Raw genomic sequence first — 70,779 nt, forward strand, 5'->3', positions numbered from 1 at the left:
CTGGGTTTTAAGCAGGAGCTGGAGCTACCAACAACCTGTTGTTGACTCATACTTTTGTTGTGTGCATCAGTTGTCGTATTTGCTGAATTTTAGAAACAACCATCTTAGGAGTTTTGTGGTGTGCTACAAGAAGTCTTAGATGCCTTAATGAGGGACTGTTGTTACTTGCACAGTATATCTGACTCTTAGACTGAGCAGAGCATGTTTGAAGAGTTGGTAACTGTAAATAGAATTAGGTTATAGGTTTTTTTTGGTTTTTTTTTTTTTTTTTTTTAAGATTTATTATGTATACAGCATGTATGACCAGAAGAGGGCACCAGATCTTATTACAGATGATTGTGAGCCACCATGTGGTTGCTGGGAATTGAACTCAGGACCTCTGGAAGAGCAGTCAGTGCTCTTAACTGCTGAGCCATCTCTCCAGCCCCCAGGTTATAGTTTTAAATAAATCTTTTTTGTTGTTGTTGTTTTGGTTTGGTTTTGGTTTTTCAAGACAGGGTTTCTTTGTGTAACAGCCCTGGCTGTCCTGAAGTTCACTTTGCAGCCCAGGCTGTCCTGGAACTCAACAGAGATCAGCCTGCCTCTGCCTCCCCAGTGCTGGGATTAAAAGCATGTGCTACCATACCAGGCTCCGAATAAATCTTTAAAAATTAAAATAAGGGCTGGAGAGATGGCTCAGAGGTTAAGAGCACTGCTTGTTCTTCCAAAGGTCCTGAGTTCAATTCCCAGCAACCACATGGTGGCTCACAACCATCTGTAATGAGATCTGGTGCCCTCTTCTGGCTTGCAGGGATATGTGCAGACAGAACACTGTAGACATAATAAATAAATAAATCTTTTTAAAAAAAAATTAAAATAAAATTATTTTATATGTATGGGTGTTTTGCCTGCGTGTGCCTAGTACCTTCAGAGGCCAGAAGAGGGGAACAGATTCCTGGAAACTGGAGTTAGGGATGGTTGTGAGCTGCCATGTGGGTGCTAGGTAAAACCCCCCAGGCCCTCTGATCTTAAACACAGAGCCATCTCTGCATCTCCCAAAGTTGTAGTTTTGATGGGGTTTATTTTTCTGTTGCATTATAGCCTATGCTGGTTTCAAACTTTGTGTGTGGCACAGGCTGGCTTTGAACTTGGGGCAGTCTTCCTGCCTCCACCTTTCATGTATTGAGATTACATGTGTATGACACTGCCCAGTTAATTTAATATAATAGATTATACCAGATTAGAGTTGTTAATTGATTGGCAGTATGATCCAAAGAGAGAAAAGATAGAATTAAAAAGCAAATCTGAGAGTTGGCTTTATTAGTATTCTTAGGACTATACTTATGTGTGTTTGTGACAGACTCCAGCCTCTGGGATGCTGGGATTGCAAGTATGTACCACCATGCCCATCTTTAGTTACTTTGGTTTCTTGTTTGTTTGTTTGTTAATTTATGTGCATGGGTGTTTTTCCTGCGTGTGTGTATGTACACCACCTGTATGTCTAGTGTCCGGTGGTCAGAAGAGAATATCAAGTCTCCTGGAACTCTACAGATAGTTGTGAATTTGGATTCTGGGAACTGAACCTAGATTCTCTGCAAGAGCAACAGGTGCTCTTATCCACGTAGTCATCTATCCAGCCTCTTTAGTTATGCTATTTAAACTTCCATATGTTGTTGGGCCACTTCTAAAGACTGTCAGTGTCTTGGTCAGTGTTCTATTACTATGAAGAGACACTATGACTACAGCAACTTTTACAACAGAAAGCATTTAATTGGGGCTTGCTTACAGTTTCAGAGGTTTAGACCATTATTGTCATGGTGGTAACTGAGAGTTCTACATCCTGACCCACAGGCAGCAGATAGATCAAGACACTGGGACTAATTTGGGGTTTTGAAACCCCAAGCCCACCCCCAGTGACACACTTTCTCCAACAAGGCTATACCTATTCCAGCAAGGTCACACCTCCTATTCCTTCTCAAATAGTGCCACTTCCTAATGACCAAGCATTCAGATATATGAGCCTAATGGGGGCCATTCTCATTTAAACCACCACAGTCAGGTACTTTTGAAAGAAGTAAATATTACTAGGCTAAAGAGAATAAAGCAGCATATTGTGGTAAGAGTAGTTCTTCAAGTCATGAAAAGTAAATGCATAATGACATAGTCTAGGATTTGAAAATACCTTATAAGTTATAGATTGCTTAACCTTTTGATAATTGCTTTGACATTTTGTCTCAATTACATGTACAGCAGTTGCTGAAACAAAAACCTCAATTGACATTTTCTGTGAGTGGTTGCTTGGGAGTGAGTGACTTCTTTTGGTAACCTAAAATCTAAAATAGAGTTTAGAGGCTCTTGACTTAGTATTCTTTTAACAGTTGCTCTCCCCTTCCGTTTTAATTTTGTTTTTTGTTTTTTGAGACAAAGTTTCATGTGGCCCAAGTTGTGTAACTGAGGATGACCTAGAACTCCTGATCTTCCTGCCCCTTCCTCCTAGGTGTTGGGATTACAGGCGAGTGCCACTGCTGGCTTTAACTACTTTGAGCCAAGATAAAGCATGTTGCTTGGAACACCCTGGGATTGGCAGCTAACTCTCGTTGCAGCTCCGTTTGTTTTCTCATGTAGCATCTGTTACTGTTGGTGCACAGAAGTAAACTAGTTACTTGCTATTGGAATTGAGTATGGCTGGCTGATAGTGAGCTCCAGTTGGGATGGTGGGAAGTCGCACTATTCTATTCTCTTCTCCCGTCTCACTCGAGAAGACTGAACAAGTAGTTAATGGTTTGGTGAAGTTAGTGTTAGCAGAGCCAACATAAAGACTGGAATAAATTGTATATCAAAGTCATGTTTAGGAGTGTATGCAGTTGGCTTAATTATTTTGTCTTGTGATACTGGAATTGGACGGACAGTCTGACGCATGCCGAGACAGATGCCCTACCACTGAGTGACAGTCCCAGCCTGGAATTTGTTTTTTTTAAGTCTTAGGAAGGAACAAGGCTTTCCAAGGTAGATAGAAGGGCTGATGGCATTTACCCCAAACTGCCTGTGGCATGTGGTCATCTTATCTTACTGTAGACTGAATTTTCAAAGTCCGTTTTAGGTTTCTTTATTATTTTAGGTTGCTTTGTTTTATTTTAGAAGTGTTTCACATGCATGTATGTGTGTATGTTCTACATTTGTGCCAGGTGTCTTAAGGAAGTAAGGAGGTACTGAATCCCTTGGAATTGGTGTTATGAATGGTTGTGAGCCACTGTGTGGGTGCTGGGAACCTAATCTGAGCCCTCTGCCGGAGCAGTAAGTGTTCTTAACTGATGAGCCATCTCTCCAGCCCCTGTGGGATAAACTATGTATTTTTTCATTTTTATTTTATGTGTATTGGTGTTTTGCCATGAATATTGAGTTCCCTGGAACTGGAATTACAGACAGTTGTTAGCTGCCATGTGGGTGCTGGGAATTGAACCCGAGTCCTCTAGAAGAGCAGTAGGTGCTCTTAACCTCTGAGCCATCTCACCAGCCCCTGTGGAATAAACTTTGTGACCATCTGAGTTGTGTTACAGTTTCATTTAACCTTAAATCCTTATTCTTGCTGGGTGTGGTGGTGCATGCCTTTAGCACTTGGAAAGGAGAGGCCTGCAGATTTGTTTTGGGTTTATGGCTTCACTCACTTCCTGAGTAAGATGGGAGAAGATAATAGAATAGTGCCATACATACATACACTATGTCCACTTTCCCACCATCCCTGCTGGAACTCACTCTCAGCCAGCTAGTTACAAGTAAAAGACCCTTGTCTAAAAAAGTCTTTATTCCTCATGACTTGTATTTTATTTTATTTTTAGTTTTAAATGGTTTGTTTATTTTTATTTTATGTGCATCAGTGTTGCAACTGGAACTGGAGTTACAGTTGTGAGCTGCCATGTGGGTGCTGGGAATTGAACGTGAGTCCTCTGGAAGAGCAGCCAGTGCTCTGAACAGCTGAGCCATTTCTTCAGCCCCATGACTTGTATTTTAATTTGCCTTTTGCCATGTGCCACCATGACTGGCTTTTTACAATTTTCTTTTGAATTTTTAGTACTGTAAAAATTGTGAAATGAAACCTTGGTGAGTTCATGAAATTTCATTTGTATCAAAATATTAAAATTTCTTTTTACAGCAGTTTATTTATTGTGCATGGTTCACATGTGGAGGTGAGAGGACAGCTTGTTTGGGGGGGTCAATTCTTTTCTTCTATCATATGGATTCTGGGGGTCAAACTCAGTTCATCAGGCTTGGTAGTGATGTCTTCAGTCACTGAGACAACTAAATGGCCCATTATTATTATTTTGTTGTAAAATGTGCCCAGCTGTTATCATGCTTCAGCTATGATCATACTTTGGATTTATGACTTAAACAGATTCCATTCTTATTTTATCTTGCTCTACATTATAGAAAGGATACTTGGATTTTTTTTTTTCTATAGATAGGTCTTTTCTGAGTGTGTTTTTTGGGTTTTTTTTTTGGTTTTTTTTTCTCTTTTGTTTGTTTTTCGAGACAGGGTTTCTCTGTGTAGATGTGTTGGTTTTTTGTTGCTTGACTATTTTCCTGAGCTACTGCTGACAGAGAGTATGAAGCCCGCTTGGAAAGATACAGCGAGCGCATTTGGACCTGTAAGAGCACTGGAAGCAGTCAGCTAACACACAAGGAGGCCTGGGAGGAGGAACAGGAAGTTGCTGAACTGTGAGTAGCAGATGCCTTGCCCTTTGGCACCGTCTTCACTGTGTCAAGAAAGTTGGGTGGGGATAATCCACCCTTAAGGCAGTGTTTGTATGTAGAGGTTTGGGCCATGAATGGAGTACATTGTGGTAGTGTACAGTACTGGCGTCTGGGTGCTCTTGCTTAGTAGCATTTTGCTGGTATTTAAAAGTGTGCACTTACTGGGTATTTTACTAGGCCTTTGGGCGTTTTTTTTTTTTTAACCTTGTAAGTACTTTGGAAATACAATTCTAAGTAAAGGGCTGATAAGATCTAGAAGTAATATCAAGGCAACAAAAATCAGACTAAAACTGTATTGGCCAGAAGTTCTGCAAAATACACTTGGGAAATGTTTGATGTGATTTGGTAACTAAGAATAGAATGTAAGAAGTGATGGCAGATTATTGAAAAAGAGCGAAGGGGACTGACGAGATGGCTCTGTGTTAAGAGTACTTGTTGCTCTTGCAGAGCACCTGGGTTCAATTTCCAGCACCCACATGGTGGTTCACAACCATCCATAACTCCAGTTCCAGGGGATCTGATGCCCTCTTCTGACCTCCTTGGGCATCTGGCATGCGTGTAGTACGTGTATATTTAGTTAAGGTAGAAATCTTTATTTTCTGATTATGGCAGTATTCTGGGGAATGTTATTCAATGGTATAACACTTGCTCAGCATGCTCAGGGTCCCTGGTTTGATCTCTAGCATTGTTAAGAAAAAATAGTGTCCAGTTTTATTTTAAAAAGAAATAATTACTAACTAAATTCTGTGTTTAAAACACAAAACCCTGGGCTGGAGAGATGGCTCAGCAGTTAAGAGCACCGACTGCTCTTCCAGAGGTCCTGAGTTCAATTCCCAGCAACCACATGGTGGCTCACAGCCATCTATAATGAGATCTGGTGCCCTCTTCTGGCCTATAAGCATATGTGCAGATAGAACATTGTATACATAATAAATAAATCTTTAAAAAAAAAAAGATATGTGATCTAGAGTAAAAAAATCTGAACACTTACCATTCAGCCTCTATCTCCTGAAATAACCTCAGACAACGAACTTTTAAAACTTGATTGACTTGAGAGATTTAATAGAAAGAGATTGACTTTGTAGGGTATAGGTAGCTATGGATGGCATAGAGTGAAGCAAGATAATCCAAACCTAACACAAGGCTGAAGGTGCAGCTCTTTGGAAGGCTTGCTGACATTCCCCTGGTTCAATCTCTAGTACCTCAATAGGCACACTTAACCCTGGCATTTCTATGATTGTTCCCATACTTGATCCACTCCTCCCCAGTGCTTCAAATAAGTATAAAATGATATGGTTGAAATTGCACGTCTAGTTATCCATTTAGTTTGCTTTGTATTTTCTTTTAAAGGAATCCAACTGTGAATATCTTTGCATATAAAGCAGTTTTGATAAGTGTTGCCCACTTGCTTTTTTTCTTTTTTCGAGATTAACCTTATTTTCTGTGTATAGATGTTTTGCTTGCATGTATGTCTGTACACTATGTGAGTGCAGTGCTCTCAGAAGCTAGAATTCTCTTGAACTGGAGTTTCAGATATTTATGAGCTGTAATGTGGGTGCTGGGAATTGACCCTGGGTCCTGGAAGAGCAGCCAGTGTTCTTAACCACGGAGCCATCTCTTCATCCCTCCAGTTGCTTTTCAAAAGGACTGACACAGGCTGTTATCAGTGTCTGAGGACCACTTTGTGGTGTTCACTGCCATCCTTGGTGTGACAGTTACAATTACTTTTTGCTAGATACATGAGTGAAAGTGGTAACTTGTTTGACTTTGCTAGGGCTTTGGATTAAAGTCAGGAACTAACATGTACCCTTTCCTGGGGCAAATGTGATGGTGCACACCTTTAGTTCCAACAATCCAGGAGGCAGGGCAGACAGATCTCTGAGTTCAGTGCCAGCTGCACAGGGTTTTGCTTTGTTTTTCAATTTTTTTTAGATTTGTTTATTTTATTTTGTGCATTGTAGTATTTTGCCTGCCTGCATGTATGTGCAACACATGCTTGCTTGGCACATAAGGAGGTCAGACATTAGATCCCCTAATACTAGGGATGGTTGTGAGTTGTTGTTTGTGTGCTGGAAACTGATGTTGGGTCCTCTAAGAAGAGCAAATGCTCTTTCCTGTTGTGAGCCCTCTCTCCAGCCCGCTGTGTGCTCTTTAATCCTTGTTTCTTTTCCAGTGCTCTGCATGTATTTGCTGCAGAAATGTTTGTTTTGGGGAGGGAGTGAAATACATTGTCTGAAATCCTCAAGTAATAAAATTTTTCTTAAGTAGTATTTGTTTTACTGTTACCTTAAAATTGCCCTAAAATGCTAAGTTTTTTTTAAAAGAGTTTGAATGAATCTCTGGGTGAAGTTTCTTGTGTTTTCTTGCTAACCTTGACATTTATATATATATAGTTTGAAGGAAGAGTTCCCTACCTGGTACGAGAAGCTCGTTCTGGAAATGGTTCACCATAACACAGCCTCCCTAGAGAAGTTAGTGGACTCTGCCTGGCTGGAGATTATGACCAAATATGCTGTGGGAGAGGAGTGTGACTTTGAGGTAAGTGCCTGCATTCTTGTTTACTTTTGTTTGTTTGTTTGTTTTTTGAGAGAGAGTATCTCTGTAGCCCTGGCTGTCCTGGAAATTTACTCTGTAGACCAGGCTGGCCTTGAACTCAGAGATCGACCTGCCTCTGCCTCTGGAGTACCAGGATAAGAGGTGCTCGGTGCAACCACCCGACGATGAAATACTTTTTGAGAGAGTTTTATCTTACTCATTTTTTTGTTGCTTTGACTTAGGATGTTGCTCTACATCCCATGCTGGCTCAGAACTTATGTGCAGCCCAGGCTGTCCTCTGAGTTGTGGGACTCCTCCTGCCTCAGCCTCCCCAGTGTTGGGATCATAGATGAAGAAGAACGTGCACACATGCTTTCTTGCTGCTGCTGCTGCTGCTGCTGCTTCTTTCCCCTTTCTCTTTTAAGCAGTGTGACAGATTTATTTAAACACATTGTGTTTGTTTATTTATATATTGATGTTTATATATGTACGGGCACTCCTGTACAACAGTACATAGGTGGAGGTCAGAGAACAGCCTATGGGAGTTGGGTTTTGACTTGCACAGCTCAGATTGTCAGTTTGTTGGCACATGCCTTTATCATTGAACCATCTTGCCAGCATGAACATAGGTTTATTAAGAAAAAGTGAGAAAGAACTTCGGTGAGTAGAAGTGGCTCCAGGAAATGCTTTTCGAAGTAGGAGAAGAAAAATGTTTCCAGAAACAAAATAAAGCAACCTCTTATCTTTGCATGCTATTACTTAGATGTTGGCTTAAATAACTACCCGTCTTTGCAAACCGAGAATGTGATTGTTGGTTTTTTTAAGTGGCAGGCTGTCTGCTCAGTGGCAGAGTGAGTATGCTGTAGTAGCCAATAAGTGATAAGATCATTCAGTTCATATATGTCTGTCTGATACCTCACTCTGCTTACATTTTATTTCATTAATGTATTTAATGAATTTACACTCATTCTCTGTATTTTATATTTTTATTTGTAATGTCTGAAGTTATCAGTGATTTTGTTTACCAGCTGGTTTGGTTTTGAGATAGTCTCACTATAGGCTAGGCGGGCCTTAATGTTTAAGCAGTTCTCTGGCTTGGTCTCTTTGTAGTTGTTGTTTTTGAGACAGGGTCTTTCTACATAGTCTTACCAGTTCTGGAACTCACTTTGTAGACCAGACTGATTTCCAACTCAAAGAGATCCACATGCCTCTCCCTTTAAGTGCATGCTATATAAACCTGGCTGGCTATTGAGTTCTAATCACATTCCTGGTATCAGTCACATCTTGACAAAAAACAGATGGTGGGCTTGAATGGTGTAATTGAATTGAGTTTAGTAAAGGGACTTTTGAAGTCGGACAACAGTCTGATCTAGCACAAAGAACACTTTACCAGAAGTCCTGGTTGCTATGAGCAGTAGGGAGATTGTCATTTCTAAACAAACCTCAAGGAAACAAAGGAAGGCAGTGGGTCCAGAAAGTAGAAATGAGTTGGGCAGTGGTGGTTCACGCCTTTAATCCCAGTACTCTGGAGTTTAGCAGTTCTTTTATTTCTTTTTAATTACCCGTGTGGGTATGAGTATGTGAATGCGGGTGTGCGTGTGTGTGTGTGTGTGTGTGTGTGTGTGTGTGTGTGCGTGTGTGTGTGTGTGTAGGATTTCTTTTTAATTACCTATGTAGGATGAGTATGTGACTGCAGATGTCCATGGATACTGGAGGTGTCTGATCGATCCTCCTTGAACTGGAGTCAAAGGTGGTTGTGTGCACATTTGGATGTGGGTGCTTTGAACCCTCCCTAAGTTCACTGTAATCCCTGAGCTCTCTCTCCAGTCTCTGCTTTTGTGTCTGTTTGAGACGGGGTTTGATTGTAGTTCAGGCTGCTCCGTAAATCCGTAGGACTAGGCTTGCCTTTCCTGTGTCAGTCCTCCTGCAACTTCCTCTAGAGTTCTGGGATCCCAGTCACGTGCCACCATGCCCAGCTCCTTTCGTTTCTGTGGTGAGACAGTTAGATAGTGCAGTAGACTGACATTCAAAACGGGACCAGACAACTGGTCTGTAATGGGCACTGAAGGGTAAGTAAGTGGGGAAAAGGTAGTCCTTTAGCAGGTGGGTTCTGTAACGACTGGATATGGATTTAGACAGCTTCTTTTTGAAAAATGAAAGTAAGTTCTTGTCTGGATATGGTGATACACACTTGTAATCCTAGTACTTGAGAGAAAAGGACAGGAGGATTACCACAAAGGTTAGGTGAGTTTGCTCTGCATGGTGAGTTCCAGGTTGCACAGGACTACAGTGAGATCCCCTCTCAGAAAATAAACCAAAAAGCACACAAGGTTCTTGAACTGTACTTGGTATATATTAAGCTAGCACTGCAATTACTCTTAGTACATTAGTACATGAATTATGCAATAAAGTATTATTTCTTTAAGATCGATTTTACTTTATGAATGTTTTGCCTGCATGAATGTATGTGTACCAAACACATGCCTGTTGGATCCCCTAGAACTGGGGTTACAGATAGTTGTGAGTACCATATGGGTGCTAGGAACCAAACCCCTGTCCTCTGCAAGAGCAAGTGCTCTTAACTGCTAAGCCATCTCGCCAGCCCTCTGTTTTATTCTATTTTAAAATATTCTGTTGTTGAAACAAGGCTCTGCTGTGTAGCCCAGGCTGACCTTGAGCTCACTGTGTAGGGGATGCTGGAGAGGTCCTGATCTTCCTGCCTCAGCCTCCTGGGGATTATAGATTGGCTTAATATTTTTGTACCAGATCATTTGTTTGTTTAGTTCAGTGGTTCTCAACATGTAGGTCAAAACCAAATATCCTGGATATCAGATATTTACGATTCATAACAGCAGCAAAATTACAGTTATGAAGTAGCAATGAAATAATTTTATGGTTGGGGGTCACCACACATGAGGTGTCACAGTATTAGGAAGGTTGAGAACCACTGGTTTAGTCGATTTTTGAAACTGGGTCTTTGAAGTCCAGGCTGGCATGGAGTTCACTGTGTATTGCAGACTGGTTTTGAACTCAAAGCAATCCTTCCCCACCCTTCTAAGACATGATACTGTGTCAGGCTCATTTTATTTGTTAAGATACTTTATTTAGGCCTAGAAATCTGAGAAACAAAGTTTACCGTGCCTGGGTACTTCAGAGTTTTTATGAAATTTTTGTTTGCTAGGTGTCTTAGTCACTGTTCTATTGCTGTGAAGAGACACCATGATTAAAGTAACTTTTTTGTTTTGTTTTGTTTTTCAAGGCAGGCTTTCACTGGGTAGCTCTGGCTGTCCTGGAACTTGCTTTGTAGACCAGGCTGGCCTCCAGCTCACAGAGATCTGTCTGCATCTGCTCCCGAGTGCTGGGATTAAAAGTGTGCGCACTACCACCCAACTTAGAGTAACTCTTGTAAAGGAAAACATTGAATTAAGGGCTTGCTTACAGTTTCAGAGGCTTAGGTCATTGTCGTCATGGTAGGGAGCATAGAGGAACACATGGCATGGGACAGTAGCTGAGAGTTACATCCTGATCCACAGGCAGAGACAGACAGACAGGCATACTGGGACTTTGGATTTTTTTTTTTTTTCTTTCATTTTTTTTTTTGAGACAGGGTTTCTCTGTGTAGTTTTGGTGCCTGTCCTGGAACTCACTCTGTAGCCCAGGCTGGCCTCGAACTCACAGAGATCCACCTGTCTCTGCCTCCCGAGTGCTGAGATTCTTAGCTTGGACTTGGAAACCTCAAAGCCCACCCCTAGTGACACACTTCTAACAAGGCCCTACCTTCTAATCCTTTCAAAGAGTGCCACTCTCTGGTGACTTAAGCGGTCAAATATATGAGCCTATGGGGCCATTCTTATTCAAATCACCACATTAGGCATGTGTACTGGGTCATGTTTTCTATTTCTTTAGGCTTCTAGTTCTATTTACTTATTAAGTATCTCTTAATTTTCTCTACCACTTGTATAGGTTGGAAAGGAGAAAATGCTCAAGGTAAAGATTGTGAAGATTCATCCTTTGGAGAAAGTTGATGAAGAGGCTGCTGAGAAGAAATCTGATGGGGCCTGTGATTCTCCGTCAAGTGACAAAGAGAATTCCAGTCAGATGGCTCAGGACCACCAGAAGAAGGAGGCGGCAGGGGTCAAAGAGGAGGAAGGCAGGAGAGAGAGCATCAGTATGTATGAGGCTAGCCGTGCTCTTCAGTCACAGAGTAGAGCATGCATAGCAACCACATGCATAAGTAGGTTTTCATACCGACCTGATTGTATTCGTTATGATTCCAAAAGCCACTAAAACTCCCTAAATAATTAATACTATTCCTAACCAAGATGTAAAGAAAATTGGATTTCCTTTTTTTTTTTTTTCCCTTTTGATTCAGAGTCTGAATATGTAGTCTAGGTTGGCCTCAAATTTGGAGAGGTCCTCTTGTCTCTGTCTCCTAAATTCTAGGATTATAGGTATGCACCAACATTCACCCAGGATTCTTTCCTACTCTTTGGTGGTGGTTGTTTGTCGCTTTGATTTTTTTTTTTTTTTTTTTTTTGAGACAAGGTCTTACAATGTAGCCCTGGCTGGCTTGGAACTTACTAGGTAGGCCAGGCTGTCCTGGAACACATGGATATAAGCCTGCCTCTGACTCCATAGTGCTGGGATAAAGGATGTGTGCCACCATGCCCTTCCCTCTTTTCTTTTTTTAAAGATTCTATTTTTATTTATTTTATGTATATGAGTGCTGTATCTGCATGTGCACCTTTATAGTGGAAGAAGGCCTCAGATCTCACTATAGGTGGTGGTGAGCCACCATGTGGGTGCTGGGAATCGAACTCAGGACCTCTGGAAGAGCAGCCAGTGCTCTTAACTGCTGAGCCGTCTCTCCAGCCCTTCCTTTTACTCTTAAAGCTGAAAACATGTAGGTATGGAGAGAGGAGGCAGTGGTCCAGGCAGACAAAGCACATTCTTTTTTATTTTTTTAAATAATTTATTTAAATTGATTTCATGTGCATTGTATGAGGGTGTCAGGTCCCTGGAACTAGAGTTATGGACAGTCATGTGCTGCCATGTGGGTGCTGGGAATTGAACCCCGGCCCTCTGGAAGAGCAGTCGTGCTCTTAACCACCGAGCCGTCTCTCCAGCCCCATTTTTTTTTTTAAATAGACAAAGAACATTCTAATCCTTCCTATTCTTTACAGTGCAAGCTAGTGTGGTGGCTTTCAGATCCTCTGTTTTTCTGTTTGTCTCTTTTTATCTAACTCTTAGGAAGGAGCCACTAGAATCACTCACTGTGATGTCCAAAAATAATTTTTACAGACCTGGAGACTAAAATAATGTTTTACAGTTAGAAGAACTAAAAACATTGCTCACTAGGAAAAGTACTCTTGAGAGTACTACCATATCCTAAGCCTTTATTATTTATTTAATTTGACTGTTTAGATAAGGAAATTAACTGCAGTAGAATCCTTTTGTCTCAAAATGATTACACAGTGTTTGTTGTATATGATCTGTAAATAATTTTACCTCACCGTTTGAATTGCCACTTTGTCTGCCATCCATTCTGTCATGCTCAGGTGGTTTGGATCCATGCTGATTATTTTGGAAGGCCTTAGAGTTGTCTGAAGGACACTTCTGAGACTAGTTGTAGCTGGCCGTGCAGTGTTGTTATTTCTGTTGTGAATGCACATGCCTACCATTTCCAGTTTCTCTCCTGAAGTTTTGTTTATTTATAAGTTTATTCTATTTGTATCTATGTGTATGTGTGAGAGTCTGTGTAAGTGTATGCCGCATGTATGTAGGTACACAGAGGCTAAGAGAAAGATCCACTGGATTCAGAGTTACAGGTGGTTGTGAATCATCCAGTGTGGGTGCCAGGAACCGAACTTGGGTCCTCTGGAAGAGAACAGCGAGTGCTCTTAACTATTGAGCCATCTTGCCAGCCCTCAAAATGTGGGACTTCTGATTACCTGAGGTTGCAAATTGTTTTTGTGGGGTAGGAAAAAGGGTTAATATATGAACAGGAACACAGCGTGTTAGCTATGTGTTCTTGTTTTGGCTTGATGTTTTATTCTTTGTTTTTTTTAACACTGGATCGATCTCTTGTGACTAAGACTAGCCTTGAATTTCTGATCCTCCTGTTTGGATTGTAGATAGGTGTGTACCACCACACCCAATGATACTCTTAGGTCCTGGTGAGAATATTGTCTGCTCTTCCTACTGACCAGTGACTAGTTCCTTTGTACTGTTAGGATTTAACTTCTATCTTAACTTTTTACATTTTTTTACTTTGCTTTGCAACAGGGACTCAAGTAGTCTAGGCTATCTTCATGCCCACTGTAGCTGAGGGAGATGTTCTTGACCTTTCCACCTCTACCTGGAGAATACTGGGTCATAGGCTTGTGCACCAAGTGTACCAAGTACTTGGCACCTTTTCTTCACAGGCTCCTTGACAGCCTAGGACTGTAATTTGCTCTGTAACCCATACTTGCCTTACTCTCTTGAGTTCTGGGCTTACAGGTATATCAAATGTTTACCACCATGCCTGTATTAATTTCTGCCTTCTAATGACTTACGATACAGTTTTTAATCAGGTTGCAGATGACCTCTTACTTGTCAGGTACAGAATTTTTTTTTTTTTAAGACTTGTTTTACTTTTTGAATTTTTAAAAATTGTGTGTGTGTGAGTGTTTTGCCTGCATGTATGTCTGTGCACCACTTGCATGCCTGGTGCCTATGGAGGCCAGAAGGTGTCAGATTGTGCGGAATTGGAGATATAGATGTGAGCTGCCATGTGGGTGCTGGAAATCAAACCCAGGTCTTCTGGAGAAATAGCCAGTTTGTTTTTTGTTTGTTTGTTTGTTAACTTTATTTTCTGTTGATGGGTATTTCACCTGCATGTATGTCTGTGCACCACATGCATGCAGTGCCCACCAAGGCCACTAGAGGGCATTAGAGTTTCCTGGAACTGGGATCACCTATGCTTGTGAGTCATTGTGAGTGCTGGGAACCAAACCTTGGTCCTCTGAAAAAGCAACCTCTGCAGCTCTGAACCTCCGAACTATCTCACCAGTCCCAGTTGTTTTTTGTTACATTTAACACTGGCGGTTATCCTGACTTTTTTAACCTTGTTTTATTATTTCCTTATTTTATGTGTATAGGTGTTTTGCCTTGATGTATATCTTTACCATATGGATGCCTGGTGCCTACAGAGGCCAGAAAAAGGCATTGGGTCCTCTGGAGTTACAGACAGTTGTGAATCACCATGTGGGTGCTGGGAATCTAACCCAGGTCCAGGCCATCTTTTTAGCCCATTACTCATACGCTTTTTAGCTGTTTCATGCTCACCTTCCAGAGTATTCCTTTTCTGTGCTCAGAGTATCTGTGCTTGTCAGACTGTATTGTGGCTTGTAATCATTTACTTAACTGACTTTTTGTGTAGCTAGCTCCTTGAAGTTACAGGTATCACATCTCATCTTTGGGTATTACAGGTATTACATCTCACCATTGCCTGTGTAAGTGAGGAACTGAGTCAAGTTATTAGTTGTGAGTGAATAAGCTGAATTAAAATAATTTATTATTATTATTTGCTAATTTTCTATTGATTTGACTAGATGACAGAGCACGTAGGTCTCCACGAAAACTTCCTACTTCGTTAAAAAAAGGAGAAAGGAAATGGGCTCCTCCAAAATTTCTGCCTCACAAATACGATGTGAAGCTACAAAATGAAGATAAGGTTGGTTAACCCTCTTCCATTAATAGAGTTTAAGACAATATTAGAGGGCTGGTTTTCTTGGAGAAAATGTGCTAAGGAAAAATGTAAAGGAATGTCTTCATCATAGAAATTTGGAGTGTTTTCTGACTTCTTTAGAAGGTAGTATGCCTTTTCTTTGTAGGAATTGGCAGACTATAAGAATAACTTTGCATTTGAGCATCTCAGTTTGAAAACTAGAAACTTTTACTATTAGTCACATCATTGCTAAGGAATTTTCATTTGCTTTTTTCAAAGTAAAAGAAGAGGTATTTGTAACGTAAGTGAGGTTACAAGACGAATCACCTCCTATAGTGCTTTTATAAGGAATCTTGAAAACTTCAGCTAATAACTTGTCATAGTCGGTACCCTTAACGTCGCATAGTACTACTTTTTTACTTTTGCTTTTTTTAAACTCTTCCTACTCTCGTGCTAGGTATTGAACTTAGCCTTGCTGTGGTAAGCAAATATTCTATACTGAGTTACATCCCCAACTATAAGGTGTTTGGCTTTTACATTTTTAATTTTTCATGTGGGACTAAGGCTCAGTCCCAGCCCTTCCTGCATGTTAGACAAGTGCTGTCTATCGTGGAGCTATTTCCAGTCCTGCTTTTTAATGTATCCTTTAACATGTTCAGAGTCGGGATGTGTTAAAAAGCAGCTGGCAAGGGTTTATTTCCTTGCTCTAATCCTGGTAATTGGGTATGGAAGCAGGAGACTCAGGAGTTGAAGGTCATCCTTTGTCACACAGTGGGGTCGAGGGAGCCTGGGCTACATGAGACCTTGAGTCAGAAAACAACAGTTCTTAAGTTGTAAATAAACTGTATGGGCTGGGCGGTGGTGGCGCATGCCTTTAATCCCAGCGCTCGGGAGGAAGAGCCAGGTGGATCTCTGTGAGTTCGAGGCCAGCCTGGTCTACAGAGTGAGATCCAGGACAGGCTCCAAAACTATACAGAGAAACCCTGTCTTGAAAAACCAAAAAAAAAAAAAAAGAAGAAGAAGAAAATACATGTTTCATTGATTATACCTTAGATTTAAGAAATATTGGCATATTATTTTCGTGTTTCTACATGTACATGAATAGAATTTTAAATTTAATTGGGAAGAGGACTAGGATGTTGAAGACAATCATATGTTTGTTTTCATAGATAAGCCTTTCATACAAGAAGCTGCTCAGCCCTGTGAGGTTTAACACTGGCAAAGATCTTCTATGGGAAGAATCGCCAACCAGTTTTTTTGCCTTTTGCTTTGAGGCAGGGTCTTGCTGTATAGCTGTGGCTTTGCCTAAAGCTGTGTAATCCAAGCTGGTCTCAAAACTTGTAACAATCATCTTGAGTGCTGGGATTACAGAAGTGTGGTACCATGGTTTTTTTGGAGGGGGGAGTAGGGAAGAGAAACTTTTTTTTTTTTTTTTTTTTTTTTTTGGTTTTTCGAGACAGGGTTTCTCTGTGTAGCTTTGCGCCTTTCCTGGGACTCACTTGGTAGCCCAGGCTGGCCTTGAACTCACAGAGATCCGCCTGGCTCTGCCTCCCGAGTGCTGGGATTAAAGGCGTGCGCCACCACCGCCCGGCATAGAGAAACTTTTTTGTTTGTATTATTCTCTCTCCCCGTTGCTTAGAATTTTGACAGCTCCTACTGTTTTACAGTTAGTGATCTGAACACATAGGTGGATTTCTTACCTCTCATTTAATGATTAGCTAGTTAAAACATGCTGGGCAAACTCATCTACTTTCATTTATTTTCCTAATGATGGTACAGATTGTTGACAAGTCATAAGCACTGGTTATGGGAAAATAAAGTTCAACCAAAAAATAAATGATTTGTCATCCCACACTTGGAGATAATCATTGGTGCATATGAACTGGTTATCAGTAGTTAGGACTCCAGTGGCTTTTAAAGGTAGAGAAAAAAATATAATAAATGTATTGTTTGTATCTTGCCCCTTTCATTTACTTAGAATAAGCATCTGTGGTTTTCTTTTGTTTGTTTGTTTGATTGATTTTTGGTTTTTCAAGACAGGTTTTCTCTGTATAACAGTCCTGGCTGTCCTAGAACTCATTCTGTAGACCAGGCTGGGCTCGAACTCATTGAGATCTGCCTCTGCCTCTCAAGTGGTGGGATTAAAAGTGTGCGCCACTACCAGCCAGCTCATTAAATATTCTTAAACTGTAAAGTGAAATAGTAGTGTTTGAAATAGTCACTGGAGTAGCTTATGAAACATGGAGATTCCTCCGCTCTCCTACTGGAACTGCCTCTGACTCAAAGCTTTTGGTGAAGCCCAGACAACTGCTTTGTTTTTCTTTTGTGTTTTTGTTGTTTGGTTTTCGAGACAGAGTTTCTCTGAGTAGCCCTGGCTGTCCTGGAACTCCCTCTGTAGATCAGGCTGGCCTCGGAACTCAGAGATCCACATGCCTCTGCCTCCTGAGTGCTGGGAACAAAGGTGTGTGCTACCACCACCACTCGGTTTTCTTCTGTATTTTTGAGACAAGGTTTGGCTATATGTTACCCAGGCTGGCCACAAGCTCACTGTCATCCTCCCTCAGCCTTTCAGTGCTGAGATTATAGGAATGCACCAAGCATGAATCCTTGATGGATGGATCTTTAGGTAATCCTCATCCTCTTCTACTAAAAGACTTCCTGTTTACTTCCCAAGATAAAGTCATAGCCAGAGAAGTTGCTGGTGTGAAGTTAGAAAGTGTATACTCATTTTAATTGACATTTTATTCACAAATTACCTAGGGATTCTTTTAAGTTGAAATTGTATCTCAAAATTCTGCCTTTTCTTCTAGTTTATAGGTGTCCGTCTGTCCGTTCCCCTCCCCCTCCCCCATGGAGTTACAATTCATTCTTTCTCTTTTGGAGACGATGTGTTTGTTCTCATTGCTTAATTGCTTATGGTCCCAGTGCTGAGTTCTTTGTTACTTTTTCACCTAGATCATCAGCAATGTGCCAGCAGACAGCTTGATTCGAACAGAGAGACCACCAAATAAGGAGATACTTCGGTACTTTATTCGGCATAATGCCTTACGTGCCGGTACTGGTGAAAATGCACCTTGGGTGGTAGAAGATGAATTGGTGAAGAAATATTCCCTGCCTAGCAAATTCAGTGACTTTTTACTTGACCCGTATAAGGTAAGGTCACTGTTAATGTTGGACACCTAAATAAAGCATTGCTAGATAAGTTCCTGTTCTCTAGTAACTCACAGTAGAATTAGATTTATGGCAGATTTTGAACTCTTCAAGCCGGGGTTTCTTTTTGTAGCTTTGACTGTCCTGGAACTAGTTCGGTAGACCAGGCTGGCCTTGAACTCAAAGAGATCCACCTACCTCTGCTTCTCAAATGCTGGCGTTAAAATCGTGCACCACCACTGCCCAGATAGATTGTGAACTCTTTTTTTTTTTTTTTTTAAAGATTTATTTATTATGTACACAGAAGAGGGAGCCATATCTCATTACAGATGGTTGTGAGCCACCATGTGGGTGCTGGGAATTGAACTCAGGACCTCTAGAAGAGCAGTTGGTGCTCTTAACTTCTGAGCCATCTCTCCAGCCCCAGATTGTGAACTCTTAACAACCGATAATTCATTCAGGAACTGAAGCAAAGATCATGGATGGATGATGCTTATTGGCTTGTTCTCTGTGGCTTGCTTGATCTACTTTCTTACACAACTCGTAGCCACCCTCCCAGCTGTGGGGGTGGCACCACCCACAGAAAGCTGGGCCTTCTCAAATCAATCATCAGTCAAGAAAGTGCTTTTTAGTCTTGCCTGTGGGCAGTTTGATGGAAGCATTTTCTCAGTTGAGATTCCTTTTCCATATAACTCTAGCTAGGGTCAAGCTAACAAAATACTAACCAGGATGTTAATAAAAGTTTAAAAATTTTATTAACTAAACTGAATTTATGTGCTGAACATAGTGATGCACACCTTTAATCTGAGATGCAGAGGCAGACAGATCTCTGAGTTAGAGGCCAGCAAGCACTAATTAGAACCAAATAAAAGTGGGTGATGAGCCAAGATTTTGGCTTAGGCACCTCCCCCAACTCCTTTGTCTCCATTCTTCTTTCTGTGGGAAGTTCTGGGCCCAGTATCCAGCACTGCAGCAAAACGAAACAAAATCAAAAAAATCTTCCCAACTAACTTACTAAAAACATAGAGATGGAGATAAGGTCTGTATGAATATTGCCTTCAAACTCCTGCTGTGTTGTTTGAGTGACTGAGAAGAGTGGGAAAGGTTGGGGTTGTCTCTTGGTGGTAGAGTACTTGTCTATCATGAGAGGCCCTGGGTTCCGTCCCCCGTGCAGTGAGAAAAGAGAGAGACGAGATATGTGCATGTGGTAGCACCTGACTTCAGTCCCAACACTCAGGAAGTAAGTGGATCTTTGTGGGTTCAACTCTATAGTCTGGTCTACACAGTAAGTGCCAGGATTACATAGCGAGACCCTGTCTCAAAACAAACAGACAAATAAAAAACCCAAACAAGTGGAATAAGAATCAGGCATGTGAGTCTGGAGAGATGGCTGAATGGTTAAGAACACTTGCTTCTCTCCTAGAGGACCCAGCTTCAGCACATCATGTCAGGCAGCTGACAACTGGCTGAGACTTCACTCCTACAAGTGTGACACCTCTGGCACTCAGCTCACCTGCACTCATGTGTACAGATCACATAAAGACAGAAACATACACACCTACCAAGATACCAGGCACTCATCGACAGTGTTTCCAGTTGGTCTGACTGCTTAGATAGACTGTTTGATTATTAAATTCTGTTTCAGATTGAATTGCTGTAGATTATTTCCCCATTGTTGTAGACCCAGAAACATTTTCTCTGCCATACAGTCCTGGTGTCCTGTTCTTTGTGATGAGAACAAAGAAGAATACTATACATTCTTTTTTTCTTGTGGCCTCTCATGTAACTGTCATAACTATTTAGCAGTGAGAAAGGGCCTTCGCCAAAAAATTTTAATATTTTTATTCCGGTTTTTCCATTCTTTCTTCCCCTCTGTATTAGTCTTGTAGAATTGTGCTGAGTGGAAGATAGGGGAGACCCTTAGCACATAAGTGGTTTTATGCTTTTTCAGATCCCCCTGAGTCCAGCCATGCCGGCTCCCATTTGGCTGTGACTACCCAGCATGCTTCATGCTGAGATGATCCAGCTACTGAAGGACTGCTCACGCGGGAGCCGGCCTGTTGGGAGGGGGTTGGGTGAGTTTATTTCTTCATTTTTTTTAGGAAGAAACAAATTTTTCTTTTTTAAATGTGGTATGACTTGATGAAAATAGTGGCTGGAACTCTTCTCAATTAACTGACCATATTATTTCTTCTTAACAGTATACTTCTAAGCAGAAGTGAAAGCACCTTATTTTAAATTGTATTTAAATTATTTAATTATTTTAAAAAATAGAAATAGCCGGGCGGTGGTGGCGCACGCCTTTAATCCCAGCACTCGGGAGGCAGAGCCAGGTGGATCTCTGTGAGTTCGAGGCCAGCCTGGGCTACCAAGTAAGTTCCAGGAAAAGGCACAAAGCTACACAGAGAAACCCTGTCTCGAAAAACCAAAAAAAAAAAAAAAAAAAAAATAGAAATAGAATCATTGAGTTGGACATCCCAGTTCTAATGATACCTGTTAAAGGTATCTATTTAAAATCTTAAAGTGAAGTTTTGTCTTGATTAGTCTCTCCCCCCCCCCCCTTTTTTTTTTTTTTCCTTTTTGGTTTTCGACACAGGGTTTCTTTGTGCAACAGCCCTGGCTGTCCTGGAACTCACTTTGTAGACCAGGCTGGTCTCGAACTTAGAGATCCACCTGCCTCTGCTTCCTGAGTGCTGGGATTAAAGGTGTGTGCCACTGCTGCTGGCTAGTGTCTGTCTGTCTGTCTGTCTGTCTCTCTCTCTCTATTTGTTTTTTTTTTTTTTGTTTTTTGAGACAGGGTTTCTCTATGTACTTTTGGTGCCTGTCCTGGATCTCGCTCTGTAGACCAGGCTGGCCTCGAACTCACAGAGATCCGCCTGGCTTTGCCTCCTGAGTGCGCCACCGCCGCCTGACTAGTCTCTTTTCTTTAAGACTTTTAGTATGCACCTGAGCATCAGCTGGAGTGTTGGTGTGTTTGTGCAGTTGTTTGGACTACTTGAAGAGGAAGCCAGTCTGAAAGCATACACTTGTTTTCACTTGCTGCTGGGGTTTGCAAGACTGTCTCAGAAATACTTCACTATTTGAAATACTTATATTATTACTGTCTATAAATGAATGTAACATTGAATGAGTTACTGACTTTTGCTTATTCCTCTTTAACATTTTGATATTTAGTTCTGGGAAACTACAACCAGGAAATTCTACTTTGGGGGAAGGTATCTCAGGAGTCGTGGTTAGAGTTGTTCTGTAGGATGGTGAAACCTTTGTCCTGAGAAGGCTGCTATGGAGCAAAACATTCAGTTTTAATTGGGCACTAAAGCAGCCAGTTAAAAGACTAACCTATGGGGCTGGAGAGATGGCTTAGAGGTTAAGAGCACCGGCTGCTCTTCCAGGGGTCCTGGGTTCAATTTCCAGCACCCACATGGTGGCTCACAACCATCTGTAATGAGATCTGGTGCCCTCTTCTGGCCTGCAGGGATATATGCAGACAGAACACTCACTATACATAATAAATAAATCTTTAAAAAAAAAAAAGACTAACCTATAGTTGATAGGGCTTTTTTTTTTTTTTTTTTTTTTTTTCCCCATTTTGAGATAGACTCTCATTATATAGCCAGGCCTGCCTCAGCTTCCTGAGGGACTGATTGGTAGGCATGTGCCAATATGCCCTGGAATTCTGAAAAGTCAGCTTGGGCTTTAAAGTTGGGAGTTTAGTTACTAGCCAGAAGAGTTTAATTGTGGCGTAGCCTCTCAAGTCCAACTGTTTTGCTTTCTGTTTTCTTGTGGTTCTATGGGCTTCTTTCTTTGATTCTGTCCTTAATGTTTAATTTTTTTCTTATTCTTTTTTGAGACAGAATTTTGTACAGCCCAGGTTGTCCTCTTTGAACTGCTCCCCTTCCTTCCCTCCTGAACACCGGGATAACACCCATGTTCCCCATGCCTGACTAACCCTCAGTTGACATTGTTGGACAGCTTAGTAACAGTGCCTAACCCTGGCAGCTCTAGCACTCTCCAGAGCATCATATTTTTACCTCTTGGTTCTTAGGTTTCTATCACCTTAGCTATTCCCCTGTGCCTATCTTAGGGGCTCTCAAGCTCATGTTTTATAGTCTCTATCCTGTTCACTGGCCTGTGTGCAATCCACTCCCACAGTTTTCTTCAGTTAACCCTGTCCATTCAAGAATGGGAAGTCTCGTGGGTTGTCCTCACGCATAGCTGCTGCCCAGAGTAGAAGTTGTCATTAGTCTTTTTCCTAAAGTGAGCTGTTGTTTGACTATCTCATTTCACTTTGGCTGGCTTACAGAGATGTGCCTGCCTCTGCCTCCCGAGTGCTATAACGGTGTGGGCCACCAGCTCCCGGCTTAGTTTGTATTTTAATTGTCAACTTTACTATTTTGGTTTATTCTGTTTCTTTTTTTTTTTTTGTTTTGTTTTGTTTTGTTTTGAGACATGGTTTCATGTAGCCCAGGCTGACCTTGAACTCCTAACCCTCCTGCCCCTGTCTTTCAAGTGCTGGGATTGCAGGCTTGTACACTTCACACCTGACTTACAATTACATTCTTTAAAATATTAAAATCAGTTAAAAATTTAATACATATTGAAACAAACTGCTGTTGTGTCCAGTGGACCAGATTCTAAACTCTTAAGTCTTTTTAGTTTGTGTTTGAAACTAGGTCTGACACTATAGTGAAGTCTGACTTTGAACATGAGGAAATCCTCCCAGTTTCCCAACTGTTGGAATTTCAGGTGTGTGGTGTGGTTCCACACTAGCCCTCTACCCCGCCTACCTTTTGTTTTATTTTTGATAGAGTATCTCACACTTGTCCAAGCTGACCTCAGACTCGTACATGGCAGTCTTTCAACCTCAGCCTCTGGAGTGCTTGGATTGTAAGTATGAGCAACCATGCCAGGCCACTCTTAACTAATTGTGTGTGAGGGAAATGAGGTGTGGAGGCTTGAGGAGCCAGAAGAGGTGAGTGTAGTGGTGGAAAGGTGAATGGACTCGAGGGGAACGTCCTGGCAGTGTGGGGCCAGCTAGGGTCTCTGGGTGTGCCAGCAAGGGATTTGTTGTAGTTTCTGTTCCAACCATGGTTATGATGAACATGTACAGCCTGGGGCAGAGCAAACTGGGGTTTTCCAAGTAAATGCGGAATATGACGAAAATTGTAGGGTTCTATGTGATGGATTGTAATGATTGCCTAGAATTAAATTGAGGTGAAGTAGGGTGGAAGCCAGTCATGGTGGTCCATTTACTGGGTCCTGTCTACTACTCAGGCTTGCTTAGGAGCATGGTTTTGAGTCCAGAGTCTTGAGGTCATCCTGGGAAGAGCCCCAACTCCTTGGCATTTTCTTCTCATCTCCACGCACCCACCATGGCATATGCATGCCACCCCTAGCACACAGGATGAATAAGAGCTGTATAAAATAAATGAGAAATTCTAGAGCTCCTAGTTCATGTATTCTTAGAAGTGAGTTTCTCATCATGGGAGAGGACAAAGAAGTTACTCTCCATACTTATGTTTTCACAGTAACATGTGCCTCTGGGTTGAGACAAATGTATTTAGATAGTATATTCTACTTAAAGCACAAACTATCGAAGCTGAGACATAAAATTAAAGGATTAAGATCTGACTCTTCATTCCAAGTGCAGGACTACTCCCAAACGTTTTCAGGGATGGAATACAGGCTTTTAATGTTAGGCGTGTGAACTACATTGAGCCACAGCTCACTCCTCACTGGGGGATTCTAGGCAGGTGCTCTACCACTGAGCTATATGCAAGGTTGAGAGTAGTATTTTGTTTTTTATTTTTATTTTTGTTTTTACTCATATATTACATCTCAACTGCAGTTTCCCCTCCCTTCTCTTTTAGTGCTCCCCTCCCCCAGAGTAGTACTTCTTAAAGTCTTGTGATGCTGGATCAGTTATTTCCTAATCTGGGGCTCATTGATAGACTTTGGAAATTGTGGGCATAGTTTTATATGTTGTTACAGCTGAAGAAAGTGTTCATAGATTTCATTAAAATATTTGAGAACCTCATACATATCTAAACACAGAGCTAGCTGTGTAAAGCGTCTAATGTCAAAGGATGATGGGCTTTTGTTGTAGAGCTCAAGGTGGAACCCAAGTTCTCACATAAACTAGAAAAGCATCCTATCACTGAACCGTACAGCTCCACAGTGCACATTTTAAGGGATCGGGATATTGAGACAGAGTCTGAGGTGAGTCAGGCTGGCCTCACACTTGGTATGTAATAAAGATAGACCTCAAACTTCTGGTTCTCTTGCTTCCACTGCCTAAGTTTTGGGGTCACAGGTCTTCCTTCACCACATCAGTGGAGTGTAGTTTTGCTTGGAGACACAGTCTGACTGTGTCAAAGCCCTGGATGTGTAGCTTTACTTGTGTAAAGGAGAAGAGCACCGTTCCAGTGCTTAAGTATTGCTTGTTACCCTTCATTTTTAAAAGTAACTTTGCTCCTATTCTTAAATTTTAGTATATGACTCTCAACCCCTCCACCAAGAGGAGGAATACTGGATCTCCAGACAGGAAACCCTCAAAGAAACCTAAAAGAGACAATTCTTCTCTGAGTTCTCCACTCAACCCCAAGCTGTGGTGCCATGTGCACTTGGAGAAGTCATTAAATGGCCCACCACTTAAAGTGAAGAACTCAAAGAATTCCAAGTCTCCAGAAGAGCATTTGGAAGAGGTGATGAAAATCATGTCCCCCAACAAGCTCCACAGCTTCCACATTCCCAAGAAGGGCCCAGGCACCAGGAAGCCAGGGAAGCACAGTGACAAACCTCTGAAGGCCAGGGGCAGAAGCAAAGGCATCCTGAACGGTCAGAAGTCCACAGGCAGTTCCAAATCACCCAGCAAGTGCGTGAAGACTCCCAAGACCAAAATGAAGCAGATGACTCTGTTGGATATGGCCAAAGGGACCCAGAAGATGACTCGAGCCCCACGGAGTTCCGGGGGTGTGCCAAGGTCCTCTGGGAAACCTCATAAACACCTGCCTCCTGCCGCCCTGCACCTGATTGCCTATTACAAAGAAAATAAAGACAAAGAGGACAAGAAGAGCGCCCTGTCCTGCGTTATCTCCAAAACAGCTCGTATCCTCTCCAATGAAGATAGAGCCCGTCTTCCAGAAGAGCTGCGGACTCTGGTGCAGAAACGCTATGAGCTCCTGGAACATAAAAAGAGGTGGGCCTCGATGTCTGAAGAGCAACGGAAGGAATATCTGAAAAAGAAACGACAGGAGCTGAAGGAGAGGTTGCGGGCAAAAGCCAAAGAACGGAGAGAGAAGGAAATGCTGGAGAAGTTAGAAAAGCAGAAGCGATATGAGGACCAGGAGTTAGGTGGCAGAAACCTCCCGGCATTCAAGCTGGTAGATACCCCTGAAGGGCTGCCCAACACCCTTTTTGGGGATGTGGCCCTGGTGGTGGAGTTCCTGAGCTGTTACTCGGGGTTGCTCTTGCCTGATGCTCAGTACCCCATCACTGCTGTGTCCCTAATGGAAGCCCTGAGTGCAGATAAAGGTGGTTTTTTGTACTTGAACAGAGTGCTGGTCATTCTGCTCCAGACCTTACTTCAGGATGAAATTGCAGAAGACTACGGAGAACTGGGGATGAAGCTGTCGGAGATCCCCCTTACTCTGCATTCTGTCTCAGAGCTGGTCCGGCTCTGCTTGCGCAGGTGTGACGTGCAGGAGGACAGTGAGGGCTCGGAAACCGAGGACAATAAAGATTCCACCCCATTTGAGGAGAACGAGGTGCAAGATGAGTTCCTAGAGAAGCTCGAGACCTCAGAGTTCTTTGAGCTGACCTCAGAGGAGAAGCTGCGGATATTGACAGCTCTGTGCCACCGGATCCTCATGACGTACTCTGTGCAAGACCACATGGAGACAAGACAGCAGATGTCCGCAGAGCTGTGGAAGGAGCGGCTTGCGGTGCTGAAGGAGGAGAATGATAAGAAGAGAGCGGAAAAACAAAAGCGGAAGGAGATGGAAGCCAGAAATAAAGAGAACGGCAAAGAGGAGAACGGGCTAGGCAAGATGGACAGGAAAAAAGACATCGTGAAGATTGAGCACCAAGTCGAAATGGAAGCCGATGACATGATCAGTGCTGTCAAGAGCAGGAGGCTGCTTAGCATGCAAGCCAAGAGGAAGCGGGAGATCCAGGAGCGAGAGACCAAAGGTAAAATTTGTCCTGAGAGGGTCAGGAAAGCCTTTTTGTGGGTAGGAGAAGAACAGAAAGTACTAGAATAATGGTAGGGTATCTGTCATAACTATTAACTTGTTCTCTGTGTAGAAACCTAGCACTCTCTAAGATATTTTTGTTTTCTCATAGTTTTGAAACAAGCTCTTATTATTAGCTCAGGCTTTCCTGACACTTACTGTGTAGCTTCCGTGCTTAGCTGAGTGACTTTGTGCACTTCCACATAATTGTGTGGGGGGGGGTGTGCTGGAGAGATGGCTCAGCAGTTAAGAGCACTGGCTGTTCTTCCAGAGGACCTGGGTTCAATTCCTGGGACCCACATGGCAGCTCACAACTAATTCCAGAGGATCAAACCCCCCCCCCCCCCCCCCCGCTTCTTGCCTCCACAATCATGCAGTGGTGCATAGACACACATGTAGGCAAAACACCCAGAATACTTATTAAATAAAGAAATAAACGAACAAACAAATAAATGGGGGGCCTGGGGATGGTAGTAAACCAGGTAATAATAACATATGTAAATAGTGTTTTGCGGCAGGTGAGATATATGCCTAGGAATGAAATTACCGAGTTCTGTAGCATGCTTAGCTATTTGAAGTGTTCCCAGGCCATTTACAAATCGGCTGTACAGTTTTACATTCTTATCACCAGGGTGAGGGTTTTGATTTTCCATGTCTTCACCAGCTCTGTCTTTAACATTTACTTTTGTACTTAATCTCTTCTGTAACTGCTGTAATTATACTGTTAACCAGTCTAGAAAACTTTATTAAAGGCCACAAATTTTATACTTGATCATATTTTTGTGGTTCCAGGAATCAAATTGAGGGTTTTGAATGGGCCAGGCAAGCACTCTACCACTAACCACTAGCCCGAGCTTTTCCATGTTGTTTAGTTTTTTTTTTTTTTTTAATACCTTGAAATTTCTAGGTATAGCTTTATTTTTTTAAAAGATTTATTTATTTATTATGTATACAGCATGTATGACCAGAAGAGGGAGCCAGATCTCATTAGGTGGTTGTGAGCCACTATGTGGGTGCTGGGAATTGAACTCAGGACCTCTGGAAGAGCAGTCAGTGCTCTTAACCTCTGAGCCATCTCTCCAGTCCCATGTTGTTTAGTTTTGTTGAGGTGGTATCTCACTGTGTTCCCCTGGCTTGCCTGGAACTCAGAGATCTTCCTGGCTCTGCCTCTCAAATGCTGGGATTAAATGCATATGCTACCATACTGAGCTAATTTTAAAAAATCTTTATTTTTTAAAAATCCTATCTGTTGACGAATGTTTCTATATTTTCCCCATATTGTAGATATGATCATCAGAGATGGAGGGTCTGATGTAAGCATTATGACATTGTAAATAGCAGTCTTCTGAACATTATAGTACTAGAATTTGACAGGGAAAAACTTAAAGCCTAGATTGATAGACTTGTTTGTTTTTGGTTTTGTTTATTTGTTGTTGTTTTTGTTCGTCTGTTTTTGATTTTTTTTTTTTTTTCAAGACAGAGTTTCTCTGTGCAACAGCTCTGGCTGTCTTGGAACTTCATTTGTTGGCCCTGAACCCCCAGAAATCCACCTGCCTTTGCCTCCCAAGTCCTGAGATTAAAGGCATGCACCACCACTGCCCGACCAATGGACTGTTTTTATTGAACAAAATTCCACATGTCAATCAAGTTGGAGGCCAGCCTGGGCTATATGAGACTCTGTCTCAACTCTCTTAACCCCATGATTTTTCTTTCATCATAGGAAGTAATAACATTAATTCTTGTATTACTCTTTGTTTTATATGTTTATATAAAACAGTGCTTTGTCTGTACGTATATATGTGTACCATATATCTGCCTGGTGCCCCTAGAACTTAAGTTACTTATGGTTGTGAGCTGCCATGTGGGTGTGCTGAAAAGTGAGTCGAGATCCTCTGTAAGATCAGGAAGTGCTCCCAACTCTGAGTCATTTCTCCAGCCCCCCAGGTAATGGCTTTATTTTAAAGACAAAAAGTAGTGTGGTGGTTGTGCTGCATGCCTTTAAACCCAGTGGGGTGGGGTGGGGTGGGGTGGGGTGGGGGCAGAGTCAGGCAGTTCTGTGAGTTCGAGCCCACTTGGTATAAATACTGAATTCCAGGACAGTCAGAGCTACACAGAGAAACCCTGTGTAACCTGTGAAACCCTGGGAAAACCAAAAAAGAGGAATGAGAAAAGCAGGCACAGTGGCCTACACATTTAATTTCCACACTCAAGAATAAGATCTCCCTAAGTTCAGACCAACCAGGGATACATAGTGAGATCCTGTCTGAAAAAAAGCATCAGCTTTGTGATTAGCCAAGTGTTAGTTGGTACAATATTGTGTGTGTGTCGTTTGGATTTGAGTGCTAGGCAAACACTCCCACTGAACTATACTCCCAGTTCTACAATAATTACTGCCTCTGTTTCCCTGTCCTTACTTTCTTTTTGTTTTGTTTTTTTCTGTCAGTGACATTCAGGCAATGGGCAGTGGTGGCACACACCTTTAATCCCAGCACTCAGGAGGCGGACGCAGGTGGATCTCTGAGTTGAAGGCCAGCGTGATTTATATTGCAAGTTTCAGGCCAGCTAGAGCTACATAGAGAGAACCTGTCTGTAAATAAACAAATACATACATATTAAAGACAGATTGCTGTCAGGTTCTTCTGGACCAAAATATTTCTTTTTTGGGGGAGGAGGGTTGGTTTTTCAAGACAGGGTTTCTCTGTGTGGCCCTGACTGTCCTGGAACTCCCTCTGTAGACCAGGCTAGCCTTAAGCTTACAGAGGTTACTTGCCTTCTGTGGGATAAAAGGCATGCGCCACCACGTCCAGCTTGACTGAAATATTTTCTCTTTAATTCATCCCGGTCTGTTTAGGGATCCTGTGGCAGTGAGGGGTGTGACCTTGTGAAGATGTAAGGACTGTAGGAGGATCATAGAGTTCCACCTTAGATGGCAGAGGAAAGACCAGTAAATATGTACTTCATACAGACACTTTCTGGTTTTTAATCTTTACCAGTGAGATTGGAACGGGAAGCTGAAGAGGAGCGAATGAGGAAGCATAAGGCGGCTGCTGAGAAGGCTTTCCAGGAAGGGATTGCCAAGGCGAAGCTCGTCCTCCGCCGGGCGCCTATTGGTACAGACCGCAACCATAACAGGTCAGTTACTTGACTTAATTTCTGTGTCTTGTGGATGGTCATAGTTGTTACGAGTTAGGTGCTCGAAATGGACTGTTCTGTTCAGTTTTCTACTTGTTTGTAGGCATGATTGCCTATTGTCCCTTTATTAACTATTACTGGTGCTGATGCTAGCTTTACAAAGTTAGGTAAGACAATCTCCCAGGCTCGCTGCTAGCTTGTGGCAGAGCTCTTGCATAATCCTTGGGTTCTATTCCCAGTGCTGGGGGTGGGGAGAGTCTGCTCTGGTCCTTGAAGGTACCATAGATAGGAAAATTAAATAACAGATAGATGAACTGTAATCCAAATACTTCTTTTAAAATGGTTTAATATTTTGGGGCTGCAGAGATGGTTCAGTGATTAAGAGCACTTACTGCTCTTGTATAGGACCTGGGTTTGGTGACTCACAGCCATTTGTAACTCTAGTTCCAGGGCATCTGACACCCTCTCTGATCCTAGTGGGACACCAGTCACATATACATACATGAAGACAAAACACTGACATACATAAAATCATTTTTTTAAGTAGTATTTTAAATTCATGCATTGTGTGGAACCTAAGGATACAGAATAGACGTTACAGAAATGATACAGGCCTTAGATGAGTTCCTGATGCCAAGGCATCTTTGTTACCTTTTCTTTCTTTACAACGTCTCTGTGTCAGATTGTGAGGAAGGCACTGCCAGCTGGGATTCCTGCTCCTCCCTGTCCACGGTCTCACTTATCGTGGATGTTACTAATTAAGTGCTGGTTGTGCTTTGTAGATACTGGCTCTTCTCAAATGAAGTCCCAGGCTTGTTCATTGAAAAGGGCTGGGTACATAACAGCATTGACTACCGATTCAAGCATCACCGCAAAGACCACAACAATTCACCTGATGAGGATTACTATCCCCGAAGTAAGTATATCTGCTGCAGAGGCTGTTGACTTAGAGTATGGTGTCCGCCTGTCACAGGTGGGAAATGTTGATGTCCAAAATACATGAAGTCTGAAGTATGGAGCAGCACAAAGCACTGTGGAGTACTGGTTCTCCTTTGTGAGTGTGTGACTTCTGGGATCTGTGACTACACCATTGCTCCAGAAACAGTGCTATTTGCTCCAGAAACAAAACTGTCTTGGAGAAAGATGTACATTTGAAGTGCTGTTCCTATTGAGTGTATTTGGACCTTCCTTTTGTAAAGATGAAACATTTTTTGTTTGAAACAGTGTCTTGCTCTATAATTCAGGCTATACTAGAACTATCAATGCTTTGGCCTCAGCCTCTAAGTGCCAGGATTGCAGTTGTGCACTTCTCCAGATGTTGAGGTGGGAGCCACACTGAGGACTGCCTTTCCTGTCACCTACCCCAGGTGCCTGTGTTCTTCATGACCACCCTAGCTTCTGACTCAGCTTGGTGAAGATGAGCGTGTAGAGAGGAAGAGAACCTAGTAGCCCTGTTCTAGCAAAATGAGAGAAGAGCTGATGCATGTGGTTAGAGATTTTACAGAAATAGTTTCCAGATTTTGTATCTTAGAAATGTCTGTAAAGCCAGGCGGTGGTAGTGCACACCTTTACTTTAATCCCAGCACTCAGGAGGCAGAGGCGGGTGGATCTTGGTACGTTCGAGGCCAACCTGGGCTACAGAGAGTTCCAGGACAGGCTCCAGAGCTACACAGAAAAACCCTGTCTCAAAAAACTGAAAAAAGTAAATAAACAAATGTCTGTAGAGGTGTCAAGCCTAGAATTGAGGTAGGAGACCAAGGAAACAGTTACATGCCTTCTTTCTCTGTTTTTAAAATTAATTATGAATTAATTTATAATTATTATGCAAAGCAAATTTAGGTGTGCTGCGGGTTTGACGGCAAAAAAGGCGAGCTCCTGAATGTCACTTCATCGTAGCTCTAGTAAGGAGAATATGGACAACATTTAACTTTATGTGAATGACTGACTGTTGTGAAGGTAGTCTCAGCTCTTAGGACCCTGAGGCAAGAGGGTTGTGATTTTGAGATCAACCTGGACTACACAGTGTGACCCTATCTCAAAGGTGCAGAAGGTTGACGGGGACTAAGGCACAGAGACTGGAGTCTGTAGTTGGAGTTCCTTGGAACCCAGGAGTTGAACGGGACAAAATAGGGAGACCACCACCTGCTTGGCATCTCATAACTAGGATGGTTTTGAAGACTTTTTTTTTAAGGTTTTATAAATAAGCCAGGTGGTGGTGGCAGCCCACACCTTAAATCCCAGCATTCGGGAGGCAGAGGCAGGTGAATCTGTGTGAATTTGAGGCTAGCCTGGTCTACAGAGCAAATTGTTCCAAGACAGCCAGGGCTACACAGAAAAACCCTGTCCCAAAGAGGGGAAAAAAAATATAAGTATGTGTGTTTTGCTTACATGTATATGCAAGGTGGTGCCATGTGCATTTATTACCAGTAGAAGTCAGAAGAGGGCATCAGACTGTCTGGAACTAGAGTTACAGATATGTTAGCTGCCCGTATGTAGGATCTGGAATTTAAACCCTGGTCCTATGGAAGAGTAGCCAGTGCTCTTAGCCCCTTAGCCCTGGCTTTGGAGTCTTTTCTGTAGCCTAGGACAACCTTGAACTCTTGATTCTCCTGTCTCTACCTCTCAAGTCTCTGGAATTACAGGCGTGCAACATCTTGCCTGATTTTTATTCCTTTTTGAAACAAATTTTTTTTTTTTTTTAAGTTGACAGGGGTGGGTATGGATTTTTTTTTTAATGTCTGTGGCTGTTGTGCCTGTGTGTGTCTGTGCACCACATGTGTACAGGCCTGGTATCCTCTGAGGCCCAGCACTTGTGAGCCACCCTGTCTCCAATAAATAAATAAATGGGTGATTAGAAGAGTTTTGAAGAGTCACTGATATTTTTCATCTGAATGCTGGTTCTGAGGTATATTAATTGATAAAATAAATGTAAGTGTACTCTTCTGGATACATTATTCTTTCTTCAGTTGTGTGTATATGTGTTGAATATATTTAAAAAGAAAGAAACTTTTTCAAATTAGAAGATGCTTGAGTTAGGCGATTTCTTTGTCGTTAGAAAATGTCCTATGGGCCTTGATAGGAAATTTGGTAGCGTCTCCACCTCTGCCCCTAGATGTCAGTAGCCGCATCCAAATGTCTCCAAACCCTGCACACGGCCTGTGGCAGGCAGCTCCCTCCCTGTTAAGAGTCATTGGGTTATAATAACTTTAGAGACACTCCTAATGCAAACTTAATACTCACAGAATTATTAATAAGAAAACCACTCATTTCTTTGTGCAGCGAAAACATTAAGGCTTTTTCATGGTAAATTTTTATTTTACTTTTGTTTTGTTTTGTTTTGGTTTTGGTTTTTCAACACAGGGTTTCTCTGTGTAGCCCTGACTGTTCTGGAACTCACTGTAGACCAGGCTGACCTTGAACTCAGAGATCCACCTGCTTCTGCCTCCCAAGTGCTGGAATTAAAGGCTGAGCCACCACATCTTGCAGAAGGAACAATTTCTTTATTTGCTTTGATACAAAGTTATTTAGTCATTTCTATCCTGGTATCTTTTTTGTGTGCGTGCATGCATGTGTGTTTATGTAGCTCAGGCTGTCTTTGAACTCACTCTGTAGATCAGGCTGGCCTCAGACTCACAGAGATCTACCTTCTCTGCCTCTGAGTGCTGGGATTAAAGGCTGCACCACCACTGCCCTGAAAGATGACTTTACCTAAGGTTTAAACTGTGCAGCTGTTGAACTGTAGAGAATAAATGTAGATGTTCTCAGCAGTTGTGTCTGATAATCCCATTAAAAACGTAATGTACTGTGTGTTGATTACGTGTATTACACATACCCTACCAGATGTGTAGTTTAGCTCCATAGCTGCTACTTGCAGTGTACAGTGCCAGCTGTTTACCCTGGCAGAGGCATGGTTGCCTAGCATTATGAAAGTCTAAGACTACTGTGCTAAAATGCCAGCCCTGGAAAGGACTTGAAAACACAGTTTCCAATAGGAACTGCATGTCACTATTACTACAAACAAAAGAGTTTGGGACCATGCATACTACATAGACGATATTAATATCCACTGTTTGTTTTTTTTTTAAGATTTATTTATTTATTTATTATGTACACAGAAGAGGGAGCCAGATCTCATTACAGATGGTTGTGAGTCACCATGTGGGTGCTGGGAATTAAACTCAGGACCTCTGGAAGAACAGTCGGTGCTCTTAACCTCTGAGTCATCTCTCCAGCCCAATATCCACTGTTTTAAAAACTTTTTGTTTGTTTGTTTTTTATTTTTTTGAGACAGGGTTTCTCCATGTAGCTTTGGTGCTACAGGCTGGCCTTGAACTCAGAGATCCACCTAGCTCTGCCTCCCAAGCGCTGGGATTGAAGGCATGCACCACCACCGCCCAGCTAAAAACATTTTTTTTTAAAAAACAAGCAGGTATTTTCTCAAAGTTTGGAATTTCATTTTTCTTCATAATATAACTTTGCATATTATGTAATGGTCCTACATAATATGAATACTCGTGAATAGGAGTGTTTTAGATAGTTCTTAAATTTTATTAATTAAAATTTAATCGTTTAGTAATATAAACAATTTCTGTGATTAATAGGCAGCATCTGTATATTGTGGGGTTGGGCATGGAGTCTGCTTAGGTTTATAACAAGGAGTTGGGTTTTTAATGTTAAACTTAACATTTGCGTTTTCCTTAGGTAAGAAAGCAAACTTAGGCAAAAATGCGAGTGTGAATGCACACCATGGATCAGCACTAGAAGCTGCTGTGGAGACCACGGTGCCCAAGCAAGGACAGAACCTATGGTAACAGGAACACCCATTGGCTTGCTCAGTTTATTCCTTTCCAATGCTGAGAAGAAAATAGTTAAAACAGTGACATTGAGGATCGTTTGTGTTGCTTGATTTTTGCATATCAAAGCTTACTGTTGGTCAAGGGGTGTGGCTCAGTTGGTAGAGTGCTTGCCTAGCATGAGTGAAGCCCTGAGTTGTATCTCAAGTAGCTCATAAGCTGTGTGTGGTACATTCCTGTAATCCCAGCACTCAGGAGATGGAAGCAGGAGGATCAGGGGTTTATTAGTTTGGTTTTTTTATTTGATGTTTTTAGAGACAGGATTTCTCTGTGTAGCCTTGGCTGTCCTGGAACTCAGATCCACCTGCCTCTGCCTCCCAAGCGCTGGGACTAAAGGCCTGCGCCACCACTGCCTGGCTAGGATCAGGAGTTTAAGGCCAGCCTGGGCTGCATGAGACCCTGTCTCAAAAGAAACAAATCAAAACTCACTGTTTTAAAACCAAATGTGATCTTTTGGTAACAAGCTATTTTTCTCAAAGTTTAGGATTTGCTTTTCTCTGCTTGTTCTTGTTTGGTTTCTGTTGCTGTGATTAAACACTGTGGCCAAAAACAGTTTGGGGAGGAAAAGGTTTATTTTGGCTTATAGGTTGCAGGCCGTCTTCCGGGGGAGCCGGAGCAGGAGTTCATGGAAGGAGTCACACAGGGATGCTGTTGACTGACTTGCTCCCAGGCTCACCTGCAGCTGCCTTCTTTCCACCTGCTTTGGGATGGTGTTGGCCACAGTGGGCTGGATCCTCCTATATCAACTAGCAATCAAGAAAATGCCCCACAGACATGCCCACAGGCCTATCTGATGAAAGCAATTCCTCACCTGAGGGTCTCTCTTCCCTGTTGTGTCCAATTGACAACCTAGATTAGCTATCAGACCCTTTGTAATAGAATTTTGTATATTATGAGCTGAATTCATCCCAGAGAATTGAGACACAGCGTCTTACACTATAGCTCAGGCCAGTCTGAAACTCACTGTGTAACCTAGGCTGGCTTTGAGCTCACTCAAATCTTCCTGCCATAGCAGGGTTCCCAAATGGTAGGATTACAGGTGTGCACCATCAAGTCTGCTGGGCATTGCATTTCATGTAGCATTGCCAAATGCTCTTGTTTCGGGTCAGAAATATGAAGTATTTTGAATTTGGTGATTACACTTTACAAACCATGTATAAAGTAAAATTAAGACACATACAGTCATTAAGTGAATTTTACTCATTGAAAACATTTTTTAAATAGCTGTTGGTCTCTGTGTATGTACAATTCTGCTTTAGGCAAAGAGCTAGATTTTGAGACCATCTTTGCTACTTTTGATTACATAAAATATGTTTGGTGCAATCACCTATATCTTAGCTATTTTAGTTTGAGGTATAAATTTACTTTTTGAAGTTGCATGAGGAGGTATAAAGTCTGTCTCTGGACTGAGCAGTGGTGACTCGCTCCTTTAATCCAGCACACGAGAGGCAGGGGCTAGCCTGGTCTACAGAGTAAATTCCAGGACAGCCGGGACTACACAGGGAAACCTTAACTCAGAAAACATTCAAACAAACAAACGTCTGTATTGTAGCAGGAGACCACGTTGGCCTTGTGGAAATAGTAAATTAGATGTCCTAATGGTGGACTTAGACGGAAAGCAGGCTGGAATTCTGCGTTTCTCACTCACTGTCAGCCTGAGACTCCATACACTGTTTGATTTGAACTGTTTTTCCAACTTGTAAGGTTTGTTATGCTTCTGCAGGTTCCTGTGTGATAGTCAGAAGGAACTGGATGAGTTGCTAAATTGCCTTCATCCTCAGGGAATAAGAGAAAGTCAGCTTAAAGAGAGACTGGAAAAAAGGTAAGGGTTTCCTCTTGTTTACCACATCTTCTCAGTGTAATTGTCAATATCTGAGCAATGTGGTTTTGAAATAGGCTCTCTGTGTAGAACAGGCTGGCCTCAAACTCAGAGATATCTGCCTGCCTCTGCCTCCCTAGTTCTGGGACTAAAGGTGTGCACCATGGTACCCAGCAGCAAGATGTTTTTTTGGTTTGGGCTTGTTTGCATGCTTTCTATTTGTGTGTGTATTTTTTTTTTTTAATTTACTGATGTTATGTGTATGAGTGTTTTGTCTTCATGTATGTCTCTACCATGTGTATGTAGTGTCCTGAAAGGCCAGAAGAAGGTGGGGAATCTCCTGAGACTGGAGTTACATATGGTTGTGAGCTACCATGTAGATGTTTGGCAATCAAAACTTGGGTCCTCTGGAAGAGCAGCCAGTGTTCTTAATGGCTGAGCCATCTCTCCAGCCTCAACTTGCAAGCTTGTTCGAAACAGGGTCTTATGTAGCCCAGACTAGCTTTGAACTCACTGTATAGCCAAGATGACAACTTCTAACCTTCCTGCCTCTACCCTCTATGTGATGGTGTAGGTCTCAAGGAGCTCTTGGCTAGAGCTATGTACAACCATACCTGGCTTTTTGTTGATAATCTATTAAAGTTACAAAAATAAGTCTATAACTTTGATGTTGATTTAACTTGTAATTTTTTGTTTTGTTTTGTTTTGTTTTGTTTTTTAAGATTTATTTATTATGTATACGGTGTTCTGTCTGCAAGGCAGAAGAGGGCGCCAGATCTCATTATAGATGTTTGTGAATCACCATGTGGTTGCTAGGGGTTGAACTCAGGACCTCTTGTCGGCAGCCAGTGATCTTAACTGCTGAGCCATCTCTCTAGCTCCTAACTTGTAGTCTTTTTGAACATGTTTGTTTAGATAAAATACACATTTTAGGTCACATGATCCAGAGTAGCATATTTGATCTTTGGCTAGTGTGTGCCCTGCACCAAGCTGTGAACCATGGTAGTTAAGAGCATTGCACAAATGCTTTCAAACCTGATCTGTCAGTATTCACAAGTGACCAGAGGTAGAAGTACCATAAATACCTATCAGTTGATCAGCAGAAAACAGAATGTGACCTGTCCAAACAGCATATTCTCATGAGAAGGGACGGAAGCTGGAGAGCTTGTTGCACAGAACACATACAGACAAAAGACCCATAAACGTTAATAAAAAATAAAGAGTGGAGCACTAGTTTGTGTTGCCACCTGGGTGTCAAAACATTGTGCTAAGCAAAAGAAGCCAGACATGAAAGGCTGCATATTGTATGATTCTGTTTGTGTGAAGCATCAACAACAGAGAAACTGAGAGCCAGTTATTCGCTACTGGGGCATGTAGAAGTGCCTCTAAATGTTTCTTTACTCCTCCTTTTCCTAATCCTAATTCTTGTAGGTACCAAGAAATTACTCACTCCATTTATCTGGCTCGGAAGCCAAATCTGGGTCTAAAAGCTTGTGACGGCAACCAGGAGCTCTTGGACTTCCTGAGGAGTGACCTTATTGAAGTGGCAACGAGGCTGCAGAAGGGAGGGCTTGGCTACATGGAGGGGACGGCAGAGTTCGAAGCCCGGGTAAGAGTGCAGGGAAGGACTATGAACGCTGCTGCTCCAGAAGCTCAGCGGGGAGTCACTTCCAGAGCTGCTGTCTTACCTGCTAAAATAAAGCGGGTCGTGGTTCCATTTGGGGGTGTTGTGCATAATATGTGTGGGAGCAAAAGTTGATGCATATAATTGTTTTCTTTGTCATCTCTTTTGTTTGCTAAGTATTTATCAGGAAATGGGCCAAATTCAATTCTTTCTCTTGCTGAAATTGAGTTATTCTTCTTTCTGGCTTCCCCTTTTTTTTATCGGGCAGAGTTTATGTGGCCCCACAAGAACTCACTGTGTAAGATCAGGCTGGCCTCAAACACAGTAATCTCTTGATTGTGCTTCCCAAGTGCTGGCAGGAAAGGTGTACTCCACCATGCCTGACTATATAGTTTTAAATTGGTATGCCTTATGTAACTGACAAGATGGTAATGCACGGTGTGTAATGCAAGTTTTCGAGCCAAGGGGGCAGTTCAGTGACTAAGAGCACGTACTGCTCTTACAGAGCACCCACATTCCGTTCCCAGCACCCACATCAGGCAGTTCACAGCCACCTGGACCTCCAGCTCTAGAGGATCAGATACCTCTGGCCCCTTTGGGCATTGCACTCTTGTGCACGTACTCCAAGCAGACACATACATATAATTAAAAATAAAATGAATCTTTATAAAAAATGTAAGCCCAGCTTGGTATTGCATGCCTTTAATCCCAGTACTTAGGAGGCAGAGGTAAGCAGGTCTTTATGAATTGGAGGCCAGCCTGGTCAAATAGTGAATTCCAAGCCAGCCAGGATTACATAGTGAGACCCCGAACCCAAAAAAACTGTTTATTTATTTGCTTGCTTATTTATTTATTTATTTTCTGTAGCTTGAGTTTTCCTGCCTTGGCCCACAGTCAGGACAAATCTCTCACCTGCCAGTCCCACAGCCGTCAGACCCAACCAAGTAAACACAGAGACTTATATTGGTTACAAACTGTATGGCCATGGCAGGCTTCTTGTTAACTGTTCTTACATCTTAAATTAATCCATTTCTATAAATCTATACCTTGCCACGTGGCTCGTGGCTTACCGGCATCTTCACATGCTGTTTCTCATCGTGGCGGCTGGCAGTGTCTCTCTGACTCAGCCTTCCACTTCCCAGCTTTATTCTCCTCCTTGTCTCGCCTATACTTCTTGCCTAGCCAACGGCCAATCAGTGTTTTATTGACCAATCAGCAACATATTTGCCATACAGAACATCCCACAGCAATTTTCCCTTTTCTTTTGAGACAGTGTGTTACTATGTAGCCTTGGCTGGTGAAAAACTTGGTATGTGGATCAACCTGTCCTCCAGCTTAAGAGATCTGCCTCCCAAGTGCTTAAAGGATTAAAGGCTTGTACCACCACTCCCCGATAAAAAGTTTATCTTGATTATGTGTTGGACATGTGCATATGTTCTTGTCCTGGAAGCCAGAAGTGCTAGATCCCACTGGTGATTGTGACCCTCCTGACACGGGTGCTGGGATCTGGTCCTCTGCAAGAACAGTACACACTCTTCACTGCTGAACCATCTCTGCAGCTTCAGAAAGAATATAATTGTGATAATGTGTCTGCTTCTTCAGTCATAAAATAAACAAAGGTTTAATGGAGACAGAGAATGGAAAGCTCAATGCCTGACCTCAGCCAGAAAGTGCCGAAAGCTTGAGCCTTCTCCAACTGTCTTTGCTTTTCTTGCCTGTGTTTTATTTCTGGTTTTAATTTTGTGGTGCTGATGTTTAAGCTCACAGCTGCACACATGCTAGGCACACCCTCTATGCCTCAGCCCTTTAGTTTGTCCTGCATGTCTTGGGTAATAAGGACTGAATGGAAGGATTCCTTGGAGCAGATGGAATTTCAGCGTTCTGGATCCTTTCACTGGGGAAGGAAGTGGAGGTAGTCAGAGGCACTGTTAGATATGGAGTCCTTCTAACTAAGACAGCGGTAGTTCATGGTAGGGAGTTTAGAGACAGACTTCTTTCTGTGTCCTCTTGGCCTCCACTCATTTTTAAATTCTTTCCTGTAGGTCATTTCCTTAGAGAAACTGAAGGATTTTGGTGAATGTGTCATTGCCCTTCAGGCCAGTGTCATAAAGAAATTTCTGCAAGGATTCATGGCTCCCAAACAGAAGAAAAGAAAACTCCAAAGTGAAGATTCCATAAAGTGTGAGGAAGTGGATGAAGAGAAAAAGATGGCTGAGGAAGCAAAGGTATGCAGTTACTGAGTCTGAGCTGGGGATTCTTGCTTTAGGGGACGGAGTGTGGAGGAATGAGAAGTGGGAGGCGGTTGGAGTAGTAGGACAAGCTGTCGAGTTCCCTGTGTGTGCTCTACTAAGTCTCTGTGTGTTGGTATACTAAGGTAGAAAGGACGCGGCAAGTGCGTGTCCTGGGGCGGACGCGTCATCACTACAGTAGGCTGTGAAGCCCAGTTCGTTCCCGCAGTAGCAGGGGCTGTCCCAGCTCACTGCTGGGACTCCCTGCTCTTTGCTCAGCTTCTCCAGAGAGGACTGCACTTGGGTGTCATCTCATCACAGCTCAGAAAAGAGGGACGTTTACACAGGGTTTCTACTACACAGAGACTGTCGTGATGTAGGTGCACCCTAATAAAATTTGCTGAAGAGATCAGAGAAACAAAGGACAAGCCGCTAGAGAGATTGTTTTCCACCACCCAGTCCTCAGGCGAAATGGAGGCGAGACCTGTCTCCACGACCCTCTGAGGGTCTGTGAGTCCTCAGCTGAAAGGGTCAGCTGAAAAAGCTTCAGCCGAAAAGAGCTGCTGCCGAAAAGGCTTGGTGCCTGTCTCCTCACGCACGCCTTGTATACATTCGTCCAGCCAGAGCGTCCTTCCTAGTACTGGGACTAAAGGCGTGTGATTCCCAAGTGCTGGGATTCAAGGTGTCTGCCACCACTCCCTGGCATCTGTGTTTAGTCTAGTGGCCTGTTCTGTTCTCTGATCTTCAGGCAAATTTTATTTGGTACACAATATATCACCACAAAAGATCCCTTTCATACCATCTCAGAACCCAAGACACCTGGTGTGGTGCAAGCTTTTGGTGAGGTGGAGGCAGGCAGGTCTCTGAGTTCAAGGCTAGGACTACACAGAGACTATCTGAAAAGGGAAGAAAAGAATTCAAGCCATCACGAGTTCAGGCTTTCTGTGCTGATGAAAAGGAGCAGTGCCTTGGCTGACTTGTGAGGGTTGCCAAGGTGGTCAGAGCTTCCCAGCATGAGAGCTGGGTTCTGAAGTTTAGATTGAAATTTGTCTCTGTCATGGAAAAATCTAATTTTTGTTGTTGTTGTTGTTGTTGTTTTGTTTGTTTTGTTTTGTTTTGTTTTGTTTTTTAGAGACAGGGTTTCTCTATGTGACAGACAGCTCTGGGTGTCCTGGAACTCACTTTGTAGACCAGGCTGGCCTTGAACTCAGAGATCCACCTGTTTCTGTGCTGGGATTAAAGTCATGTACCACCACTGCCTGGCAGGCCTGGAACTCTTTATGTAGACCAGACTGGCCTTAAACTCAGAGATTCTACCTGCCTCTGCCTCCCAGGTGCTGGGATTAAAGGTGTGCTCTGCCATGCCTGGTCTTTGCTTTTTTTTTAATCCAGGATCTTATGTAGCCCCAGCTGAGTTGAATCCTAAATCCTCTTACCTTCAGCTCCCAAGTGGTGGGATTAAAGGCAAGCATCACCACAGCCAGGTAGTTTAAGAATAAGTCTGCTCTCAGAGGCTGCAAAGCTAGCAAGGCAGTTGAGAGCATTGACTGCTGTTCCAGAGGACCTGGGTTCTATTCCTAGCACCCACATGGCAGCTTGAGCTGTCTGGAACTCCAGTTCTAGAGGATCCAACAAGTCCTCTTACGTGTGCATATGTGATTGCAAGGAAAAATGTTCAAGAGTAAGACTACTGCTCTTTCCGAAACACCTCTAGAGTTTGTACACAGTTGTGTTTCTCCTTACTTTTCTTAGGCCACAGGTGGAACATGATTCAGAGAGGATTATTTGGAGTAAGGGGTTGGTTTCCTTCACAATGGTACCTCCTGCCTATGTCAGTATTTTACTGGGACAGGCCTTCTGAGTTGCTTTTAGTGGCTTTTAGCACCCAGATAACCTATGTGATGTCTAAGACAGCTCCTCCCTCAGACTCCCAAGTGCTGAGGTTACAGAACTGAGCCACCAGACCTGGCTTAAATTTCTTTATTATTGTAGTTGTATAAATTTATGGAGTGCAGTATGATAATTCAGTCTGTGCACAGTGTGTATAATGATCAAATCAGAGTGGCTAGCATTTCCTCTCTTTAAAACACTTTCTAAAGTTCATTGTACGTATTTATGAGGCACTGTTTGCTAAATGCTATGTGGGTTTTGTTTTTAACTGAAGTTTTTTGTTTTATACATTGTGTGTTTGTGTGGGAGGATGTGTACACATACATACACATTTGTGTTCCACAGCTAGTGTGTGGAGGTCAGAGGATAACTTGCAGAAGTCAGTTCTTGCATCGTGTAGGTCTTTGGGGATAGAATTCTGATTGTCAGACTTGGTGGCCATCACCTTTACCCTGTGAGCCATGTTGCCCTTTAACCCAGCTTTGTATAGGCTTTTATTGGTAAACTCTCAGGGGAAAGAGCCTCATCTTCCCTTGCTATTTCTTTCTCCTGAGGACCAACAGGTAATTAAGTTCCGTTAAGGGCACTTTGTGTACTAAACCCTGAGCTGAAATAAAATGTAAGCTCTTTAAGGGTCCAGACAGTTAGAGATGGAGAGCTTCTTGGAAAGTCGGTCAGGCCACTTGCTGAGTGGTTCTGCTGTCTTCTGTACCAGCAGTGTCCTGCCCTGCAGCTCCCACCAAAGGTCAGCTTTGCCACAGCTCAAAATTTTCCACTGTCCTCTGCTTTGAAAGTTTCCACTTAGCAAGGGCCAAGGATTCCTTGGCTAGTATCAGGCTGGTACATGAGTTTATGTCAGTCTCTCTTCTGGGCTCCAGTTTCTTTAGTTCTACGAGATTGTTTCTCAGGTCCTTTTTGTAGTAGGGGTGTGTATTTTTTAAATTTTAAAACAATTTTTTTTCTTTTCACGTAGATGTGTATGTCTGCTTGTTAGTATATGCAGCATGTGCGTGTAGCATGCAGTGCTCTCAGAAGCCAGAAGGCATCAGCTCCCCTGGAACTAGAGCTATAGGCAGTTGTCAGCTACCTGATGTGGGTGCTGGGGACTGAACTGCAGTCCTCTACAAGAGCAGCAAGTACTCTGAGCCAACTCTCCAGTCCTAGTCTGGTATATTGTGGGGGGCCAGCCCACCCCCACATTTCCCCAGAGTACTCTTGAGTGGAAGCAGCAGGAAATATTAGATAGAAGGATAGAGGGGAGAGAAAAAGCTAGAAAATACAGGATAGCAGCGAGGCGGTGGTGGCACACGCCTTTAATCTCAGCACTCGGGAGGCAGAGCCAGGGTCTTCCTGCCTCAGCCTCCAAGTTACAGATCTGAGCCACTGTGGGAGTCTCTGCGACCACCACAGCCAGCAGAGTAATGGTCCAAGGGAGACAAGAAGGTAGTTCGGCACGACCAAGTAACAGTGTCAGTTTAAACTTCAGAGTCTGACACTGATCGTTTATTTTAGGCATATTTAAGCACAGCACAATTTGATCAAAACTTTTCTGGTGATAATTAACCACCCCATATGTGCAATAGAGCACAAAGTAAGCTAAATAGAGACCGGAGATGACTACATAAAGATGGGTTCTAAAGGTTGCCTGAGAAAAAACAGGGTCTAGGGCAGGGTCTGGTGTGGTCTCTGGCCACACAGATATCACAATGTCACCAGGCTAGAATGCATGTCTGCTTCCATGCTACCTTCTGGGTTGTGCATCCTTTTGAAGCAAAAACCCTTTGTGTTTAGCATTCCAGGTTCCCTAGTGCTTATCTGTGAGCACAAGAACCTCCATGCCTCCTACAAGATACCAGAGCTGGCTTAACTTGTGTTTATTATTTTAGTTGTATAAGTTTATAGTGGCCGGGCGGCGGTGTTGGCACACGCCTTTAATCCCAGCACCTGGGCGGCAGAGCCAGGCGGATCTCTGTGAGTTCGAGGTCAGCCTCGAGTTCCAGGATAGGCACCAAAGCTACACAGAGAAACCCTGTCTTTAAAAAAAAAAAAAAAAAAAAGTTTATAGTGTGTAATATAACCCAGTATGTGTACACTGTGTGGATAGTAATCAAATCAGAGTGCCAGCAGTCTCCCTCTTTAAACACACAGTGTTTATTTTTTAGATTTTTTTTTTATCTTATGCATATGAGTGGCTTGCCTGCTATATGTACGTATGTGTACCACATGTGTTTTTGGTGCCCACAGAGGTAAGAAGAGGGAGGATGTTGGATCCCCTGAACTGAAGGTACGAGTTGTTGTGAACTACCCTGTGCGTTCTGGGAACTAAACCCAGGTCCTCTGCAAGAGCAGCAAGTACTCTTAGCACCTTGCCATCTCTAGCCCCATTTAAACACTCTAAAAGTTCATTAATATTGCTGGGCAGTGGTGGTACACGCCTTTATTCCTAGCACTCGGGAGGCAGAGGTAGGTAGATCTCTATGAGTTCGAGGCCAGCCTGGTCTACGGAGCGAGTTCCAGGACAGGCTACAAAGCTACACAGAGAAACCCTGTCTTTAAACACCTCCCCCTAAAAGTTCATTAATACCTAATAATTGTGCAAATTTATGAGGTACTGTACAATATTTAAATGCGTGAACTCACACCTGGGTGGTGGTGGTGTACACCTTTAATCCCAGCACTTGGGAGGCAGAGGCAGGCGGATCTCTGTGACTTTGTTGACAGCCAGGGCTAGCTACACACAGAGAAATCCTGTCTCAAAAAAAAACAAAAGTGTGAACTCGCTCATGAATTTGCTTGTCTTTCTTATGCAAGTACTTCATAGCTATTTCCTGTAATAGTCCTGTGTTGGTGTGTTCTGTCAAGGCAGCAAAGTTTTCCATTTTGAACGGTGTATTGGGAAAGACTCTTCTTGTACAGCCTTCCATCCCTTCTGAGTCAGGATAGCTGTCTTTCTAGGGTGGGGCAAAGGGACTGATGGTGTGCTTTGTTACCATCCACTTCTAACCAGAGGCTCCCTGGAAGCAGTCCAAGCTGGGGGACTTAAATGTTCTAGCAAAGTAAGGTGCCTGCTGAGCCATCTCAGAGTTTTGTAGACCAAACATTGATGTTTATGCTGGTGTTTATTCCTACTTCTAAATGATACAACATTCTTATGATTTCACTGGAAGAGACATGTTGCTTCTCATTCCCACTCCACACTTAATCTTGGTGTGATCTTTGCTGAATTTGTTTGTTACCTTTGAAGGCTTGGGGTGGGGGCTCTATAAGTGGAGGGTTTTAATGAAACTCTAGGAGGCAGATAGCCTCAGAACTCTACGTCTTCACCCATTCCTTGACCTCTTGTTGCTTTGAGGTCACGGTCATAATGCCAGGCTGCTTTACTTGCTGCTTAGGTTGCCTCTGCACTGGAAAAATGGAAGACAGCCATCCGTGAAGCCCAGACCTTTTCCAGAATGCACGTTCTACTCGGGATGCTTGATGCCTGTATCAAGTGGGATATGTCTGCAGAAAACGCTAGGTGCAAAGTCTGTCGGAAAAAAGGTATGCATCGGAGTGATTGGGACTAGGCTCTCCATTCTCCAAATCCTTTTCCTCTGAAGTAATTTTTTGGTATACAGTTTCCCCACCTCTCCTTGTGTACACACATTCTGAGTGTGGCGGAGCAGCTTTTTCTTTGCAGTCTCATGCTGGTGAGTCTGTGTGCTCACATCTGCGGTATATGGCTGCAGCTGCTGTCTCAGTCTTGAGAGTTTCTGCAGGAGCAAATTAGTTGATCTAAAATCTACAGTCCTTTAGACAAATCTTAGAGGTAGGTGCTTCCAGCAGGGGGCAGTCTTTGCACATTGTGCACACAGACCTCATCCTTTAGCCCTGAGTACAGAGCATTTGGAAATGTTTTGTCTTTTTTTTTTTTTTTTTTTTTTTTTTCTTTCAGAGCTGAGGACCGAACTCAGGGCCTTGTGCTTGCTAGTCAAGCGCTCTACCACTGAACTAAATCCACAACCCTTTTTTTTTTTTTTTTTTTTTTTTTAAATATTTTGTGCTGAGATCGTCCGAATGATTTACTTCTCCTTGGTTAATGCTACCTTATAAACTAGCTTAGGGCTCAGTTTCCAAAGAGTGAAGCATTATGTAGACTCAGTTGCTGTAAAACTGACCAGGGATGGAAGTTGGGAAAGGGAGTTAACCATATGAAGTTCATACTGTATACTTTCAAAGGGAAAGAAACCAAGTCACTCAGGACCCATGCCAAACGTGTGTGGGATAGTTTGGGGTTCCAAGAAGAACAGCAGAGTCTCAAGCCACTGCTTAATTTTTGCTGCCTTTTAGTTAAAACACACACGCACACAATTTAAGATTCTTTTATTTTATGTGTTTACTTATTTTGGGATAGAGTCTCATTATGTAGCTCTGGCTGGCCTGGAACTCAAAAATATCCACTTGCTTCTGCTTCCTCTTAGAGCCCAGCCACCTCTTAGTAAATATTAATTGTCCTGCCTTGGTTCCAGGTAGTTCTGAGGAGATAAGTTAGGAATTCTCCCTAAATTGCCCTATTTTCAGAAAACAAATGCATTTTAAGAAACAAGCAGGCTGGAAAGATCGGTCAGTTGGTAAAACGCTTGTACAGAAGCATGAGGACCGTAGTTCCATTGCTGCCCCCACATAAATGTTGGTTGGGCATAGCAGCCCACCTGCGCTGGCTCTTGGGAGGTGGCGACAAAAGGGGTCTCACAGAACTAGTGTCCAGTTCTGGCTTCAAGTAAGAAACCCTGCCTCGGGACAGCTGTTAAATGAGACACCTGCCGCCAGCCGCCAGCCGCCAGCCTCCACACACACACGCACAACAAAGAGGCAGCAGAATTTGGTCTGTACCTGTAATCCCATCTTTTGGGAGGCAGTCAGGAGGACCCCCCCTCCAAGTTCCAGGCCAGCATGGGCTAGACGATGAGACCTTGTCTTGAAAGAAAGAGAAAGGAGCTGGAGAGACAGCTTAACCCTCACGGGTGCTTGCTGCTCTTGCGGAGAACTCGGGTCAGGCGGTTCCCTGGAACTCCAGTGCTCTCTGCTGCTTTCCCAGGCTCTGGAACACACATCCATGGCCATGAATAAAACGAGAGAGAGAGAGAGAGAGAGAGAGAGAGAGAGAGAGAGAGAGAGAGAGAGAGATGCTGTGCTGTTTGTTGTGCCGCCAACAATGTGTGTGCGCTGTCTCTGCAGGGGAAGATGACAAGCTGATCCTGTGTGATGAGTGTAATAAAGCCTTCCACCTGTTCTGTCTGAGGCCGGCCCTCTATGAAGTACCAGATGGTGAGTGGCAGTGTCCAGCTTGCCAGCCTCCTACCGCCAGGCGAAATTCCCGGGGCAGGTGAGAATTTTTTTCTTTCAAAAATAAGTGGAGGGCTGGGGAGATAGCTCACTTGGTAGAATGCTCACTTAGCTTATACAAGCCCTGGCTTTGATCCCTGTTGCTACTACAGAAGTTAGCCATGGTGGTCCATGCCTATAATCCCAAACATGGAAGGTGGGGGCAGGAGGACAGGAGTTCTGAGTCATCTTTGGTTACAAAGCAAGTTCAAGGCCATTCCATGCTATACTAGCCATCAGATAGGCTGATAGGTAAAGTAGCTTCAGTTACTCAAACTGAGTGTTTCCAAGGAGCTTTAAGCTCATTTGAGTGCAAAGCTTGGTCATTTGTGGTACAGCGGTAAGAGCTTAGATGCCTTTATCTCACTTTGGTTTGGGGTACGTTGGGGGTGTGTGGTTTTAATTTTACTTTTTTATATATGAGTATTTTGTCTGCTTGTATGTATTTAAATAAATAAAGTGTGTGCGTGTTACCCATGGAGGTCAGAAGAATGCATTGGCTCCCCTGAAACTGGAGTTGTGATAGTCACAGGCTGCCGTGTGGGTGATGGAAGTGAACCTGGGTCCTACAAGAGCAATAAGTGTTCTTATCCACTCAGCCATCTGGTTTTGTTTAATGTTGACATTTCTGCTTTTCACTGTTAATACCGCTTCTTCCCCTCCCCCCCCCACCTTTGTTTTCAGTTTCAAAACAGGGTTTCTCTGTGTAGCCCTGGATATCCTTGAACTCAGAGATCTATGTGTCTGCCTCCACCTTCCAAATGCTGGGAATAAAGGCATTTACCACCAAGACCAGCTGTCTGTTTCTCTTCTGGATGCACTCTTTTTTTCCACAATTTTTTTTTTCTTTTGGTTTTTCGAGACAGGGTTTCTCTGTGTAGCTTTGGTGCCTGTCCTGGATCTCGCTCTGTAGACCAGGCTGGCCTCAAACTCACAGAGATCTACCTACCTCTGCCTCCCGAGTGCTGGAATAAAAGGTGTATACCACTGCCGCCTGGTGGGTTCCTTTTTTTTTTTAATGTGTGTGGCTATTTTGCCTGCATGTATGTGCGCCTGGTGCCCTTGAAACTCAAGTTACACTTGGTTCTGAGCCTTTCTATGTGTGTCAGGAATCGAACCTGGGTCTGTGGAAGAGCTGCCAATGCTCTTAGCTCTGAGCCACCTCTCCAGCCCCTTGATACACTTTGTTCTCGGGTAGCAGTGGCATCTCCTGCCTTTACTCCATTGCTTATATCCTAGCTGCTTCTACCGGTGGTCATTGCTGATTATCTGCAGCCAAATCATTGCCTTCTGTATCCATGCTTAGTTTCCTTTCCCTGGGATCTGTTTGGACATGAACTTCCCTTCTTGTATTAATTAGCCAAATACCAACCTGCTGTCAGCTATCTTTGAATCAGTCTCCTGCTCCTCGGTCTCTGTGGCCCCCTGCTGTTCTTCCCACCTATCTCTCTCAGGCTTTTAAGGTGGCTATCAGCCCTTCTCCCTCCCATCTGTGGCCTCTCACTGGTGGAGGTCAGAATGGCCTACAGAAGACAGCTAGCTGTTGGAAAGTTCAGACTCGTCATCCTTACTTTGGAGGCCCTGTTCTCCTGTTCCTGTGCCTGTTACAGACCCGGTTACTCTGTCCCTTGTGCTTCCCAGCATCTGGCATCTTCTCTGTTGAGCACTGTCTGCTGGGTAAACTGCCTGAGGCTGGCCTGAAATTGCATTGCTTCTTTCAGAAGTCCTGTACCCCTGGACTGAGGCCCCTCCTGAGCAGCCCAGCTGTCAGTTCTCAAACAGTGTGCCGGGTGCCCTGCACATAGAGGAGCCGCCTTGCTGTGCACTTGCAGCAGTACAGCCAGACCACACCATGGAAGGCACCTAACATTTGCCCAGTTGCTGCTGTTGCTCTCCATTGACACTGGAGGTTGTAGAAGGGTGTGCTCACAACCACTGGCTTGTCTTTCTTGTAAAGGGCAGAGCTGTTTGATCCCAACCACACCATAACAGTCTTGCTGGTTAGTTCTCCTCCTCCACCACCTCCCAGTGGAGGGGCCCAAGGCCTGCTGCTCTAGAGACAGGCTGTGGACCAGCTCTTCTTAGTTGGGATTAGTTGCTTTGTTGTGTGGTCGTCTGCAGCTTCTGGAACAGAGCCATCAAGGTGCAGTAAACACCTGCCTGGGCGCCTAGTCCTCTCAGTCCGCCCCAGAGTTGGGCAGCTTTGGTGTCTGGAGTGTTAACGTGGCGAATATTTTGTGAAACAACAGTAATCGTCTTTTATACAGTTTGTGGAGAGAAGTAGAGGTTGTGTTTTGTTCTTGATCTCCCCTTTTAGACTGAGCAGAGGGGGGCAGACTGCTGAAGCACGGTAGAAACCACTGGCCTACACTCTGAGGGTCTCTCCCTCACTGTGGGCTCCATCTGGTCCATGAGTGGACATGGCGGGATCCTGTGGGGTGTCACTCGGGTGTAACTAGGACTGAGTCTCTCTCTCCTTGGCCTTTCCTCTCACAGGAATTACACCGAAGAGTCTACCTCTGCGGACAGTGAAGGTGATGAGAGTGAGGAGGAGGAGGAAGAGGAGGAGGAGGAAGAGGAAGAGGAAGAGGAGGACTATGAAGTGGCTGGCTTGCGGTGTAAGTGCCTGGGGTGGCATCGTTGCCCTCAGTCCTTCTGGCTGCCTGTCTTCCTCTTCTCCCTTGGGGCTGTGGGCAATTGAACTGCCGTGTGTCTGTGTTGGCTTTCAAGATGTCAGGGAAAGGGCCATGCAGATGGCAAGGAGAGATGCTCAGCAGTTAGGAGTCTATACTGCTCTTCCAGGTGACCAGTGTTCAGTTCCCAGTGTCCATGTTGGGCAGCTCGCAACTGCCTGTAACTCCAGTTCTAGGACCCTTGCTTACCTGGACTCTGGGCACCTTCACTCAGTGTGCACATATGTCCATGTACACATAAGCTCACACAGATATCTTTTAAACTCTCAGGGAAAGGGTGGGTTGGTCTCCAGAGCATCAGCCAACAGCAGAGCACTTGCTTTAAGAGTTAGTGGACCTGAGGGTCTCACGCATGTTTGTGACAAGGTTGCTGGTCTGGCCCCATCCAGCACAGTGACAGTGGCCAGGGAGGTCTTTGGCCGGCGGTGCAGGGCTGGAAAGAGAAAGCTAGTTTTCCTGTGGTTCAGTCATAGGGGTGTTGGGAAGGCCCAGTCTGTTCTCTGGGATGGCCATCAGCAAAAGAGAGCTCATCATTGATGCTCACAGCATCCACTCATCCTCTGGTGCTCTTTCCATGGCTCTGAGTACTGATGAAGCCAGTGGTTTCAGCCAGCCTTTCAACAGCCTTTTCATAGGCCATAGAGGTAGACCACGGGTCTCAAGCAGTGCAGCTCTGAAGAATTGTCCATGCTATGAGCAGCAGGTGTTTGGGATGGCCATCTCGTACTGCAGTGGTGCATGTCTGTTCTGGCCTCCATGTCTGTATTAACTTACCTCCTCTCTCACAGTCTGGACAGCTATTGAATGGTCTTTCCCATCTCAGGCTCTTTTTTGAAATGAGAACTCACTGTGTAGGCCAGGCTTGCCTCAAACTCACAGAGATCTGCCTGCCTCTGCCTTCTAAATGCTCTGATTAAAGACATATTTCCAAAGCTGTCCTGGAATACCTCCCCATTGGTGGGACTACAGGCATGTGCCACCACACTGGACTATTGGTTCACTAGGTATGACTTCAGGTATGCCAGGGCCGGCCATCCGATGTTATGAAGAGACTCCTCATACTGACATATGGCATGGATGCACATTATCCGAAGACAGCTGACGGCAGCAGTGTGTTGAGTCTATTTTCATGCTAGTGGCTGTTTCCCACCTCTACTCCGTGGAGGCCCTTGTTTTCTCTGGGCTTCTAGGGCTGTTGCCTTCCAGAAGAATCTAGAAAGTCTTTGGTACTTGAGGGCCCTTGATGTCCTCAACCTTCCAGGCCACCAGTGTTGGTTCCCTGGTGCAATTTCAAGCCCTAGCACCTGAGCGTCAGCTTCTTCCCCTTCCTCATGAACCTTGTCTGGAGCTAGAAGCCTTAAAATAGCCGCTGAAGGGTTAGCATGGTCCAGAAATAGAATGGGAAGCATCATTCATTGGTTCTCCACATGGCTGCCTCGCTAAACACATTCTCTACCCACATGTCATCTCCCCCCACCCCAGGTATTAGCAAGAAAAGGTTGTGGAAGATGGTTTAGTGGAGGAGAAGCCTTCAGCTAATCCTTGCAGAGAATGCTCCCAAGGGCATCCCAAGGAATGTTGGTTCGCCTGCCCCTGAGCACCTGTCATCAGCCAGAGACACGAGTAGTCTGAGTGCCTTCAAGTTTATTCTCTATAGGGATGCCAGGCAGGACTCTCAGGGAAATGCCCTCAACTACCCTCTTGATTTTCAAAAACATGAGAAAGAGGACCTTGACTTGGATTTGCAGGATGCTGTGGCCCTTGTGTGAGTGCACTTCTCACTGAAAACACTGGGTACTGAGCATAGGGTAACAGGAAAGTACAAGGCAAGTGTGGATTCCCTTGTACACGTGGGTCCATGCATTCTCTCGGGCTAAGTCTGGACTGCAGGAGAGCCATGCTGCCATGTTAGCAAACATGTTTTCCTGATGACTTACTTGACAGTTGACTCCTGCAAAGACGCTGTCCTGAATATAACTGAACCAAGTACGGACAGGCTAGAAGTGCTGGGACCTGGCCTTCCGCAGCCCCAGAAAGTCACTGTCTGCTTGCTTGTGTGGTCTTGCCCCTCCCCCAGCGTACTCACACCATGCTGCTCTCCACCCTGCTCTGAGCCCATGTTTTATTTCAGTGAGGCCTCGGAAGAACATCCGAGGCAAGCAGATCGTCATCCCTGCAGCAAGGCCAGGCCGACCACCGGGTAAGAAGTCACATTCTACCAGGAGGTCACGGCCAAAGGCCCCACCTGTGGATGACACAGAAGTTGATGAACTGGTAAGAATTCCTTAGCCTCCCTCTAGTCTTTGTATTCTGTATGTTCTAGTCCACCATGTGGAATTCACAAGGCGACAGGTGGAAGGGAGGCTCCCTTCCCCTCCCCTCCCCCTGGGTTGGGGGCTGAGGCGGCAGATGGATGGGCCTCTGGGCAGACTAGGCAGCAGGCCCTCCAGGAGCAGCTATGCCCGGCATCCTGCCTAGCCTTCAGACAGTCTCCCCTAGTTAGCAGCAGCCTGTAGCTCGTTGGGGATTTTAAAATAGTATCCATGTGTCTCTGGTGGGCCCAGAGGGGTGGGCCTCCCTGTGGGAATGCCAGCAATGCCAGAGCCACTAACTGTTAGGCTGCAGCCACAGTTGTTGAGACATCGCCCCCACCCCTCTGTTGTCAGTCGATGTCGTTTTTGTAGTTTAGTTTTAGATCTCACTTGAACTTGAAGAGGAGAAGGAAGCTCTCGGGAACTGGCTTGTTTTCACAGACCAGTTTGGACTTGAGGATATAAAGCAAGCCATTAGGGAGAGGAACAGTCCTTAAGATGCCAGTACCTTGTGTGAGGTTCCCACCACTGGGAGTCCCAGCTGCTTGTGGCTGCCTGGAAGGGTGCCCCACCCCTTATCTCCTTAGCCACCTCCTCCCACGGCCTGGAAAAGCTGAGGAACGGAACTACACCTCCTGCTTTTCTTCCTGAGCATACTCTGCCCCACAAAGCTGGCTGCTGGGGTCAGCTGCTGCCTGACTTTCTGCAATTGCTTGTTTATGCCCATAATCCTGGAGCCATGTCACAGGGTTAGTGTCCAGTTGCAGTGGCCGTCTCCAGCCACTCTCTGTTCTGAGCACCTGCTGCCTGCTCTCCGCTGCTGTGATCAGTGTCTCTGACCTGAGAACATCACCCATCTTGAATATCACCCAACCTTGATGCCCCAGGAAGTGATGAAACTGCTTCCTTTTTTAGGTTTTTTGTTTTGTTTTGTTTCTTTCCCTGTCCTGTCTACTCTTACACTCTGCTTCCTCTGGTGCTAGGTACTTCAGACCAAGCGTAGCTCGAGGAGGCAGAGTCTGGAGCTGCAAAAGTGTGAGGAAATCCTCCACAAACTGGTGAAGTACCGCTTCAGCTGGCCCTTCCGGTAAGTGCCCACACTCGGGCTGCTCTAGCCCCTTCCTTTTGAGACGTGTCTTGGCAAGGGGATGACAGCCCTCAGAAGGTGAGCACCCCTTGCCCCTGGGTTGGCTTCTCTCTGACTGGTCACGGCTGCAAGCATTCTGGGGCTGGCTCCCCTTGTCTGTAGTGCCCTCCAGCCTATGCGTGTTTCTCCTTTGGTGTTTTCTTACAGGGAGCCTGTGACCAGAGATGAGGCCGAGGACTACTACGATGTGATCGATCACCCCATGGACTTCCAGACCATGCAGAACAAGTGCTCGTGTGGGAACTACCGATCTGTCCAAGAGTTCCTCAGCGACATGAAGCAAGTGTTTACCAACGCCGAGCTCTACAACTGCCGTGGCAGCCATGTGCTGAGCTGTATGGGGAAGACAGAGCAGTGTCTGCTCGCGCTGCTGCATAAACACCTCCCCGGCCACCCCTATGTCCGCAGGAAACGCAGGAAGTTTCCTGATAGGCTCGCCGATGACGACGGGGACAGTGATTCAGAGTCTGTTGGACAGTCCAGGGGACGAAGACAGAAGAAGTAACGAGGCAGGGCCTAGTGAGGCAGCCATGGAGGGGGGATAGGAGGGGAACACCGAGGGGTGTGGGAGAGGCAGGAAAGAAGCTGGGAGGGCTAGAGGGGAAGGGACTGTAGCATCCAGAGATGCCTGTCATGCCAAGCGCTTGGGGAGGATGATGCTGGCCTGGGGAACCCTGCCCAGAAAGGCTAGCAGCAGAAGAGGGCCTCCCCCTGAGTCCTGAGAGCTGGGAAATGCCTGGGCATGGCTTCTCCTGTGAGCTTTGCCCAACTCCTCCTGTTCCTCCTCCCGCCTCATCTTTACAGCAGTGCCAAGCCCCCTGGTCTCCAGAGAGGGCACTGTACCCCACAGTAGGAAGGAGCGTCATCCGGCCATGCTGGCCGAGGTGTGGATCTTTTTGAATTTATATTTATATACAGTCTTATTTCTTTATGTCCGCACTCTCTTCCTCCTCCTCCCTCTCAGGTGACAGTATCAGCTAGTGCCATACAGAATTCTGTGTTCACCAGCATCTTGGGACAGTGTGGGCTTTGAGTTGATCATGGCAGAGTCTAGGGACATTTTCTGGAGCTGTTCCTGAGCACCCTCTCCATTGTGGCAAACCTTCCCCATCCTCACCCAACTCACCGCCTCATTAAAAAACAAAGCAAACTAAGGCACTTCCCATAGAGACTGGAGTCCTGCTTCTAATCATGCTATGACCTTGGCTTTGACGGGTCTGGCCAGAGGGGTGTTGGAGCCCAGCCCACCCACAAACCAGACAAGCCCCTAGGGAGCCGAAAAAGAGCAGGAAGAAGTTCAAATGTTTAATTTTTTAAATTGACTTTTGTAGTTACTAAAGTTGCTTGTTTCCGCAGTGATATTGTATAAAGAACATCTTGTAAAATAATTGTCATCTTGCTTTGGCACATGTACAGTACAGTTTCTATGATACGTGTTCGCTTCACTCCCCTCCTCAGAGAGGCCAGGGGGCAGCGGGATCTGGGGTTGGAGCCCTCTCTGCCCTGGTGGCACTCTACTTTGCTGTGGGCGCCTGCTCCTCCAGGGCCCGCTCTGCAGACCTAGTGCTCCTTCCCAGGAGGGCATCTCCTCAGTGGACGGGAGCTGGTGTCAGCGACAGGAGGAGGTGGGGGGCCGGCTCTGCCCTACGTAGCCAGTCTAGCCTTGTGTTGTATTTAGGCAAAAGTTTGTAGTCTGCTTTCCCTTTTATGCCAGATTTTGATAAAAGTACAAGACAGGGTTTAACTTTCTTTTCTATCGATTTTGAATTTGGAAAATGTGAGCCCCTCAGCTCTCCTTATTTAAAGGAAGCCCACCAGGTCAGGAGGCTTCTATGTGTCGCCCAGTCCAGTGGCTGAGGAAGGGTCCCTTCCCTTCATCTGCAGGCTTGGTTGGAGTAATCCCTGGCACCACTGCCTCCCTGCTTTTAACTGGTGTTTTAGCAGAAAGCTGGGATTTCCACTGCAGTGACATCTGCATGGTGGCTTTTCAAATCGTCTTGAAGGAGGAAGGGCTGCGGTTAAGGGCAGGCTTGTAATAAATTGGATTTCAAATAAACATTATGGACTTGTGTTTATAAAGAAGAGGCCACTCTGACGACTCCTTTTTGCTCCTGGGGCAGCGGGGGGGGGGGGGGGGGGTGTGTGCAGGGCAGCCCCGGGAGCCGGCTTAGTTTAAGATGAGCAGCGCGGAGTTCGCATGCACTTGGCTCCTGCAGTTCTGTCCTGCAGCTCCGTGCTTTACCTCTGCTTCAGTTTGGAAAGTCAGTGGATTTGAGTGGTTCTTGCTGGGCCTCTGTCACCCTACAGAAGCAGTCAGTCAGGTGGGGTCTCAGAGACACAGGCCTGCCTACGGGTCCTGTTACTGACTTCCACCAGCCTGGCCTGCCCTGAGCACGGGAGGAAACGGCTCTCTCAGACACTGCTGCCCGCTCACCCACTCAGAAAGAGCTGTGCTTGATGTCCCAGGCACGGAGATGTGGAGCCGTGCCATCCTCCAGTGATGATCCTGGCCCTGTTCTGTATCCTCCACCCTTTCCCTAAAAGACCTTTCTTGCCACGGGGTATGGTCAGTGGCGCTAAGTGACATCTGGATGTTAAAGTCGCTACTGAAAGCCACGCCTGTAGAGAGGCTGAGGAAAGGTCAGAAGTTAAAGCTGGCCCAGGAAATTTAGACCTTGTTTCAGGAAGTGACCGTGGTTTAGCACCCGCCTGGAGCATACACCTCACACCCACCCCCATGAGAGGCTGTGGCCTGCTCCAAACACATCCCCACCATAGAACAGGGGAAACAGGATCTAGGCATCTAAAGCTCTGGGCAGTGCCTCCAGGGTCTGGGTCTCTCAGCATGCTCCAGGACTGAGAAGCGCATGCTGACACGGCCTGCCTTCCCTCCCCCTGATTGATGAGAAGTCTTGAGGCATCCCCTTCACTGCCCATCTCTGCTTCCCGTGATCTCCCTCCCGGTTCCTCTAGAAGCCAACAGTCTTGTTTCTGCTGCACAGACAGCCAAGTACCCCACAGACTGGCAGGGACAGAGCGGTGTACTGGTTGCCCATTAAGTACTTCCCTCAGTACAGCCTCCTGCCTTTCCCTTCCCAGGTGTCTGGCTGCCAAAATCCTACTACAGGTCCATGAACAAGTCCTGAGTAACCACTCCCTTCCCATTCCCAGCGTGGGCTCTAAAAGCTCGTATGCAAGAACCCTTGTATGAGATACAAGGCAAGACCACTGGCTTTGTGGGTCAGACATGGGATGAACCAATGCTCCTTACAGAGAAGAGGTGGAGGGTATTCTACATGCAATAAACTCTATAAAGAATTTCCTAGGAAAGCCCAGCAAAGCTAAATTAAAGCGTTCTGTGCAACAAGTGTCTGGTTCATATCATGGTTCAGTTGCATACACATGCTACTCCCAGAGAAAACTTCATGTAATTGAGGTGTTTGATGTTTCCTACTCCCACTTCAACTAGCAAGGTAACAAGAAGACGTGAAGTGAAGGCTGAGGTCTAATAAAACAATTTCTAAAACCTTCCTTAGCCAGGTGTGGCGATGTGCGCCTTTAGGCCCAGCACTCGGGAGGCAGAGGCAGGCAAATCTGAATCGGAGGCCAACCTGGACTCCATAGTTCAGGACAGCCAGAGCTATGTAGAGAGACACTCTCAAAACCAAACAACAACAACAACAAATAAGCCAACTTTTTGAGGGGCTGCCTATGTGTAGAATACATCCAGGCCCAGTGATCAAGATTTTCGCCTGGGGACTGGGGAGATGGCGCAATGGACATGTGCTGTGCAAGTATAAGACCCGACCCCAGCACACACTGAAAAAACTGGTGTAGTTCAGTGAGCTGATAGACTTCTGCCACTCTCCACACACACACACACACACACACACACACACACACACCACATTCTATCTCTTCCCCCACCCCACCCCCAACTTTGACCTGGTTGCCATCCACAGCCTAGATAGAGGCCGATTTGGGCTGAAATGGACCTCCAGGACGACCACACACTTAACGGGACAGGGATGGGGCAGGTCCCAGTAGCCTGAGCTTCCTTAACAGACAGGTATACATGGTGCTCTCCTGACCTCCCACACACAAGTGTGCCAGCTGGCCCCCCTGCACAGCTGTGCACATCCCTGTGGACCTTTATTCTCACAGCTGTGGTCAGCACCCCAAACCTTTCCACACATTCTGGCGCCAGGGACACGGTTCTCACTGACGTCAGTAGCTCCTTACCTCCAAGACCGCTACCCAGATGCGTGCGTAGTCAAACCATCTTTCCCTCCATCCAAAAACAGGAAGAGACAGCTTGGGGCTCCAACTACCAAAAATGGTTTTGTTGCTGTTGTTGAAGGCTTTTGTTGTTGATAATGTTGTTAACGCTGTTTTTTTGTTTGTTTTTTTAAGACAAGGCGTCTAACTTGCCGAACAATTCTTTGGAAAACATTTGTACATCTATTGATGGGGGGTCAGAGGTTTGTGGGAGTTGGTTCTCTCCTACCAAGGGAATTCAAAGGATTGAACTCAAATTAGGCTTCGTGGCAAGCAACTTTACCTGCTGAGCCGTCTGGCCTGCCCCTTCCCTTTTAATTTTTATTGTTTTCTTCCAAAGAGAGTCTCGTGGAGCTGGGAGATGCCCTTGAATTTTTATCTTCCTGCCTCCACCTCCCAAGCGTTTGGGTTACAAACATGCTCATTTTAAGCCATGTTGGAGATGGACCCCTGGGCTTCGTGCATGCTGGGTGAGCGCTCTACCGACTGAGTTGCATTCCCGGCACCCAGCAATCTTCATAGAGAATGAGGATAGCCATCCTCTGGACGCAGTTGAGGGGATGACTTGGAAAAGTCTTAACTCTCTCGCTTTCTTTCTAAAAGACACCACATTTCTTTGTGTCTTAGAAGGGAGTTTTCCACAGTGCACGTGTGGATGTCCAAAAACAATTGGTCTGAGTCAGTTCCCTTCGTCCACCGTGTGAGTTCCAGCGACTGAACTCACATCCTCAGCCTTGGCGGCAAGCACCTCTACCCACCAAGCCATCCTGGCAGCCTTGACCCCCTTATTTTTTTTTAAAGGAAAGCGTGAAAAAGCAGCTTACCTGATTCCCCAAAAAGGCTGGAAGACACTGCTAGGGCTAGAAGTAACCCTGTCGCACCCAGGGGTTCCTGGAGTATTTCTGAAGATGTCCTTGTTCCACTTCAGAGGTGTGGGTCTCAGTCTTGAGACAAAGTGAGAAAACACACACACACACACACACACACACACACACACACACACACACACACACAATCTAGGACACCTATAATGCACAGAGACCCATGGTTCCCTCTCCTTCACGGAGCTTCCTGGCCTCTTACCCCCAGCTGTTTATGAAGTTTCTCCCCCTTCTGTCTTGTCTGCCCAACTTTCCAGCCCAGATAGGACACAGCAGTGCCACACGAGGGTTTATTCCAGTCACAGCTTCCAGAGAAATGCCACAATAAATTACATCATTAAATAAACTCCACACTGGACCCTGCCCTCTTCGGCCCCTTCTTATCCTAGGACCCTCTGGGGCCTCAACTAGGTCCCCTCCCTGCGAGAGGAAGAACAAGGCTATGAGCCTTACTGGGTCCCCACCCCGGTCCTTAGCCCCGTGTGTCTCGCTCGCCTGACCTTGACAGCTGGGCAGCTGTTACTCAGCTGTCTCTGCAGGGGGGAGGGGAGGGCAAGGAGGGAGCAGCCATAGCCTATAGCCAAGTCTATGTCCCTAGAGGTGTGTGGGGTTCTCCAGAGAGGGATCTGTCTTAGTCATGTGCAAGACCACCGTGGGGGCCTTGTAGTGGCAGTGGGTACCACGGCCATAGCCCCCTGGGGCCCGGCAGGCCTTGGCCCGGGCTCGGCCAGCTGACATTTTTCGGTAGCACAGGCTCTGCCATGTCTGGAAAGTCTTGGAACTCCATACCCAGACTCCACTGGTGATGCCCACCACCAAGGACATGAAGATTTTGAGCATGAAGACAGCCACGGTGGGCACCGAGCCGCCTGGCAGCGAGCAGTCTCTGCGGCCTCCCGGCACAGGGGCAGCAGTGCACGGTTGCTCGGTGGCCCGAAGGCGCCAGTAGTCCATGTTGAGGCGCTCGTAGACGTAGCAGACAATGACGCAGGTGGCCGGCACTGTGTAAAGGATAGAGAAGACTCCGATCTTGACCATCAGCTTCTCCAGCTTCTCCGTGTTGGTGCCACCGGTCTTCATGATTTTGCGGATATGGAAGAGAGCCACAAAGCCGGTCAAGAGGAAACTGGTGCCAAGTACCAGGTAGCAAGAGAGGGGCACCAACACAAAGCCAGTGAGGGCGGCCGGGTCCATGCTGGCTACATAGCAGAGCCCGGTCAGCTCATCCCCAGCCACCTTGCGCAGCGTCAGGACCACGATGGTCTTGAGAGCTGGCAGGCCCCAAGCTGCCATGTGGAAGTAGCTGCCATGGGCCTCGATGGCCTCATGGCCCCATTTTTTGCCTGCAGCCAGGAACCAGGTGAGCGTCAAAACCACCCACCAAAGTGAGCTGGCCATCCCGAAGTAATAGAGCAACAGGAAGACCAGGGTGCAGCCTGTGTTTTCCAGACCCTCCTGGATCACATACAGAGCCCCTGCCTCCTGGTCGCAGGCCACACTCTGTGCACCTGCCACCGCTCGGATCAGGAAAGCCAAGGAGTAGACGTTGTAGCACATGGAAAGGAAGATAATGGGGCGCTCGGGGTACTGGAACCGGTGAGGCTCCAGCAGAAAGGTGAAGACCGTGAAGGCTGTGGAGAAGAAACACAGGGCAGACCACACAGCCATCCAGACGAGCGCGAAGTCCTTGTCGCGCCGAGACCAGAACACCTCGACGCCGGGCCCGCAGCGCGGAGCGCACGAGCGACTCTTCTCCACGTACTGGAACTTCTCGGGGTTGTCACAGGTGCCACCGCTGCCGGGACCTGGCGCTGAATCTCCCGGTGGTCTCGCGGGCCGAGGTGCCACAGGTAACATGCCCAGGCCCTTGTGGGGTTCGGTGGGGCCTGCAGTAGCGTTCTCGGGTGCCTCCATGCACAGCGCGTGCGGGTCGTTGCGCGTGGGGAGCCGGGCGCAGTCGAGCGAGTCCGGCCAGCCGAAATTGAATTGCTCCATGATGGGGGCGCAGCGCAGGCGAGCCTGCTCGCACATGGGCCGGCAGGCGGGGATGGGAGTGGAGACCTGGTCGGTGCACATGGGGGCGTAGAGCGAGCAGAGGAAGAAGCGCAGGTGGCTGTGGCAGCCGTACTGCACGAGAGGCGCGAACTCGGCCAGCTGCGCAGCCGCCTCGCCCTGCGACGTGTGGCCCAGTAGGTTGGGCATGCGGGTCAAGTTGTAGCCGATGCCCCGGCACATGGGGATCTCCACCGCTTGGCACGGTGCGGGACCCCGGCCGCGCTCCGGATCGAAGCGGCCGATCTCCAGCGCCTCGCCGCCCGTCGCCAGCAGCTGCCACAGCAGCAGCGCCCCGCGGAGCAGCGGTGGCACGGCCATCGCCCCGCGGCGCGGCCGCCCCGGCTCACTCGCGCCCCTCCATCCCGCGTCCCGGGATCTGCGCGCCACGTCGCGAGCCGCGCGCCATCTCCCGGCCGCCCACGTGTGTCCCGGAGCGCGCGGCGCCTTTGGAGGAACAGCCGCTGCTGCCGCCGCCGCCGCCGCCGCCGCCGCCGCCGCTACCGCCGCCGCCACTCCAGCCAGAGCCGGCGCGGTCTCCGCCAGCGGCCGCCGCCGCCGCTCCGAATCCCGAGGGCGTGGTCAGTGGGAAGACACGCCCGGGGGGCGGGACAGTCTCGCCGGGCACGCCCCCGCCGCGCTTTAAAGGTGCCGCGCCTTTCTGCCACGCTGGAGGTGTGTGGGCGACATCTCCTTTCCATTGCTTTGCAGACGCGACTGTCCGCGGGAACATACTCATGCGTACCCCCTCCTATGTCAGGTGCGCCCTTTTCTCCCCAGGTGGAAGGGGGTCACCCTAAAGTCTCCAAGCCCTAGGCAAGACCCTTCTCCTCTTCCTCTTCCACTTCAGGATGTTTTTGTTGTTGATCTTGCTTTTGAGATAGACTGTCATATAACCCCGGCTGCCCTCAAGCTCACCTTGAACTCTCCTGATCCTCCTGCCTCGTAAGGGCTGCCACCACTTGAGTTTTATGCCATTCGTTCTAGGGATGGAACCCAGAGAGCCTCATGTATGCTAGAGGAGCACTCTACCAACTAAGCCACTTGCCCAGTCCAAGCTTTGGTGGTTTGGTTTTCATGACATTTATCACACACACACACACACACACTCACTCACTCACAAAACTGCATGCGCATGAGGACAGTTTGGGGGCATCAGCTCTCTCCTTCCACCATGCCCACTAAACTTAGGTCATCCAGACCTTTATGCTGAGCCACCTATGGATTCTCCTTTTGCCTGTTCCACTTTGTTTTTCATTTTTTAATTTTTCTTATTTATGTGTATGGGTGTTTTGCCTGTGTGTATGTCTATGCATACACCGTGTGTGTGCCTGGTGCCCTTGGAGGCCAGAAGAGGGCCTTGGAACTGGAATTGTGATCTGCCATGTGGTTGTCAGGAATCGAACCCAGGTCCTCTGGAAGAGCAGCCAGTGCTCTTAACCCCTGGTCCATCTCTCAAACTCCCCGTTTGTTTCTGAGACTTTCACGTAGTCCAATAGTCCAAGCTGGCCTCAAACTCGCTGTGTATCCAAGGATGACCTTGAACTTCTCACGCCCCTGCCTGCTTCCACCTCCCAAGTGCTGGGATGACAGGCATGCACTACTTCCTGCCCCTGAGCCAGGCATTTCAGAGCGATATTTTCAGTCCTTGTGATGGTCCGACAGGAAAGCCTGTGGCCACCGTACAAGTTTGAAGGTGAAAGTATTTACTCAGATTCACATGCCTCCTAGGGGTCAGGGCTGGTAGGTGTTCTGTTTCCCTGCTTGAAGTTGCCTGTCTGTCTGTCTCTCTCTTACACACACACACACACACACACACACACACACACACACACACACACACGGAAAGTCAGATGCCCAAATGTTCCAACTTGACCAATACCCTACCGCTATATTTAGAGCTGGGATTCAGGAAGGAGTTGGGACAGGGCTGATGGCCACAGTGAGAAACTGGGGTAGTCACTTCCCACTGGCTCCTGGCTCCCTGAGAGCCGAGCTGCTCGGTGGGGACAAAGAAAAACATATGCTGTCACTGGCATGCGCCCAGCCCCTCTACCTCTGAAAGAACTGAGGAGACGGGGCTTTGTGAAGATCCAGGCAGCCCTGTGCACCAAACTCAGCCCTGGGAGTCCCCAGAGGTGCTGCTGCAAGATCCTCAACATGGGCCTGGGAGATGGCTTAGACAGTCAAGAACTTTCCGGGCAAGCACGAGGACCTGGGTTCGGATCCCCAGCCACCCATGTACAAAGCCAGGCTGTGTAATACACACGTGACCCTCCTGCTGGGGAGCAGGAGACAGGAAGGTCCCTGGAGGTGACGTCCTCAGAAGCCCTACCGGGCAAAGCCCACCCCCCTTCATATTTCTCCTCTCAGCCCCACAACCTACCCTCACACCTCCATTCCCTAAGGTTTTGTTGTTGTTTTGTTTTGTTTTCGAGACAGGGTTTCTCTGTATAACCGCTCTGGCTGTCCTGGATCTCGCTCTGTAGACCAGGCTAGCCTTGAACTCACAGACATCCACCTGTCTCTGCCTCCCGAGTGCTGGGATTAAAGGCATGAGCCACCACCCCCAGGTTGAAGTTTTTGGGTTTTTGTGTTTTTTGTTCTTTTGTTTTTGTTTTTTTAAATTTCACAAACTCCCCAAGGCCTTTCCTCTCTATCACAGTAGACTCAATGATCACCCCCTAGGGGCAATCCCCACCTCTTCTGGACAGAGCTGAAGGCTCAGCTCTGGGGTCCCCAGTGTCCCTACCCACCCCATGAGCTCTCTGTCCATCTTTCCCTTCCTTTTCGCCGAGCGCAGTGCCAACAGCCACACCGGGCAGCAGGGTCAGTGTGTGTTTCTTTCTTATCTCAAGGGTTAGTCCTGCCTCCTGAACACCTGTCAGGATGACTAGGACTCTCTCCAGTTGTCCCTTTCCACAAAGCCAGCTAGGAGGCAGAGCCTGGCCCGGGAGGAGCCCTATTTTGTATGTCTCTGCCTCCCACTCCAGGGGCCCTAACTCTGGCAGCCACAGTGGGGAGGGTACTCCAGGGGCCAGTGGGATGCAAGGCCTGCCTGTCACTATGGCAACAGCCAGCTCCTGGGAAGCCAGAGGTGTACGGGTCTGTATGGGACATTGCCGAACCGCCTACCCCTCAGTGTAGACGCTGCTTGGGGAGAGAAGGGAAGAGGCCCCTCGGGCCGCCTGCCCACCCACCCGGCTTTGTTACCCGATCCCCCTCTTTACAAAAGAGGAACAATACCTCAGGCATACACTGAAAGGGAGATGATGAGGGGGACGGGGATGGAGGGAGGTCACCATCAATGCCCGCCCCCACTGGGAGCCCCCCGAAGCTCCACCTCCCTGGAAGATGCCAGCCTTCCTAGGGGCCTTGGCTGGGGGCCCACTATGGGAAGGGACAGCCTTCTGTCGTGAATTCCCACCCTCACCACGCTCTGCCTCCGTTTGTAACCACCAATCACCATCCCTTCAAGGGGAAGCCCATACCCCCTCCGCCAGACCCCACCTCAGCTCGGATACGGACTCTGTTAGGATGAGTCCTACCCCCCCCCCATTGGCGAGTGCAGCCAGCCGCTCCAGAGCCTGTTCACCCCTACAAAACCTGGGAGCTCCCGGAGGAAGGCACTGTGCCATGCCCCAAAAGGCTTTGGCTCCTGGCCTGGAGTTGGCGCCTGTAAATGTCCACTGTGTAAAAAGAATGTCTGAATGAGAGGGACCATTAAACACGCTTAAAGAGGGCGGGGGGGGGGGAGGCAGCCAGGCAGCTGGCTGTTAAGTGTGAGGACCTGAGTTCAAGTCTCCAGAGGCCGCGCGAAGCCAGGCATGGTCGCCAGCACCTGCAACCCCGATGCTTCTACAGGGAGATGGGAAGGTGGAGACAGGAGAATTCCCATAAGCTAACAGGCCAGCTAGCTTGGCGTACATGGAAGCAAAGAGCGGAAAAAGCCTTGACTGGAACCCGAGGTTGTCCACTGGCTTCTACATGGACGGTTATGTTCACACACACATACACACACTAAGAAAAAGTGATAACCAAGCAAGGTGGCACATAACTCTAATCCCAGCATTTAGGAGGCAGAGGCAAGTGGACTCCTGTGAATTTGAGGCCAGCCTGGTCTACATAGTGAAACTGTCTGGAAAAAAAAATGCTAAAAGGTCTTTTTAAATCTGTTCCACGTATTTGTTTATGGGGCGGGGGCATATACCGGCCACAGCGTGTGTGCCACAGCTTGTGGCCACAGCGTGTGTGCCACAGCGTGTGTGCCACAGTGGCATGCACTCAGGTCAAAGGGCAACTTGCAGGAGCTGGTTCTTTCTTCCACGGCTTGACTCTTGGGACTAGAGCTCAGGTCATCAGCGTGGCAGCAGGCACATTGACCCCGTGAACCATCTTGCCAACCCTAAAAACGCATTTTCTTTCTTTTTCTTAAAAAATTTTTTATTTAAAAGTTTGTTTGTTTGTTTTTTCAAGACGGGGTTTCTCTGTGTAGTTTTGGTGCCTGTCCTGGATCTCCCTTTGTAGACCAGGCTGGCCTCGAACTCACAGAGATCCGCCTGGCTCTGTCTCCCGAGTGCTGGGATTAAAGGCGTGTGCCACATGCCTGGCCCTAGAATTTATTTTTATTTATGTATCACTGTGTGTGTGCACATGAGTGCAGGTGCCCTTGGAGGCCGGAAGAGGGTGTGAGATGACCCTGAAGTTGGAGTTACAAGTGGTCGTGAGTAACCTAACATGGCCAACCCACTGGAGTCCTCTGCAAGAGCAGTATATGCTCTCAACTAGTGAGCCATCTCTCCAGACCCAAATTGCATATATTTTAAAAATATAAGCCGGGCGGTGGTGGCGGCGCACGCCTTTAATCCCAGCACTTGAGAGGCAGAGCCAGGTGGATCTCTGTGAGTTCGAGGCCAGCCTGAGCTACCAAGTGAGTTCCAGGAAAGGTGCAAAGCTACACAGAGAAACCCTGTCTCGAAAAACCAAAAAAAAAAAAAGAATATGACTCAACTGGGTGGTGGCAGTGCACACCTTTGATCCCAGCACTCAGGAGGCAGAAGCAGGTGGATTTCTGTGAGGTTTGAGGCCAGCCTGGTCTATAGAGTGGGTTCCATGGTAGCCAGGCTACACAGTGAAACCCTGTCTCAAAAAGAAAAAAGAAAAAGAAATACAACTTGAGTTCTGGCATATGACTGTAATATACTTATGGAGTCATTACCATGCTGGGTCCAAATAATGAGTATCTTGCAACTAAAATGCAAATGTCATACTGCAAAATAAATTGTTAATAACCAGAACTGACCAATGTATCCATAACTGTTACCCATCTCAGATGGGGTGTAGTAAACTTAAACGTAAACACCATTTATTCAGAATTAATTTGCATCTCATTTAATTCCCATAATGCCTTATAAGGTACTTTGCGTTTGTGTGTGCCTATTTGTGTGTGCCTGTGTGTGTGTGCATGTGTGTGTGCATGTGTGTGTGTGCATGTGTGTTGCATGCTGTATGCAGTGTGGATGGGCATATATGCCAGGGGTGGGTGTTGGGTGCCTTACTCTATTGTGCTCTGCCTTACACCCTTGAGACAGGGTCTCTCACGGAACCTGAAGCCAGTCCGCACGTCTGCTTCCCCAGTGCTGGGGCTACAGACAAACGTGGCCATGAGAGCGTCTATGGGTGCTGGGGATTTGAACTCAGCTCCTTGTGCCTGCACAGCAGGTATTCTTACCCACATTGAGCCCTCTTCCCGAAGGACTTATTTATTGGTTGTAGTTATTTAATAAGGAAACCGAGGTATAGAGAGTCTTGAAGCTTCCTACCTAAGAGTAATAATACCAGGATTTTTTTTCTATCTGTCTGTCTGTCTGTCTATCTATCATCTATCTGTCTGTTTATCTATCTATCTATCATCTATCTATCATCTGTCTATCTATCTATCATCTACCTATCTATCATCTATCTATCTATCATCTATCTATCTATCATCTATCTATCTATCTATCATCTATCTATCATCTATCTATCTATCTATCTATCTATCATCTATCTATCATCTATCTATCTATCGATCTATCTATCTATCTATCTATCTATCTATCTATCTATCTATCTATCTATCTATCTATCTATCTAATCTATTGAGACAGGGTCTCACTATGTAGCCCTGGCTGGCCTAGAACTCACTTATGTAGACCAGGCTGGCCTCAAACTCACAGGGATCCACCTGCCCCTGCCTCCCGATTGCTAGGGTTTAAGACCTGTACCACTATGCCATTAACGGGCTTTCCTTTTCTTTTTGCTTTGTCAAAGATCCGCCTGCCTCTGCCTCCCGATCGCTGGAAATGAAGGCGTGAGCCACAACGGCTTTCTTGGTGCCAGGCAACGCGGCTCCTTTGCGCCCCCTGCGGTCCACAGCCCTCACTGCACAGGTGGGGACGGAGGAGGAAAAGATGCCTCTGGAGTCCCAGATGGTCCAGCTAATGTCTAGAAAGGAGAGTGGAGGGGACCAAGTCAGGGACGTGACACTCCCCGCCCCGCTGAATCTCAGTCCTAAAGGGGAGCCATGGAGAAGGAAAGAGAAGGGTGATCAAGATGAGCAGCGTGGGTGCACAACTCCTTCCAGCACCTGGGAGGCTGAGGCAGGAGGATCATGAATTGGAAGTCATCCTCAGCTACATAGGGAATTTGAGGTCAGCCTGGGCTACAAGAGACCCTGTCTTAAAACACCAAATAGAAGGAAGACCTAGGATGAGGTGAGGGCATGAAGAGGAAGAGGAAAGAGAGGAGGAAGAGGGGAAGAGGAGGAGGAAGGAAGAGAGAAGGGGAGGGGGGATGGGAAGAGGAAGAAAGAGAGCAGAGGGAGAGAAGCATCATGTTTTGCGTGGGCACTGGTGGAATAAAGAGGAGGTCCCCAGACAGAACTGGGGTATCCCCCCACCCGGGGCAACAGAGACCCAAGGAAAGCTATATAAAGGAGTGAGCGCCTTCTAACACCGGAGGAAAGGACCAGATTCTGCTGGGGGCAGGCGGGATCCTGAGCAAGCGCAGAGCCGGGGGGCGCTGCTGGGAAAAGGCGTGGGCGAGCATGAAGCCAAGTGCAGCCGGGCTGGGCTGGGGGGAGCCCCGACAGCCCGGGGCGCCTCCCTCCCGCCTCTGCTCAAAGCGGCTTTTGTGCAGTTGAGGCCTGAGCGAGCTCCTGTTTCGTTGACGTTGGACGCTCCTGCTTATTTATCCAGTTCGGCGGCAGCGGCCCGGGCGGGTGAAAAAAAACAAAAAAAAAGCCTCAGCTGCTGAGTTAGCGAGGAGGAAAGAGGCCCTGCCAACTTCTACAGCCCTTCCCAGCCCGGAGGGGGCCTCAAAAAGCCAGGCAGAGAAGCCTCAAGCTGCCCTAGGGGTGCCCACACTCCCTGAGGTTGTGGCTAGTGCCCTAGGCCTGTCGTCCACCAGCAAGCCTCTCGCTACAGGACACCAGCCCTCCTCTGGGGTGGCGAATGGCCCAGGGTGGGAATCAGCCTGGTGGGAGGGGCGCCCAGCCTTTGCCAGGGCCGAATCTTGTCCCAGTAACATTTGCCAGGGCCTGGCTGGACTTCTTGGCTTTAGCAAAGAGTCCTCCACTTTGACTGGGCAGCCGCAGGAGTTCACCCCTGGGATGGATGAACTTTGCAATCCCAAGCCTCATCTGAGGTCTTTCCCATCTAGTCTGAGCAGTTATGGCTGCTCGGGTTTGGATCTAAGTTGGAAATTTTAGTGACCAAATTCATCCAGTACTGGTCCGCGGAGGTGGCCATGAGAGGAGGCGGATAGTACTAGATAACCAGGATGTGGCCGCATGTACCTGTGATCCCAGCACTCTTTAGGCTGAGGCAGGAGGTCTGGCATGATTTCAAGGCTAACTCCAGTATGTAGCAAGATCCTGTCTCAAAGGAAAAAAAAAAAGGTGTGATGCTTGCGCACGCGCGTGCATTTGTGTGTGTGTGTGTGTGTGTGTGTGTGTGTGTGTGTGTGTGATGGCTCATTGGATAAAGGGGCTTGCTACCAAGCTTGAAGACCCGAGTTCAATCCACATAGTAAAAGAAGAGGACATACCCCAGAAAGTTGTCCTCTGACCTCCACTCACCTGCTGAGGCATATGTATCCCAGGACCCCCAATAAATAAATGTGAAAAAAAGGGGGAGGGAGCCAGGTGTGATGGTGCGTGTCTTTAGTCTCAGCACGCAGGAGGTGGAGGTGGGAGAATCTCTGTGAATTTGAGGTAGCCTGATCTACATAGGGAGTTCCAGGGCGGGGGTACATAAACAAACAAAGGTGGCCATTTGTGTGGGGCCCCACGTGGATGTTGGTAGAATTATGGGAGGAGACTAGAGTGGGCAGCACCCATGCTTAGTGAGGATGAAAATGAAGAGTGAAGTCTTGGGAAGCCTGGAAGGGCCCTGCAGAGGTGTGAGCGGCCCGCCTGGTGTTTCCGGGGTCTTATGGTCAAAGAAAGAATTCAGAGACAACGAGGTAAGGAATTGGGATGAAGCTGGCTATAAGACAAAAAACATACACACTCTAGTGGTGAATGTGGGGTTCTCAAGAGACAGAGTGGTGTGAGCCTGGAACCCCAGGGTACTCAGGATGCAGAGGCAAAAACAGGATAGACCAGTGGTTCTCAACCTTCCTAACGCTGTGGCCCCTTAACAGTGCCTCATGGTGTCGTCCTCCAACTGTAAAATGACTTTTGTTGCCTCTTCATGACCGTAATGTTGCTACTGTTATAAATCATCACGTAAAATCTGTGTTTCCCGGTGGTCTTAGGTGATTCCCAACACTCTTTAGGCTGAGGCAGGAGGTCTGGCATGATTTCAAGGCTAACTCCAGTATGTAGCAAGATCCTGTCTCAAAGGAAAAAAAAAAAAGCGTGCATCACACATGAAAAGGGCTGTGACCCACAGGTTGAGAACCACTGGGTTAGAGCCGTCAAAGCCTGTCTGGGCTACAAAGTGAATTCACAGCCAGAGAGGGCAACTCAGTGAGACTCTGGTAGGTGACTTGGAGGCATGCACGTTAAGAGGAAGATCCCGGGAGAAGGAGAAGAAAACGTACTCCTGGGTGGTGACCCGCTACTGTGTCCCCTTCAGAGTTGGTCCAGTGGGACTGGCAATCTTCTGGCCAAGGAAGCGCGTCTCAGGAAGGAAGCACTTCCCCAAGCCATACTGCAGAGGTAGGAGGAATAATTAGCCCTTTAATGAGATAATATACTTTTTCTTCCCAGAATTCCCGCCCTAACACAGTCCCTAAGAGCTACCGTGACTCAGAGAGGGCTGTTTCTCCCCTTGTTTGTCTGTCTGTCTGTCCTTTTGTAATCTGGCCCCAGATGTGGGTTTCCTGGCACTCTGGGCTTTTTCATTCTCTCTCCGAAGCTCCCCTCCCTGCCATGTGGCTGCCTGTCCACCACGTGGCTGACCTCCTGGCTGGTTAAACTCAAACACTATGGCCTTTTCTCTCTTTCTTCTCTGTCCTTCCTCAAGGCAGCTGCCAAGATCTGCAGATCAACCGCCTCACGAGCTTTCTTTTAGATTTATTTACATGTCTGAGTGCTTTGCCTTCATGTCTGTATGTGTACCATTGTGTGCCCGGTGCCTTCTGGGGTCAGAAGACGGTGTTGGATCCTCAGGAACTGGAGTTACAGGTGATCATGGACCACCATGTGGGTGTTGGGTTCTCAACAAGAGCAACATGTACTCTTAACCATTGAACCAACCCCTCCAGCCCCAGGTTTTTCTTCAAAATCATCCTCAAGCTTCCATTTGAGTCTGCTCTTAAATCTTTTTGTTAATGAGTCTAAGAACCCCAAGAAGGGACCCCAGTTTCCTCAGTATCATTGTCTCAAAATAATAAAGAAAAAGGATCAGCCTGAGATGGTGGCACAAGCTTTTCATACCAGCCCCTGGGAGGCAGAAGCAGGCCCACGTCTGAGTTGGGGGCCAGCCTGGTCTACATAGTGAGCTGCAGTTCAGCTAGAGCAACATAGTGAGACCTTGTCTCAAAACAGGGTTTGGGGGCTGGTGATGTAGCTCAGCAGTCCAGGTTCAGTACTTTTCTAGATCCCATGAAGGTCTGGGGGGTACCTCAGAGGCCCTCCTGCAGAGAACCAGAGTTCAATTCCA

At 46.1% G+C, this 70,779-nt stretch overlaps 2 protein-coding genes across 2 annotated transcripts; one reads left to right on the forward strand and one right to left on the reverse strand.

Annotated features, from left to right (window-relative positions):
• Positions 1 to 4,155: 4,155 nt before the first annotated feature.
• Positions 4,156 to 54,847, forward strand: Baz1b (bromodomain adjacent to zinc finger domain 1B). The gene is made up of 19 exons (XM_059249784.1): positions 4,156 to 4,163; positions 4,576 to 4,692; positions 7,122 to 7,266; positions 11,227 to 11,431; positions 14,859 to 14,980; positions 17,930 to 18,127; positions 24,616 to 26,314; positions 29,349 to 29,487; positions 30,270 to 30,403; positions 34,189 to 34,294; positions 36,064 to 36,162; positions 37,591 to 37,768; positions 39,826 to 40,008; positions 45,294 to 45,441; positions 47,119 to 47,266; positions 49,762 to 49,883; positions 52,090 to 52,232; positions 53,254 to 53,357; positions 53,565 to 54,847. Exons 1-19 carry the CDS (start codon positions 4,156 to 4,158, stop codon positions 53,920 to 53,922), a joined length of 4,356 nt encoding a protein of 1,451 aa, XP_059105767.1. The 3' UTR covers positions 53,923 to 54,847.
• Positions 54,848 to 58,900: 4,053 nt separating this feature from the next.
• Fzd9 (frizzled class receptor 9) lies at positions 58,901 to 60,949 on the reverse strand. Its single transcript, XM_059249528.1, has one exon. It carries the CDS (start codon positions 60,947 to 60,949, stop codon positions 59,171 to 59,173), a length of 1,779 nt encoding a protein of 592 aa, XP_059105511.1. The 3' UTR covers positions 58,901 to 59,170.
• Positions 60,950 to 70,779: the final 9,830 nt, after the last annotated feature.

The sequence above is a fragment of the Peromyscus eremicus genome, chromosome 23, assembly GCF_949786415.1.
Source record: "Peromyscus eremicus chromosome 23, PerEre_H2_v1, whole genome shotgun sequence".
Classification (NCBI taxonomy): Eukaryota; Metazoa; Chordata; class Mammalia; order Rodentia; family Cricetidae; genus Peromyscus; species Peromyscus eremicus.

Excerpts from the sequence above, each read along its gene's own strand:
- Baz1b (XM_059249784.1), top strand. Across the intron at positions 7,267-11,226 it reads GAGAGGAGTGTGACTTTGAG|GTTGGAAAGGAGAAAATGCT; the intron begins GTAAGTGCCTGC and ends CCACTTGTATAG. Across the intron at positions 52,233-53,253 it reads ACACAGAAGTTGATGAACTG|GTACTTCAGACCAAGCGTAG; the intron begins GTAAGAATTCCT and ends CTCTGGTGCTAG.
- Fzd9 (XM_059249528.1), bottom strand. The coding sequence starts at position 60,949 with ATGGCCGTGCCACCGCTGCTCCGCGGGGCGCTGCTGCTGTGGCAGCTG.